We start from the raw sequence: 72,089 nt of genomic DNA on the forward strand, positions 1-72,089 counted from the left end.
CAAAGATGGCAGCCCATTCCTTCATCTAAGTGTTCCATTCTAGGAGTTTGAAACCTCTGTAGGCCAGAAAACATCAGTGGGGTTATATGGTCTGGCTCTGTATTCCCACCCAAATCTCATCTTCAATTATAATCTGAATTGTAATCCCTATGAACACATAGGGATTTCCTGGGAGGTGATTGAATCATGGGGGTGATTCCCCCATGATGCTCTCATAATAGTAAGTGAGGTCTCACGAGATCTAATGGATTTGTGAGCAGCTTTTTCCCCTTTTGCCCTGCACTTCTCTCATTCTTCTCCTTCCCACCACTATGTGTAGAAGGATGTGTTTACTTCCCTTTCTGCCATGATTGTAAGTTTCCCGAGGCCTTCCCAGCCATGCTGAACTGTGAGTCAATTAAACCTCTTTCCTTTATAAATTATCCAGTCTCAGGTATTAGCAGCATAAGAACAGACTAATACCGTAAATTGGTACCAGTAGAGTGGGGAGCTTCCACAAGGATACCCAAAAATGTGGAAGCGACTTCAGAACTGGGTAACAGGCAGAGGTTGGAATAGTTTAGAGGACTCAGAAGAAGACAGGAAAATGTGGAACAGTTTGGAACTTCCTAGAGACTTGTTGAATGGCTTTGACCAAAATACTGATAGTGATATGAACAATGAAGTCCAGGCTGAGGTAGTCTCAGATGAAGAAGAGGAACTTGTTGGGAACTGGAGCAAAGGTGACTCTTGCTGTGCTTTAGCAAAGAGATTGGTAGCTTTTTGCCTCAGCATTAGAGATCTGTGAAACTTTGAACTTGAGAGAGATGATGTGGTATATCTGGCAGAAGAAATTTTTAAGCAACAAAGTTTTCAAGAGGAAGCAGAGCATAAAAGATCGGAAAATTTTCAGCCTGATGATGCAATCAAAAAGAAAAACCCATTTTCTGAGGAGAAATTCAAGCCAGCTGCATAAATTTGCATAAGTAATGGAGAGTCAAATGTTAATCACTTAGACAATTGGGAAAATGTTTCCAGGGCATGTCAGAGACCTTCACAGCAGTCCCTCCAATCACAGCGTTACAGGCCCAGAGGGCTAGGAGAGGAAAATAGTTTCCTGGTCTGGGTCCAGAGCCCATCTGCTATGTGCAGCCTTGGAACTTTTTCCCAGCCATTCCAGCCATGGCTAAAAGGGCCAAATTACAGCTCAGGTTGTGGCTTCAGAGGGTGCAAGCTCCCAGCCTTGGCAGCTTCCACATGATGTTGGTCCTGCAGGTGTGCATAAGATAAGAATTGAGGTTTGAGAACCTCCACCAAGATTTCAGAAGATGTACGGAAATACCTGGATATCCAGGCAGAAGTCTGCTATGGGGGCAGGGCCTTCATGGAGACCCTCTGCTAGGGTAGTGCAGAAGGGAAATGTGAGGTGGGAGCCCCCACCCAGAGTCTTCACTGGGACACTGCCTAGTGGAGTTGTGATAAGAGGGCCACCGTCCTTTAAACACCAGAAGAGTAGATCCACCAACAGCTTGCACCACATGCCTGGAAAAGCTGCAGACATTCAATGTTAGCCATGAAAGAAGCTGAGGTTGGCAATGTTCCCTGCAAAGCCACAGGGGCAGAGCTGGCCAAGGCCATGGGAGATCATCTGTTGCATCAGTATGACCTGGATGTGAAACATGGAGTCAAAGAAGATCATTTTGGAACTTTAAGGTTTAATGACTGTCCTATTGGATTTTAGACTTGCATGGAGCCTGTAGCCCCTTTGTTTTGGCCAATTTCTCCCATGTGGAGTGGTGTATATACCCAATTCCTGTACCACCATTGTATCTGGGAAGTAAATAAGTTGCTTTTGATTTTACAGACTCATAGGCTGAAGGGACTTGCCTTGTCTCAGACCAGACTTTGGACTTGAACTTTGGGTTAATGCTGGAATGACTTAAGATTTTGGAGGACTGCTGGAAAGGCTTGATTGTGTTTTGAAATGCAAGGACATGATATTTTGGATGGGACAGGGATGGAATAATATTGTCTGGTTCTGTGTCCCCATCCAAATGTCACCTTGAATTGTAATCCAAGTTGTAATCCCCATCGTGTTGGGGAGGGACCTCATGGGAGGTGACTGGATCGTGGGGTGGTTGTGGTTCCTCCATGCTGTTCTCATTCATGATAGTGAGTGAGGTCTCATGAGATCTGATGGTTTCATGAGAGGCTTCTCCCCCCATTCACTCTGCACTTCTCTCATTCTTCTCTTTCCTGCCACCATGTGAAGAAGGATGTGTTTGCTTCCCCTTCTGCCATGATTTTAAGTTTCCTGAGCACACCCTCCCCAGCCCTGCAGAACTGTGAGTTAATTAAACCTCTTTCCTTTATAAATTACCCAGTCTCAGGTATGTCTTTATTAGCAACATGAGGATGAACTAATACAGAGGGGGTCTCTGGAAACCCTGGTCAGAATGTCCCACCCAGTGAGGAGGAACAGGATTTGGCACCCACTTAAAACAGCACTCTGGCCACATTTTATCAAGCAGCTGTGCTTTGCTGTGGGACCCCTCCAGCCCCTGGTCACCTGGACTCTCCAAAGCCTGAAGGTCAGAATGGCTAACCTGCCCAAACAGCAAAGATGGCAGCCCACCCCTCCACCTGGTAGTTACATCTCAGGGAGGTGTAATGCTGCTACTGGTGACTGGCTGGAGTTCCAAGCCAGTGGTTCTTATCCTGTGAGGTGCTGGAGAAGCAGGACCTGAAGACTGTCGCCACTCAGCCCCCTGGGTTCAACCCCTTTTCTAGGAGTATGTACAAGGGGTCTAACCTCCTTCTTTGCCAGAGTTTCAGCTGCTCTTGCCAGGTAGCCGGGAAAGTCTTGATATCTAGGGCTTCCAGGCTCTCCATTTATGCTTGAATGGCTGCTCTGCCAAAACTTTCCATTGCTCTGTGAGTCAGACCAAAGGCCCTATGGAGTAGGTTTATGAGGAGGACTCTTCACCTCAGGGTTGCAAAAATCTGTGAGAGAAATGTGGGTTCCCAGGGTGGCTAATTCATTAACAGCTTCCCTGGGTTGGGGAGGTTCCCCAGCTCTGTGTCACTCCCAGATGGGCTGTTGTCCTGCCTTGCTTTTCTCCATTTTCCATGGGTTGAGTTGTTTCCCTGATTAATCCCAATGCATATACTTGAATGTTTCAGTTGAAGTTACTGTATTTACCAATCATTTCTCTTCCTCTCTGTGAGAGCAGTATATACTAGCTGCTTCTAGCCGGCCATCTTGGCCACTCCCCTCACTGAGTTTTTAATATTGTAGGTGACAGTATTTTATTATATCAGTTATTCTATTCAGAAAACTTCCATTTGATGAAGTACAAGTATGGCGCATGTTATTTTGAGTTCTATTTTATTGTAATCATGTAACAAAGTTTCAGTAAAATCCACACAAATAGTAGCTTCTCGGTGTCACAGTCAGCACGTAAGTACAGATTGCCAAGGTAAACTCCTGTTTGAAAATAAGAAAGGATCCCATGAAAAGTGTTACAGCTATAAAAAGCAACATAATGACATTTTAAAGGATGGTTTTAATTCCATAAATGAAAGAAGTAATGTTATAAAGTGTTATTATTTCAAAGAATGAATAACTCCATGCTATTCAGATGAAAGGAAAACAAAATTTCAAGTTTAATGTATCTTCAGGTCAGGTCTACATCACTATTTCATCCCACAATGCTTTAGCAATGTCACTTTATCTCAAACATTCCTCAGGCTATACTGCCAAATAGAGCTGCTAAGCACTTCAAAATAGCCTAATGGGAAAAGTGAGTGTGTATGAAAGTATTGGTCAAAGTAAAATCCAAGGTCTCCAAGAGAAACAGTAACTCTAGTTTTAAAGATCTGAAGATGACTCATTTTGAGCTCTGCTACTTGATAATTTATTTCCTTGAAGTCTCTGAAGAAGAGATGTGTTATCACCAAACTCTGAAATTCATAAACCCAAAGTCAAACTATCAGTGAAAGGCTCATACATACACTGTTGATAGGAATTTGACCGCTTCACCAATATATTCTTCATAGTGGCAGGAGGCAGACAAATCCTAGGCAGATAGGGACAGTTCCCTGGTGAAACCCGACTTTCAAGTCAAAAACATCCTGAAACCTGAAAACTGGGCTGCTGGTTCCAGATGAGTGGGAACTTTTATTCCTATTTTCCCAGTCTTTCCCAATTTGTTCCTTCTGAATAATGCTTTTTAATCAATGAAATGTTGCCTTTTCCAAGGCTACCTACAGCCCTCACCTCCCCCATTCTGAGCTCGTAAAAGCCCCAGGCTCAGCTACACTTGGGGGGACTACCTGCCTTCAGTTTGGGGGGACTATCCAACTTCAGGTAGGGGGCTGCCCATTTTGGTTCCTGTCTCTGCTGAGAACTGTTGTGTTGCTCAATAAAAATCTCCACCTTGCTTACCCTCCAGTTGTCAGTGTAACCTCACTCATTTTGGACACGGGACAAGAACCTGGGACCTGCTGAATGCGGGTACAAAAAAGGCTGCAACACTGTAGCCTTCCACCCTCTGCTGGTGCTGGGCAGCCACTGCATGTGACAGAAAACAGTGGTAGGGTCAGGCCAGTCCAGGACTTGTGGGCTGGAGCAGAGCAGTGGGGCTGAATGAGCTGTAACACAAGCGAGCTGAAACACATTGTCCCCCGTGTCACCTTTTGCTGTGCTGCAGGTGGCAGGAAGGAGAGAAGAGCTACAAAACTTCTGGAGGCCTAGACCTTAGTGGTCTCCAAACCAGGTCGGTGACATGCTGTAACACCCAAAATACATCAAATATAAAGTTAACTTTAATATCAAAATTATCAAAAAGAAATGTCAATATTTCTTTTTTATATAATTTCAGCTTTCATTTTAGATTCAGGAAATACACGTGTAGGTTTGTAACATGGGTGTATTTTATGATGCAGAGGTTAAGGGTATGATGGCACCCATCACCCAGGTAGTGAGCATAGTACTCAACAGGTAGTTATTCAGCCCTTGCCTCCCACAGTAATCTTTTGGAGTTCCCAGTGTTTGTTGTTCCCATCTTTGGGTCCATATGTACCCAATACTTAGCTCCCACTTATAAGTGAGAACATGCAGTATATGGTTTTCTTTTCCTGTGTTAATTTGCTTAGGATAATGGCCTCCATCTGCATCCATGTTGCTGCAAAGGACATAATTTTATTCTTTATCATGGCTGTGTAGTATTCTGTGGTGAATATGTACCACATTTTCTTTATCTAGTCTACTGTTGATGGGCATTTAGTATGATTCCATGTCTTTGCTATTGTGAATAGTGCTGCAAGGAACATACACATGCATGTGTCTTTTTGATATAATGACATCTATTCCTTTGGGTACATACCCAGTAATGGGATTGCCGGGTCAAATGGTAGTTCTGTTTTTGGTCTTTGAGGAACTGCCACACTGTTTCCCAAAATGGTTGAACTAATTTACACTCCCACCAACGGTGTATAGGAGTTTCTTTTTCTCTGCAACCTCGCCAGCACCTGTTATTTTTGGACTTTTTATTAATAGCCATTATGACTGGTGTGAGATGATATCTCACTGTGGCTTTGATTTGCATTTCTCTAATGATCAGTGATGTTGAGCTTTCTTCCATATGCTTCTTAGCCAAATGTATGTTTTCTTTTGAAAAGTGTCTATTCGTGTCCTTTGCCCACTTTTTAATGGTTTTTTTCTTGGGAATTTAAATTGTTTATACATGCTGAATATTAGACCTTTATCAGATGTATAGTTTGCAAACACTTTCTCTCATTCTGTTGGGTTCCTGTCTACTCTGTTGATAGTTTCCTTTGCAGTGAAGAGTTTATTTTGCAGTGAAGATTCATTTGACTTCAAACTACTCTAAAGGCTACAGTAACCAAAATAACATGGTGCTGGTACAAAAACAGACACGGACCAATAGAACAGAATAAAGAACCCAGAAATAAAACCACACACTTACAGCCATCTGATCTTTGACAAAGTTGACAAAAATAAGCAATGGGGAAAGGACTTCTTATTCAATAAATTCTGCTGGGGTAACTGGCTAGCCATAAGCAGAAGAATAAAACTGGAGCCCTACCTTTCACCATATACAAAAAGTAGCTCAAGATGTACCAAAGATTTAAATGTGAGACTTCAAAGTATAAAAATACTAGAAGAAAAACTGAGAAATATCATTCTGGACATGAGCCTTGTACAAATAATTTGTGGCTAAGACCTCAGCAATTGTGTCAAAAACAAAAATTGACAGTTTCTTAAATTAATAGTGTAATATCTCAAAATACATGAAGTAATTTTGTAATGATTAGCATTACTTCCTTACTTCATGAAATATTCTCAATGAAATATAAAATGCTGCACATGTTTTCATCTAGGCCATATTATATATATATATATATATATTTATTTATATATACATATCGTCTTCCCACTAAGTCTCTTCCTTCAACTTTCTAATTATTTTCATTGGCACATCTGGTCTTTTTTTATGTTTTCATTTATTTTTCAAGCTCTAGAGATCCTTACTGTTACATTGAACATGAGTTTTGTGCAATGTTTCCCACTGTGCTTTAAATATTAGAGAAGTCTGTAACATCTTGTACACGAGTGAATCATGTACAAATGAATTTTTGTGCAAAATGAATCATCCCTTCATAAAGTTAATGCTAATGACTAATATTGTAAATAGAATGAGGAGTGAATTTGCCCCATCTCAATATTGTGAGGACAGTGATTGCAAACAATAGAAGGGTAGATATTAATAGACATTCATATTTACTCAAGATAGAGACCTATTCAATCTTCTAATTTTTCTAGTTTCATGTGGATACATTGCCATCTAAAACATTTAAAAAAACTAATACTGAATAATAATTTCAACCAACTCACAATGGGCTCCCAATGAGGTCATTCACTTCATGTTTTAAAACCCAACACTTTGAAGATAAAAAGGGAAAGGGGAGAGAGAGAGGAAAAAAGAAGACAAATTAAGTGAAATCCAAATGAATGTAATAAGACTGAACCATCTCAATTAAAATGCATGCTATTGGTAAAGTAACCAATTAAATTTATATATCTACTACACAGTGCTCCAAACAATTTAAGCTATTTTAACTTAACTAAATAATCCTGAAAAATAGAAGTGTCATATTGTGCGCTAAAATCTAGTTTTCCACAATTCTGTGCCTAGTAAAGAAGAATTTATTTCAAAGTGAGTTATAAACATCTTCAACATTGGAGGATAAACTAAACTCATTTTGGCATTTAACTAAATTACAAATAATACATTGTTGATTGTATATGTGCAGTTCATTCATTTAAGTGTCTGGCACTCAAAACTGATTAAATCAGGTTATGCATTCTGAATATTAAATGTATTAGATATCATTTCTAGATTTTACTTCTGTAAATTAGAAAACTCAGTTTCATTTAAAAGCAGATAACAATTAAAATGAAGTTTTATAATATATCACACCCACTCAAAATTGGTTTTTACAGGTAGTGTTCTGATAATTTATTTAGATCCAAATTCTACTGTATGTTATAAAATACATTAGACAAAAATCCAAGAGGAGAGTAAAAATGCAGTGGAGATGGTAAAATGTAATAATCCTGGCCCAGGAAAGAATTAAATTTGGTGAGATCGCATACCCTTTCTTTCCATTTCTAAATGTGTTCCAACTAAGCTGCTTTGAAATTGACAGCTGAAAATAATAAAAGTCCAATTATTTTGATGAGTGCTGCATGCTATATTTGGTGTCTGGAGCTAAATTCAGGAAAGGCAATATTGGTCCATTCTCCATACTGCCTAATATCCTAAAATTCAAATAATTCATATCTATGGAACTATGATACTGTGAGATTATGAAGAGGAATTCAGGCATTATAATGTAACATAAAGGACAAAGTCAATGGTGTCAGAAGATCTGAGTTAAAATCAAGGCCTTAAGACATACTAGTTTTATGAATAAAAGTCCATTCTTTTGGTTCTCTGGACTTCTGATTTATTCAACAGAAAATGTTAATAAAAGTACTCCTCTGCTCTTCGCAGAGTTGTTGAATAGTTCAATTAAATAATGTTTATGAAAATGATTTTCAAGATATTTTCAGTAATATTAGATTTTAGTAGTAATAGTAATAGAAACTATAATTTAAAAAGACAGCAATGACAAAGAAGAAAAAGAAATAGAAGGAGAAATTGAGTTTTCTGTAATTCAGTCAAGCAAATACTTCAACCCTGGCAATTTAAGAAAGCAACTTTCTCTAAAACAATTAGGTACTCAAATATCCTTGCGTATAAACATACAAGAGTTTCTTTTATAGCAGAAGTCACATTCTTTTTTATTTCCGTGGATAGTTGAATTGTTTCTGAGGCCCATGCACCTGTTTTACTTTATATTTAATTTGCCCTGTTACTTTTATTAATTACCTACACCAAAAAAAAACCTACTTTCTAAACTTCTCACCCTTAGGTGCCCCCGATGTGCTCTAATAACATAAAATACTTAAGCCTTCAAAGAGTTTTTTACAAGTATTATTAGAGTCAGGAAATTATACTCTCTGTATCCATGGATGTATCTGGCACAGAGTAAGAACTTATTAAGTAATTCAAAGGATGTTGTTCAAATAAACCAGTCAAATGAGAATAAAGTTGCCGGATTTATCATATAAAAATACAGATGCCTACTTAAATTTGAATTTCAGATCAGAACACAATTTCCAGGACATGCTTTTACTAGAAAATTATTCATTATTTATCTAAAATTCAAAATTTACTGTGTCCTATATTTCTTCTGGCAATGCTAAATGAGAGGGAAAAATATGTTAGATGCCTTCAAGGCAATTGAATTCAGACAACCACATCAAGAAATCATTTAAATTCAATGAGAAGTTAGAAATAACACATGAAAGAAGTAGCAAAATCTTGTAAGTTAAAAAATGAATTTACTGGTCAAAGAAGCATGTAACTTTGTAAAATACTAATCCACCAGGAAAGAAACAAATATACATCTCTCCAAATTAGGATATCCATTTTGCCAGTGCTGTAGATTAGGTTACTGTTTAGTAAATATTCACATATCCTTTTTTTTTTTAAGTTGGACTGGAACAAATAACTTTCTCTGGCCAAAGCCATGTATGTGCAAGTGACAGTGTTTGCCAATATCAAGCCTAGGCCTTAAAAAGTTGAACATGTTTTTGCATATTTTTCTGAGAGAGTCCAACCTCTAAAATAAAAGGAACATCCCCCAGGTACCTGTTTCCTCTTCACCCTGCACTCTAGATTGAAATAGGAAGGACAAAATCCAGCAACCCACTACTTGAGGCAGAGTCAATCCAGCAGACCTGCATACCCATGATTGAGGAACAAGTGAGTATTGTTGAATGCCACTGAAATTTTGTCAGGATTTGTTATGCAGAATCACTGCAACAATAGCCAGCTGATCCAGCAGTAGTTTTCACAAAATCATTCTTCTCCTGAAATTTCTACAAATTTTGTAATTTTACACATAGTATATTCCTGTAATATTTCTGTAGATTTTGTGTGTGTGTGTGCATGTGTGAAGGATTTTATTTTTGTATAAATTTAAGGGATACAAGTGCATTTTCTTACATAAATATATTGTGCAGTAATAAGGTCTTGACTTTTAGGGTAACGATTACCCAAATAATGTACATTGTTTCCATCAGGTAATTTCTCATCCCTCACTCCCTTCCCACACTTCCGAGTCTCCAATATCTATTATTCCATGCTCTATGTTATTAGCTCCCACTTATAAGTGAAAATATGTGGTATTTGACTTTCTGTTCCTGAGTTGTTTCACTTAAGATAATGGCCTCCAGTTCTTTCCACGTTGCTACATAAGACATTATTTCATTTTTTTGTGTATCTGAATAAACACACACACACACACACACACACACACACACAAGCACGCACTTAATGGAATACTATAAAACTATATACATAGATATATAGTACATATAGTATGGATATATATGTATAATTTGATATAGGTAGATAAAGGTATAGATACAGATACAGATATCACATTTTCTTTATCCAATCTTCTGTTAGTGGACACTTAGGTTGATTCCATGACTTTACATGAAAACCACTGTGAAAAACAGTATGGAGATGTTTCAAAGAACTAAAAATAAAACTACTTTCTTTTAATTTTGCATAATATAATCCCCCTAATGGATGACAAGCATGAAGAAGGAAAAATAAATAAATCACTGATAATCTAGGGTGACCAATCATCCTGATTTGTTCAGTAGTATCCCAGTTTTATCACTGAAAGTTTCACTGGGACAGTTGGTCACCCTAAAAACAGTTAAAAGACAAGTGTAAAGCAACTTTTTTTCCTTTTTTCTGAGTCACAGGGAAAAATCTCATTTATTTTATTGCCCATTTGTTACCCTGTATATCAAATAAGCTTGCCTTTCAGCGTATCCTAGGACATATTTGTAAAACTACAAATATTCTTTAGATTCTGTGGCCTAATGTGAATTAACTTTTTTAAAAAAAATCAAGCAGTTTTTGTAGTTGTGTTTATTTATTTGTGAGATACCTCCATACTGTTTTCCATATTGGCTATACTACTTTACATTCCCACCAACAGTGTGCAAGGATTCCCTTTTCACCACATTCTCTCCCACACTTACCTTTTTTATCACAGCCATTCTAACAAGTGTGAGATTATATTGCATGGTTTTAATTTGCATTTTTCTGATGACTAGGAATATTGAGCATTTTTTCATTTACTTGTTGCCCATTTGTATGTCTGTTTGTGAGAACTGTCTCTTCAGATCCTTTATTTGTTCTTTAATTGGGTCATTTGTTTTCTTACCATTGAGTTGTTTGTGTTCCTTATATATTGTGGATATTAACCCCTTATCAGATGTGTGGCTTACAAATATTTTCTCCCATTTTGTAAATTGTCTCTGCAGTCTGTTGATTGTATCTTTGGCTGTGCAGAAGCTTCTTATTTTGATGTAATCCCATTTGTCTGTTTTTGCTTTTGTTGCCTGTGTTTTGTAATTAATTGAAAGCATTCTTTGTAAATTGAAGAACTGGATAAGTCAGAAATGTAATAGCGTTACCTCGTACTCTATATCATTGGTGAAAACAAAGAAATCATTAATCTCATTTTTATTTTTCTCCACACAAAATCATGAGCCAGTATTGCCTAAGATAGAGAATGTATTTATATTTCCAGGACAAATAATACTCTTCTTTAGATGAGCTTATCATAGAAAATATTTTCTTTGATTTTCTTCCTAATATTTGAAGTTGTATAAATGCTAAAAAATTACCCAGGAACCATTATACATAGAGATGCATATTTGCTAGGAAATCAAATAATTTAAAAGCTACATTTATTCAGGCATTCTACAGAGCTCTGAGTAAGGAGCAACATATTAGGTACTGTGTCAAGTTACCTAAGATGTAGAAATCATCTCCCCACAAATGCAAAGATGACAAATTAAAGCCAGAGAACTCCTGCTTTTTAAACACCTTATGGTGAGGAGTAATAAAAGGATTTTTTCTTCCATCTATATATTGAGTAAATCGTTTCATATTGATTGTTTTGTGATATGAAAGACAGCTTCACAAAGTTAGTGGAAAAATAGAATTATAAGATGAAAATTTAAAAAAACAAAAAACTTTATTTCTCAGCATAAGCTCCATCAATTTCAAGATACCTTTGTAAGCAATACCAGCCATTAAGTTTATCCCTAAAGAACTAAGAGTCCTGGGAATTTAACCATTTCAATGCTGTCTCTCTCTCTTTCTCTCTCTCTCTATTTTTATTTTTTGCATTATTAACTGAAAGAAAATGAGCACACTTTACAGATTTTTTTTAATTAGGAAACAAAAAGAAGTTAGAAGGAACCACCAAGTTAGGACTAAAAGGTGGATGCCTAATGACTTCCCATTAAAACTCACAAAGTTGCCCTTATTTGATGAGAGGAATGAGCAGAAGTACTGTCACAGCAGAGAATGACTCTCTGGTAAAGCTTTCCTGAGTGATTTTCTGCTAAAGCTGTGGATAACTTGCTCAAAACAGTCTCGTAATAAGCAGATGTTACTATTCTTTGGCCCTCCAGAAAGTCAGCAAGCAAAATGCCTTGAGCAATTCATAAGAAATGTTGTCATGCCCTGTCATGCCCTTTGCTCTTGACTGGCCTGCATTTGTTTAGACTGAATCACTTCCACCTCTTGATAACCATTGTTTTGATTGTGCTTTGTCTTCAAGATCCTACTGGTAAAGCTGTGTTTCATCTTCTGTTACAACTCTTTGAAGAAATGTTTCAAACATCTTGATCCCACTTGTTTAAAATTTCCGTTGAAAGTGCCGCTCTTGTCTGCAGTTGATCTGGGCATAAAGGTTTTGGTACCCATGGAGAGGAGAGTTTGCTCAACTTTAATTTTTCATTCAGAATTCTGTAAGCTGAACCAATTGAGATGTCCATGGTGTTGCGTATTGTTTTTGCTATTGTCAGTCTTCTTCAATTAGGACACGAAAAAGATTAATCTTTCTTTGCAAATCGAAGTGGTTGGTTTGCTGCTGCAGGCTTCATTTTCAACATTGTCTCATTCCTTCTTAAAACAAGTTATCCATTTGTAAAGTGTTGATTTGGACGGGGGCATTGTCCCATAAACTTTTCATAAAGGATTAATGATTTTGCCATTCTTCCACACACATTTTTCCATAAATGTGAAGCTTGTTCATGTTTTAATTTTAGCGGAATTTATGTTGCTCTAGTAGAAGATCTTTTCAATAGATGCTATATTCTTAGTGCCTCAGATTAGATCCTGTTCAGACATGTTATAACTTAGAATGAGTTTATTTCGGTGCAAAAAAAAAAAAAAAAGAGGCCCATGCATAGTTTTTTTCATGAACTTTTTAAAGACCCCTAACAGAACACTTGGCTCACCACAGGGGTTTCTACTAATAACCAGAAAACACAAGCAAAAAGTATTGCTGTACAACATATATACTTATTAATGTTTTATTATGTATTGATTGTTAGTCTGCAAAGAGTAGAGACCAAGTTATTTCATCTCTGCATCCTTCAGTACCAAGTATATAGCAAAGTTGACAGAAGTTGCTGGGTGAGCATATGTGAGGTGAATACTCTAACAATTTCCTGGGACCAATCCTGAAATGAAAGTATGGGTATTTAAGATGCTTTAGTGACACATTCCAAGAATTAATGTCAAATGTTAACCTAATTCCAAACGTGAATTCAAATCTCAATAATTTGCTATTTTTGGCTCACTTTAGTAACTTTTTTTCTGGTGTTTTAAGACATCTACTACTTTCAGCATCTACCATAGCACATAGTTCAATTCTGCTAGTAGTTCCTTTTACTATGGTTCAGATTTTATACCTGGACTCCAGTTCCGGAGATCCAAATGTTGAAAACAGAAGCCCCTGAGATTTTCTTGCCTGTTTCTTGGTAAGGAATGGGGATCTTGTCTCTGAAACTTGATCCGTCATTTGCAGCCCCAGTACCTATAGCCAGCTCCTTGATGAGGAGAGCCTATTTAGCCTAATTTTTAATTTAGGTGATCCATATAATAATTGTTCCATTCTTGTCTCCTATTGAGATCTCCCACAGTCTCATTATGCACTTATATTATTAAATATATGGCTGACTGATCCTGCTGCTGCCATTTCAATTTGGATAACAAACTGCCTGTCACAGAAAATCTTTTTGTAACTCCTAAATATGGTGATTTCCACATTCAAACCCCTTGCAGTTTTCCTACCCAACTTAAATTACTTTTCCTTCTCAGTTTTTACTAACATGTTCACATTTAAGAAATTTAAACTAATTCATTGGCCAGCCTACTGAGAACTATTTGTAAGAAGATATTTATGGAAACTTTATTATAATAGGTTTATTATATGTAAGCTAATTTATGTTAATGCTATCTCAATTTTCATATAAGGTGTTATAGACATTGAATTCTTCAAATATTTATATCTGTTATTTGAAGGAGTACTCTTTGAGAAAGAGAATCACAAATAGAATTACCCATCCAGTCATTTCTGAAACAGAAAGAAAAATTGGGTTTTTGTATTACTGAAAGAAGACTGTAGACTGATAATGGATATCTTTATATTCCCCATCATTTTTGTGATTTGCTAGTACTTCAATCATGATTGTAATTTATTTTTCTCTAACTATTGAAACAAATCAATATTCTCTCTGAAAACAATTTTCAAACTCCCTAGTCTTACCTGACTCTATCAAATTACTTTTCCCTCTATCTACTTTATTTCCAAATCATTACATCGAGCATTTGAGTCAAAATATATCTTCCTATTTAGGTATTCTAATTAAATTAAAACTGCATTTATTTCATTTTCTAAGAGCAAGCAACCTTTTCAAACTTCTTATAGATAGTTGCACGTAGACATTATTAACATATATGTCATCCATCTTACCAAATTTCCTGAGAACCCTTTCATGACCATCAAGACATCTAAAGGAACTCCTACCTCATTATTTCCCAGCTTAAGGCTTTGTTTGTTTACAGTCAATACCAGTCTTATCTACAATAAGTTTTAGAAGAGCAAATAACTTTGCCTGTTTTGCTCTCATTTTATTCTTGGCATCTGGTTAATTTACTGGTATATAGTATGTGATTAGTAAATATCTATTGTACAGATCAGTGAGTGTGAGCAGTAGTGAACTAACACTATGCTTTGTAATTCATCATATCCTGAGGGTGCACCATAGATTTCACATGATAAATTTTTAAAGAACAAATTATAAGTAATTTGTTTGTGTGTGAAATTCATGAAGGAGTAGAATTTGATCACATAATTTTCATTACAGGATACATTCTTCTGAAAGCAGTAATCCAGTCTTTGACCTTCTGTTACTAAAACACAAGTGCTTTTCACATAGTAGGCACTTAAAAAACGTATTTTCATGATGGATGATAAGTAAATATGACAATACAAGTAATATATTATTTATGAAATATTATGTAAGAGTCAAGAACTCTTACATTTGACACAAATCATGTATGAAGGAAACTAGAGTAGTCTGATATAAATTCAATTCAACCTTGACTAAAAAAGAGTCAAAAAACTTTCTCTTTTACCTTAATAATAAGCATAGCACAATAATTTGGAACAAAAAATAAACACTAATATGCAGAAAATTTTCAACTTTTTATTTATATGAGAGTAAAAATCTATAAAGGCCTAACATTTAAGCAAATGGACCCAGTTCTAACAGCTCATGGAAAGAATATTACAGGTCATGATAGGCAGTAGAGCAATTGATTTTTCCAGAAAAAGAATGCATGCATACATATTACTTGTGCATGTTTGATAGAATATTTTCACAGTTCATATATAATCGCAGCAATAGACAAGTGGTTGGAGTTTTCCCAGACGCTGGTACAATTTTATTTAAAAAGTATGATTGAATTATTATTTTGGGGCTTAACTGAGATGCTTTACTATAACAGTGACAATTTACACATTGTTTGTGCCTTCAACAAACTGTTAGATGTAAATGATTTCCCATACTATAATTTTTAATGCAGAAAGATTTCTCATCTGATTGCATGAGATTGGCAACTTATCAGCAAATAAAACATAAAAAGCTTAAATTCAGTTATTTTATGCACAATTTCAAATAGGCTAAATTAGATGTAATTAGCAGTACAGTAGGTATTCCAAAGTTTTTTTTTTTTTTTAAATTATACTTTAAGTTTTAGGATACATGTGCACATTGTGCAGGTTAGTTACATATGTATACATGTGCCATGCTGGTGCACTGCACCCACTAACTCGTCATCTAGCATTAGGTATATCTCCCAATGCTATCCCTCCCCCCTCCCCCCTCCCCCCACCCCACAACACTCCCCAGAGTGTGACATTCCCCTTCCTGTGTCCATGTGATCTCATTGTTCAACTCCCAACTATGAGTGAGAATATGCGGCGTTTGGTTTTTTGTTCTTGCGATAGTTCACTGAGAATGATGATTTCCAATTTCATCCATGTCCCTACAAACGACATGAACTCATCATTTTTTATGGCTGCATAGTATTCCATGGTGTATATGTGCCACATTTTCTTAATCCAGTCTATCATTGTTGGACATTTGGGTTGGTTCCAAGTCTTTGCTATTGTGAATAGTGCCACAATAAACATACGTGTGCATGTGTCTTTATAGCAGCATGATTTATAGTCCTTTGGGTATATACCCAGCAATGGGATGGCTGGGTCAAATGGTATTTCTAGTTCTAGATCCCTGAGGTATCGCCACACTGACTTCCACAAGGGTTGAACTAGTTTACAGTCCCACCAACAGTGTAAAAGTGTTCCTATTTCTCCACATTCTCTCCAGCACCTGTTGTTTCCTGACTTTTTAATGATTGCCATTCTAACTGGTGTGAGATGGTATATCATTGTGGTTTTGATTTGCATTTCTCTGATAGCCAGTGATGATCAGCATTTTTTCATCTGTTTTTTGGCTGCATAAATGTCTTCTTTTGAGAAGTATCTGTTCATGTCCTTCGCCCACTTTTTGATGGGGCTGTTTGTTTTTTTCTTGTAAATTTGTTTGAGTTCATTGTAGATTCTGGATATTAGCCCTTTGTCAGATGAGTAGGTTGCGAAAATTTTCTCCCATTTTGTGGGTTGCCTGTTCACTCTGATGGTAGTTTCTTTTGCTGTGCAGAAGCTCTTTAGTTTAATTAGATCCCATTTGTCAATTTTGGCTTTTGTTGCCATTGCTTTTGGTGTTTTAGACATGAAGTCCTTGCCCATGCCTATGTCCTGAATGGTAATGCCTAGGTTTTCTTCTAGGGTTTTTATGGTTTTAGGTCTAACGTTTAAGTCTTTAATCCATCTTGAATTGATTTTTGTATAAGGTGTAAGGAAGGGATCCAGTTTCAGCTTTCTACATATGGCTAACCAGTTTTCCCAGCACCATTTATTAAATAGGGAATCCTTTCCCCATTGCTTGTTTTTCTCATGTTTGTCAAAGATCAGATAGTTGTAGGTATACGGCATTATTTCTGAGGGCTCTGTTCTGTTCAATTGGTCTATATCTCTGTTTTGGTACCAGTACCATGCTGTTTTGGTTACTGTGGCCTTGTAGTATAGTTTGAAGTCAGATAGTGTGATGCCTCCAGCTTTGTTCTTTTGGCTTAGGAGTGACTTGGTGATGCAGGCTCTTTTTTGGTTCCATATGAACTTTAAAGTAGTTTTTTCCAATTCTGTGAAGAAAGTCATTGGTAGCTTGATGGGGATGGCATTGAATCTGTAAATTACCTTGGGCAGTATGGCCATTTTCACGATATTGATTCTTCCTACCCATGAGCATGGAATGTTCTTCCATTTGTTTGTATCCTCTTTTATTTCGTTGAGCAGTGATTTGTAGTTCTCCTTGAAGAGTTCCTTCACATCCCTTGTAAGTTGGATTCCTAGGTATTTTATTCTCTTTGAAGCAATTGTGAATGGGAGTTCACTCATGATTTGGCTCTCTGTTTGTCTGTTGTTGGTGTATAAGAACGCTTGTGATTTTTGTACATTGATTTTGTATCCTGAGACTTTGCTGAGGTTGCTTATCAGCTTAAGGAGACTTTGGGCTGAGACAATGGGGTTTTCTAGATATACAATCATGTCGTCTGTAAACAGGGACAATTTGACTTCCTCTTTTCCTAATTGAATACTCTTTATTTCCTTCTCCTGCCTAATTGCCCTGGCCAGAACTTCCAACAATATGTTGAATAGGAGTGGTGAGAGAGAGCATCCCTGTCTTGTGCCAGTTTTCAAGGGGAATGCTTACAGTTTTTGCCCATTCAGTATGATATTGGCTGTGGGTTTGTCATAGATAGCTCTTATTATTTTGAAATATGTCCCATCAATACCTAATTTATTGAGAGTTTTTAGCATGAAGGGTTGTTGAATTTTGTCAAAGGCTTTTTCTGCATCTATTGAGATAATCATGTGGTTTTTGTCTTTGGCTCTGTTTATATGCTGGATTACATTTATTAATTTGTGTATATTGAACCAGCCTTGAATCCCAGGGATGAAGCCCACTTGATCATGGTGGATAAGCTTTTTGATGTGCTGCTGGATTCGTTTTGCCAGTATTTTATTGAGGATTTTTGCATCAATGTTCATCAAGGATATTGGTCTAAAATTCTCTTTTTTTGTTGTTTCTCTGCCTGGCTTTGGTATCAGAATGATGCTGGCCTCATAAAATGAGTTAGGGAGGATTCCCTCTTTTTCTATTGATTGGAATAGTTTCAGAAGGAATGGTACCAGTTCCTCCTTGTACCTCTGGTAGAATTCGGCTGTGAATCCATCTGGTCCTGTACTCTTTTTGGTTGGTGAGCTATTGATTATTGCCACAATTTCAGCTCCTGTTATTGGTCTATTCAGCGATTCAACTTCTTCCTGGTTTAGTCTTGGGAGAGTGTATGTGTCGAGGAATTTATCCATTTCTTCTAGATTTTCTAGTTTATTTGCGTAGAGGTGTTTGTAGTATTCTCTGATGGTAGTTTGTATTTCTGTGGGATCAGTGGTGATATCCCCTTTGTCATTTTTTATTGCCTCTGTTTGATTCTTCTCTCATTTTTTTCTTTATTAGTCTTGCTAGCAGTCTATCAATTTTGTTGATCCTTTCAATAAACCAGCTCCTGGATTCATTAATTTTTTGAAGGGTTTTTTGTGCCTCTATTTCCTTCAGTTCTGCTCTGATTTTAGTTATTTCTTGCCTTCTGCTAGCTTTTGAATGTGTTTGCTCTTGCTTTTCTAGTTCTTTTAATTGTGATGTTAGGGTGTCAATTTTGGATCTTTCCTGCTTTCTCTTGTGGGCATTTAGTGCTATAAATTTCCCTCTACACACTGCTTTGAATGCGTCCCAGAGATTCTGGTATGTTGTGTCTTTGTTCTCGTTGGTTTCAAAGAACATCTTTATTTCTGCCTTCATTTCGTTATGTACCCAGTAGTCATTCAGGAGCAGGTTGTTCAGTTTCCATGTAGTTGAGCGGTTTTGAGTGAGATTCTTAATCATGAGTTCTAGTTTGATTGCACTGTGGTCTGAGAGATAGTTTGTTATAATTTCTGTTCTTTTACATTTGCTGAGGAGAGCTTTACTTCCAACTATGTGGTCAATTTTGGAATAGGTGTGGTGCTGAAAAAAAATGTATATTCTGTTGATTTGGGGTGGAGAGTTCTGTAGATGTCTATTAGGTCTGCTTGGTGCAGAGCTGAGTTCAATTCCTGGGTATCCTTGTTGACTTTCTGTCTCGTTGATCTGTCTAATGTTGACAGTGGGGTGTTAAAGTCTCCCATTATTAATGTGTGGGAGTCTAAGTCTCTTTGCAGGTCACTCAGGACTTGCTTTATGAATCTGGGTGCTCCTGTATTGGGTGCATATATATTTAGGATAGTTAGCTCTTCTTGTTGAATTGATCCCTTTACCATTATGTAATGGCCTTCTTTGTCTCTTTTGATCTTTGTTGGTTTAAAGTCTGTTTTATCAGAGACTAGGATTGCAACCCCTGCCTTTTTTTGTTTTCCATTTGCTTGGTAGATCTTCCTCCATCCTTTTATTTTGAGCCTATGTCTGTTTCTGCACGTGAGATGGGTTTCCTGAATACAGCACACTGATGGGTCTTGACTCTTTATCCAATTTGCCAGTCTGTGTCTTTTAATTGGAGAATTTAGTCCATTTACATTTAAAGTTAATATTGTTATGTGTGAATGTGATCCTGTCATTATGATGTTAGCTGGTGATTTTGCTCATTAGTTGATGCAGTTTCTTCCTAGTCTTGATGGTCTTTACATTGTGGCATGATTTTGCAGTGGCTGGTACCGGTTGTTCCTTTCCATGTTTAGCACTTCCTTCAGGAGCTCTTTTAGGGCAGGCCTGGTGGTGACAAAATCTCTCAGCACTTGCCTCTCTGTAAAGGGTTTTATTTCTCCTTCACTTATGAAGCTTAGTTTGGCTGGATATGAAATTCTGGGTTGCAAATTCTTTTCTTTAAGAATGTTGAATATTGGCCCCCACTCTCTTCTGGCTTGTAGGGTTTCTGCCAAGAGATCCGCTGTTAGTCTGATGGGCTTCCCTTTGAGGGTAACCTGACCTTTCTCTCTGGCTGCCCTTAACATTTTTTCCTTCATTTCAACTTTGGTGAATCTGATAATTATGTGTCTTGGAGTTGCTCTTCTCGAGGAGTATCTTTGTGGCGTTCTCTGTATTTCCTGATTCTGAACGTTAGCCTGCCTTGCTAGATTGGGGAAGTTCTCCTGGATAATATCCTGCAGAGTATTTTCCAACTTGGTTCCATTCTCCCCATCACTTTCAGGTACACCAATCAGACGTAGATTTGGTCTTTTCACATAGTCCCATATTTCTTGGAGGCTTTGCTCATTTATTTCTATTCTTTTTTCTCTAAACTTCTCTTCTTGCTTCATTTCATTCATTTCATCTTCCATCGCTGATACCCTTTCTTCCAGTTGATCGCATTGGCTCCTGAGGCTTCTGCATTCTTCACGTAGTTCTCGAGCCTTGGTTTTCAGCTCCATCATCTCCTTTAAGCACTTCTCTGTATTGGTTATTCTAGTTATACATTCTTCTATATTTTTTTCAAAGTTTTCAACTTCTTTGCCTTTGGTTTGAATGTCCTCCCGTAGCTCAGAGTAATTTGATCGTCTGAAGCCTTCTTCTCAGCTCGTCAAAGTCATTCTCCATCCAGCTTTGTTCCGTTGCTGGTGAGGAACTGCGTTCCTTTGGAGGAGGAGAGGCACTGTGCTTTTTAGAGTTTCCAGTTTTTCTGTTCTGTTTTTTCCCCATCTTTGTGGTTTTATCTACTTTTGGTCTTTGATGATGGTGATACACAGATGGGTTTTTGGTGTGGATGTCCTTTCTGTTTGTTAGTTTTCCTTCTAACAGACAGGACCCTCAGCTGCAGGTCTGTTGGAATACCCTGCCCTGTGAGGTGTCAGTGTGCCCCTGCTGGGGGGTGCCTCCCAGTTAGGCTGCTCAGGGGTCAGGGGTCAGGGACCCACTTGAGGAGGCAGTCTGCCCGTTCTCAGATCTCCAGCTGTGTGCTGGGAGAACCACTGCTCTCTTCAAAGCTGTCAGACAGGGACATTTAAGTCTGCAGAGGTTACTGCTGTCTTTTTGTTTGTCTGTGCCCTGCCCCCAGAGGTGGAGCCTACAGAGGCAGGCAGGCCTCCTTGAGCTGTGGTGGGCTCCACCCAGTTCGAGCTTCCCGGCTGCTTTGTTTACCTAATCAAGCCTGGGCAATGGCGGGCGCCCCTCCCCCAGGCTCCCTGCCGCCTTGCAGTTTGATCTCAGACTGCCGTGCTAGCAATTAGTGAGACTCCGTGGGCGTAGGACCCTCCGAGCCAGGTGCGGATATAATCTCGTGGTGCACCGTTTTTTAAGCCCGTCGGAAAAGCGGAGTATTCGGGTGGGAGTGATCCGATTTTCCAGGTGCCGTCCCTCACCCCTTTCTTTGACTGGGAAAGGGAACTCCCTGACCCCTTGCGCTTCCCAAGTGAGGCAATGCCTCACCCTGCTTCGGCTCGCGCAAGGTGAGTGCACCCACTGACCTGCGCCCACTGTCTGGCGCTCCCTAGTGAGATGAACCCGGTACCTCAGATGGAAATGCAGAAATCACCGTCTTCTGCGTCGCTCACGCTGGGAGCGTAGACCGGCGCTGTTCCTATTCGGCCATCTTGGCTCCAAAATCCAGGTATTCCAAAGGTAATTTTTTAAATACTTTGGGAAGAATCTACCAGTGTTTCCAAAGCTGTGAGTCGTGTCTACTAGTTGTTTTTTTGTTTTCCTCCAAATGTTTCAGATGACATTCACGTGAAAATATATTCTAGGAATTCTATCACTCCCAATAATTAGAGCAAAATAGAGTAAAATTGTGCAATTTCTTTTTTGTCTATACAGAATTTATGAGGTAGTCAATTATAAAAAACTCCATTACAATAATATTGTTGATATAACAACATTATATATTTTTCAAAATCACCCATTCCCTTTAGGAGGCCAAGGGGGGTGGATCACCTGAGGTCAGGAGTCCGAGAACAGCCTGGCCAACATGGTGAAACCACATCTCTACTAATAATCCAAAAAAATTAGCGAGCAGTGGTGGCTCATGCTTGTAATCCCAACTACCCAGAGGATGAGGCAGGAGAATCGCTTCAACTCAGGAGGCAGAGATTGCAGTGAGCGGAGGTCACGCCATTGTACTCCAACTTGGACAACAAGAGTGACACTCTGTTTAAAAAAAAAAAAATCTTTGATAGGGAATTTTGAATTTGATATGTCTGGTGATTACTGAAAATCAGCAGTCATTAAAAATATTTCTAATAGATATTCTTAAGAGATTTCTAGACATTAACAAGAAGAAAGTTTTGCTATATTTTTTAAAACTAGATCCAGGATGAGAGGAGATCGTACTAGTCTCCTCTAGTGTGAAAGGTCTCAGAAGAGAATCCTGTAGTTTTTGTGCTTATTTAACTTGGCCATATTCCTCCTATGGGCTTCTCTGCTTTTCAGACCCTTTCTCATGCACTTCAGATTCTGTGACACAGCTGATAACCTCTCTAATTTGTTTCTCGCATTTACACTGATGTAGTACATTTAAGTAAAGAGAAAAAGAAAGACGAAAGGGAGGAGAAAAGGATGGGGGTGGAAAAGAGGGAGGGAGGAAGGAAGAGAGGAAGGAAAGAAGGAAGGAGGGAAGGAAGGAATGAAGGAGGGAGGGAGGGAGGCAGGAAAGGAAGGAGGCAAGGAAGGAATGAAGGAGGGAGGGAGGGAGGCAGGAAAGGAAGGAAGGAAGAGAGAGAAAAGTTGTTATTGGTTCTGTCACACATTATCCTCTCACAACATACTGAATAAAGTATTTCTGAGGTTACATATACTTCTTCAAACAATGGTGTGTTCTCATTGAAGCTAAGTTTCCTGTTCAAGAATAACCTGGGATAAAATAACCATATGATAGAATAGGACATATTTAATATTTAATAATCTGTTGTAAATTTGCTACCATGCACAATTGGTTAAATAATTTCCATAGGAACTGCAATGTTTTATTAATATAATACAGGACTAATTTTTCTTTAAAATTTATTTAACATGTTTAAAATAAAAAAGTTTTAGAGAACAGCTTTGTAATGTGAAATAAAGTTCTCATTTTTTAAAGAACATTTTTCTCATATTAAGTTCTAAAATTTAAGTTTAGTATTATAATAGATTAAGTCTTCAACCATCACAATAAATAAAGCCATTACAATAAGTAAATAAATTTATGTAAAGAAATGATTATCTGTAGAGTCTTACTTGCTGAAGAGTTTTAATCCACTAAGTACCTCTCATAACACATTCATTAGGATAAAAGTATATGAAATTATTTCCCAGGCAATCAAAATATGGTGAGTGATTCTATTCTCTAGAATCCACTTGTATAGATTTTATTTTTTGTAGTTGAAACTTTCAACCCAACCATCTGTTAGGATAAGTAGGATAAGGTTTTAATTACTTACAGCAATGCAATTATACCATTAATGTTCAGCTAAAATTGAGCCCATTCAATTTAATTAGCAATGCAGCTGTGAGAGAAAAACGATGGGTTCTTTCAGATAGCCAACACAAGAGGTTATAATGGCTTGCTCTCTCTCTTTTTTTTTTTTTTTGTAGTTCCCTGGCCTGCATAATTCCTATTCTACCTTACTATTCTTTGAATGTATGTGAGTGTATGCATACTTAATGTATGGTAGAGATATAATATGTACCGTTCCATATGTATACATATGTACACACACATCACACACACATACAGTTTTTTTGGGAAAGCAAATCTCTTATTTGTGGCTATTGCTTTATATCCGCTCCACATATGGCATGAAAATGTAACTAATTCAACTCACTGTTAAGTCATCTTATGAAAATTAATGCTTATTTTAATAAATGCATTCTCAATACAGCAACTATGCTAGTCATGGGGTAAGGGGAAGATAAAAAATAACCATATTTTGAATATATCTAATGAATATATCTAATAAATATATTATGAATATATCTAATCATCTGAAGATGCCTATAATCTATTTAGTGAAATGAGGCACTCATTTATAAAGCAGTTAAATACAAAGGCAAGAATAATATTTTTAAAACACAGAGTAATTGAAAAAAATAAATATTGTGTGCCATATTTTGAAGGGTTAAAAATAATGTAAACTTGAGAAGAGCAAATATTACCCTGGACACTGGGCTTTTTCTAAGCTTCAAAAAAGGCTTTGGATATTGATAAGCATATCAATAAGGGAAAAGACTCTTTAGGTGAAGGAGGTGATTTAGGGAGTGGCTAGTGGATGTCCTGAAGACATAGATGAGTTCAAAGGGACATCATTGTGCTAAGTAAAATAAGCCAGACACAGAAAAATATATTGTATAATCTCACTTATATGTAAAATATATAACAACACAAACAGCTCAGATACACAGAGAAAGAGAATGAAACAGTGGTTACCACTGGTGGAGTTGGGGAAGGAAATGGGGAGATGTAGGTCAAAGGACACAAAATTCCAGATATGTAGAATGAACAATTTTAGAGATCTAATATACAACATAAAGTATAAAATTAATACAATTGTATTATATTAGGTATTTTTGTTAAATGGATTTTAGTCTTATACAAAATGTAGCTATATGAAATGATAGCTATATTAATCTGCTTTCCTGTTGTAGCGGTTTTACTATCTTTATGTATCTATGAGATCATGTTGTAAACCTCAAATATAAATGAGACAATTTATTTTACAAAAGAACAATCACCTGAAAAGAATCAATAAATAATTTAATGAGACATACAATGTAGTACAGTCATCATGAGCTAAGGCTTACTGGGGGAGGAAAGTCAGTCTAACTTGTTGAGTAAGCCAAATTCCATCACAGTTTTAAGCAAATAGATGTATAAATTAAATAAAGAAAACCAGGAGCCAGGTCTTCCTGGATGAAAGGTCAGTGATGGGAAGTAATGAAGAGTACCCTGAATTAGAGAGGCTGAAACCATTCTGAGAACCATGAGAAAATGTTCTGCTTCCCTGAAGCTTTTGTAAAATAAACTCCTGAAACGTGCAGTTTATAATTCCTTTTCTTTGATCCTGCTAACACTTTTGTTTTCTAAATAGAAATATTTTTTAAATGTTAACACTCTGAGCATAAGGAAGGGATTAACAGTGTCATATCTCTGAGGTTCCTCCTATCAAATACCTCACAGTTGCTATAGCAATGTTTTTACAAGCAGAGCCATAAAGAGAGAAAACTGACATGTTTGGAGAATCGACCAGGATTGTTAGAACTGGAGGACATAAAATAAAATGAAGAGGCAGCATAGTGATGTGCTAAGAGCATGGAGTCTGGACAGGAACTGCCTGGGTTCAAATCCCAATAATAAGTAGCTATGTCAACTGGAAACTAGTAACTTAAACTCTCTATAGATTATTCTTCTTATCTGTAAAATAAGGAATATAATAGTACCTCATAGAGTTGTTGAAATAATTATGTGAATATTTTATGTAAAACTCTGAGAACACTGGCTTACACTATAGAATTATTATGCAAGTGCCAGCTGTTATTATTACCAAAAAATCAATTTCACAACTATCATTCAACTTGTAAGTGAATCCTCAGCAGTTTTTCTAATAACTAGCAAATTGTTTAACTTTGCATGTATCAGACTTCATGAGTATCACTACCAGTATCTAATTCCCATGATAGCACTATGGCAATTATAACTTAAGTTTTACTAGTAAGTCTCATATAAGTTGAATTGTGTATTTAATTACTATCTATATGTTATAATTTCTTGAAACGTTCTGAACAAAATCTCTAATTATTTTAGGCATAGATCATAAAGTCAAATGGCCTTACGCACCAGATTCTTACCATAAATATGCAAAGCAGCAGGAATTAAAGCAATAGAGAAGGGCAGGGGCTATGGCCAAGTAAAGAGGATGTCTGTACCAACAGGCAATGAGATTTGGCTACATTAATTGTGTTTGTAGTTGAATTTGGCTATTGGAATACCAATTTATAGCCCCATTAGTGCGAACCTTATATGAAGAAATAAGAGCTTCTCTAGTATTTAGTTATCCATTATTGCTAAACTTTCCTCAAGACAAGAGGAATTGGTTTTTATATTATCCTTTTACTCTTCCATCAGGAAATAGGAACATATATAGAAAACTTGAAAGAAAATATCTAGCAATCTGTTTAACTCTCAATATGATATTTAATTAGAGGAAAGGAGCATAGAGGTAAACTTCTAAGAAAAGTTTGAGAATATGTAAATGCTTTTTGCATGTCACTGTTCATAAAAAGAGAGGTTTGAAGAGTGAAAGGAGTAGCTGTGCAGATGATTCTTAACTTAGAATAAATTCAGCCCTCTGATGTTGACTATATTTCAAGCAGTAGGCTTGAAATTCCGAACCGACATGTATTGGGAAATGGAAATGGAGGGTAAAGTATGTGAAAGCTCCATTTTGGCTTGATACTGTGCCAGCCTCTCTTTTGATGCCTTTTGATTTTTTATTTGTACATCTGGTGCCACTGACATTTATAAAGTGACCTCTTTCGCTTTCTTACACACACACACACACACACACACACAGACAGTGCAGAGAGCTGAACAATCATACATGCAATGAACACAGTACTTTACGGTTAATGTACCATTCTTTATGAGAATATGCTAGCATAATGATAGAGGGCTGAAGCATGTAATCTATAATTAATACAAAGTGAACTGTCATGGGGGATGGGGAGGGAAATGGGCCTTTCTGCAGAAATATAATTGCAGTCATGGAAACGGCTATAGCTCCTTGATTGTAATTATTCAACCTCACTAGGGGTCTGCAACTAGCTATTAAAGTGCTAGTGGTCCCTTGTGGAGTGGTCTATCCAATTAAACTTTCACAAGTCTATTCAAAGACGTGTGGGACACCACTGTGTTCTATTAAATAGTGTCAAGCACCTGCATTTCTAATAGAACATAATGCTTTTGGTTACCTTTGGCATATATAATTTGACCAGAGAATTTTCTTTGTCTGGTTGGAACAATTTGAATCTCTAGACATAAAACATTTGTAATTAGAACAGATAAAAGTCTTCAGTTTCTGATAGTTTGCAGGACACTGCCATTCTAGTGTTTTCTCTTATGTACAAAAATAAAGCATATGCAGAAGTCAGTGAGAAACAAAGAAATGTTAAATGTTAGAAATGATTGGCAAAATAAATGCAGGGGAAGTGAAAATCAATAAGTAGAGTATTTCACTGCATATTTAAGGGTTTGTACAAATTTTGACATCTAGGAAAGGTACACGATGAAATTGCCAAAACATTCTGTGATTTCATGAGTTAAGGACTTCCATTTAAAAATTTTCAATTTGCCTTGCAAATGTTAAAATGAAAATGGCTAAGTTGTCAATGTGTGAGATGAAATGGTTCCAAGGTAACTAGTGTGCAGCATGATATACTAGAAAAGGGTTTTGATTGATACATGTATATGTATACACACTTGTATACATTGCATGTGACAATGATAATCAAATACTTCTTGTACACCACTTAAAGTCTTCTCAACCTTACATCTTTTTCAAAACCCCTGGTTTGTAGTCAGCAGTTCTGCCCAGGTTTCACCTAGCTTCTGATAGGTAAATTAAGTCTGTGCTTCACCTCTACCTGAGCCTCCTACTCTTCACATTCCTCTCTGAAATCTCTGACTCACAGGGATGAGATGTGAGTAGGAAAGTATTTGGCTGTAACGGAATAGATCACAGAAATATGAAGGAGTTAAATGCTTGGGGCCACACTGGACCATTGGCATTCAAAAACCAGTAAGAGTAATCAAAATGCAATTCCATTGAATCTCAACCCCTGAACAAAAGCAAAGAGGAATTTTAAATTACACCTAACTTCTGAGTTGACTGTTTTTTTAAGTTATATCTTTATTTCAATGAAAGTTATAAAATTCATCTCATGCTTTCATTATTTATAGTTTGTTCTTAGCTTTCCTTCAGCCACTTTTTTACCCACATCGTCCTCTTCTTCCTTTGATCTGGTTTTAGAGAAGACAATATGTATATATTTCACATGTATAGGTCATTTTATCCCATGAACTCACTGCCAATATGAGGCAGAAGCCAGTATTAGTAAATTTTTACTTTCTGTGATAGTTGAATTTCTTTTTAGTAGCGCATTCAAGAGATTATTTGAATTTTAAAAATGTGCCTATCAAGGGAGAATTAGCTTTCTAATACATGACTTCCTATCCAAAAATGAAATTTTCAAAAACAGATATGTCTTGCTATGACCTTAAGCAGAGCAACTATTCAAATTCCATTCCTAATTGCTCTGCTGCACATTTCTTCCTAGTATTTTGCACTCAGACTAGTAATTTTTAGTTTTTTTCTTGGCTTATGTCAGGAAGGAACTAAAGTAAACCTTTCTTAAAATTGCATTGGCTAGTAAGGAAAACTTGGCTTTTAATAGTGTAGACATTTCATAATATAGTGTAGACAGGAAGATGTGACAGAACTATGTCTTTTCAAGAAAACACTGAGTTTTCTGTAAACTCATGTCATTATTTAAACAAAAAGGATATTAAAGAGCACCACTTAAATCTTTAATGTTATTTCCAACAATAGTTTTAATATTTATTTTTTCCTGAAAATACAGGATTTTAATAATATTTTCAATATCCCAGAGTTGAAAGTTTTAGATTGAACCAATGTTAAGTAAAATTTTCATTAATATTCTTTTTAAACCTACTACTTAGTTGGAAATAAAGATTAACAAGGTAATTCATGTGAAATTGTGCATTGTTTACATATTTAATAATTCATATAATTAGCTGTGATTGATTTCTTGCTGAGATAGTATGAAAAAGTGAAAATTTTAAATGCTGAATTTTGTACATATTATTTTACTTTCTGCTAAAATAATCTCATTTCCATTTCAAGCTTTCCTGGGAACATTTGGAGACATTGACTTGTACTAAATACTGTTCTAGTCTATTTATACTGAATCTTAGATATCATTTCATGTAGGCTGTAAATATTAATTGATTTGTCTTTTTCACAGTGAGTGTTTTCTATACATTTAGCTATCAAGCATTTGCTACTACCTACTGCTAGCCCACCTCATTTTTGAAGTGTTATTTGAGTTAGTTCCCAGAGGCTTTCAACTAGTTGGATAGTACCTGTGTAATTTTTTCATTAGCTATGCAAAATTAAAAATGTAGATAAAACCAGGATCAGATTAGTCCTCTTTTGTCTTTTTTCATCCAATGCATGTTTTCATTTTATACAAATATTTAAATTTCAAAGTATTTCTCCAGACTTAGGCTTCTTGATCCACATTTAGAAGCCTGAAAGGGGAATGAACGTCCAACACTTTTGTATCAATAGGCAGTTGGCAAATTCTAGAAAACATACTAAAGATGATAATCACAGCCTGAAGAAATGATTACAATGATAAGAAGAAGCCATCTTAGATTAAAAAATACATTTATATGGCTCAAGACTGATACAAGAAATAGATAATTATTTAAACAGAAGTGCTGAGAAGCTTTTAAAACTATAGAACTCCTGGGTCTACCCAGGAGATCCATAATTAAAATCCTGATTTATTAAGTCTGGGATGGGATAAAGATTATAGCCTAAAATTTTTCCTCGGTTAATCTTGCTGATCTAATAGGTTCCTGAACCACTGTTATTCATTAAATGCTTAACTGTGTGACAAGTACCACAGCACAACCATTGGAAGGGAATGCTGCTTCCTCACTTTGATGTTTCATTCTATGGGGAGTGATTTCCCAAAACAATCCTACTCCCTTTACATTCCCCCAAGAAATGGAAAGATTCTCCTAATTGCTAGGCAAGTAGCGATTAGTTCATGGTTCTCTCGTGGATAGAATTCATCTAAAAGAGGCCCAGGGCTTGAGAAGATTTTGTCGTTTTCCTCCATCCTCCACCACAGACATCGGTAGAGTATAGCAATCAAGCTGAGAGTGTCTGTTTTACAGACATACACTTTGCATTGTTGTTGCAAGGTCTACGCTCAGAAGGTTGTTGTAAGGTCTCTACTGAAGGAGTAAAATATCGGCAAGCCAATTTTGATACTGTTTTTACATTCTCCAAACATGCTTTCTTAAATTAGAAAAAATTTTCTAGCTTTAGTGAAGTATAATTGTTAAAAATCAAATATAGTCAAGGTATACATGATATGCTATACATATATATTATGAAGTGATTACCACAATCAAATTAATTAATACATCCAACACCACATTTAGTTATCAATTTGCAGGTGTGTGAATGTGTGCTGAGAATACTTAAGATCTCTCTTAGCAAATTTCAAGTGAACAATATATTATTATTGACTATAGTCACCATGCTGTACATTTGTTGGATACAATATTCTATGAAAGAAGTTTTTATCCTTCAGCACTTTGCATATCATCCCCCTCTCTTCTGGCCTATAAGGTTTCCTCTGTGAAGTTTGCTGCCAGATGTATAGAGGCTTATGTATGTGTTATTTGTTTCTTTTCTCTTGCTTCTTCAAGAAGCCCTTTTTAAATCCCTGACCAATGAGAGTTTGATTAGTAAATGCTTTGAGGTAGTTGTATTTGGATTGAATCTTCCTGGTGTTCTATGACCTTTTTTACCTGAATTTTGATATCTTTCTCTAGGTTTGGAAAGTTCTGTTATTATTTCTTTGAATACATGTTTTACTCTGACCTCTCTCCTCTTTAAGACCAATAACTCTTAGATTTGCCTTCTTCAGGCTATTTCATAGATCCTGTAGGCCCACTTCATTCCTTTTTATTCTTTTTATTTCCTTTTTTTTTCTCCTCTGACTGTGATTTTCTTCTGCTTAATCAGTTCTGCTATTGAGGGTTTCAGTTTGTCAATTGAACTTTTCAGCTCCAGAACTTCTGCTCGATTTTTTAATTATTTCATTCTCTGTTAAATTTCTCTGATAGAATTCTGAATTGCTTCTCTATATTATCCTGAAGTTCACTGAACTTCTTCAAGACAGGTATTTAGAATTCTCTGTCTGAATTATCACATATCTTCATCACTCTGGGATTGCTCACTGGTGCCTTATTTAGTTCATTTAGTGAAGAACTATTTTTCTGGATATTGTTGGTGCTTGCAGATGTTTATCAATGTCTGGGCATTGAAGAGTTAGGCATTTAATCTAATCTTAGCAGTCTAGATTTGCTTGTACCTATCCTTCTTGAGAAGACTTTCCACACATTCAAAGGAAATTGAATGATGTGATCTAAGCCTGTAGTTGCTGCAGCCCTTTGTGACTTGCAGACTCAGAGGTACCATATTGGTGGGCTTGGGTAAGAAAAGGAAGAATTCCCTGTGTTAGAGGATGGTCTCTACCTCTCTTGCCTCTCTATTCCTTAATTCAAAGGAGTGTCTGTGCTGGACTGCCTGGAGTTGGCAGAGAGGTGAGAAAGGCACTTCCCAGACTGACACAGCTGGTGTCTCACTAGGTCAAATGCACCCCAAATCTACTGCATCCCCTTGCTGGGGCTAAAAATTCCCCTCTGGTCAGGGCTCCTCTGTGGGCACTGGCAGAATCCTGCCATGTGTCATATTCTGCTGTGATAGTGCAGCATTGAGTTCCAATGTCAAGTCCCAGGATCACTTCACTCTGTCTTCCTCAAGCGCACAGATTATCTTTCCATGTGGCACAGCTGGGGGATGGGGAAGAGGTGGTTTAGGAAATGCAAGACTGTCGTTTCTACCCTCTTCAATGTCTCTTTCCTTGATGTTATATTAAAACCAGGTAATGTAATTGTTCACTTGATTTTTTGCTGGTTATAAAGGTGCTTTCTTGCATGATTTTTTTTTTCTTAATTTGGTGTTTTTAAATGGAGGGACAATAGCTAGAGGGTTCTATTCAGCCATCTTGCTTCACCTCCTCCTTTTTCTCTAAGATTAGAAACAAGTCAAGAATGCCTACTCTCCCCACCTAGATTCAGTATGATATTGGAAGTCCTAGACAGAGCAATTAGGTGAGAAAAAGAAATAAAAGTCTTCCAAATCAGAAATAAACAAGTAATTTTGTATTTCTGTTTGCAATGGCATTATCTTATAAGTAGAAAATTCCAAAGACTCCACCAAAAATTATTTGAACTAATAAATTCAGTAAATTTGCAGGATATGAAATCAACATCTGAAAATCAGTTGTGTTTCTATACACTACGACTATCTAAAAAAAATAAGAGAACAATTCCAAAACTTCTTTGTGTGTGATGAAGGTATATTTTGTTCCTCAAGCCTGTGTCTTATTTTCCCATTGATTCAGAAATCATATGAAGAAGAGGGATACTATATATAGGTTTCACTCAAAACTCTAAAAACAAAAATAAATTATGATGACTGTTGGAACACAAAAGAGTAAAATAGTTGAATAAATTATTTGTTAATGTAAAATTCTAGTAGTGTTCACATCAGGGATTTTTTATTTTAATGAATTACAGTGGAATTAAGGTATATATTTGGATATCTAAATTAATAAAAAATCATGAAAAACAATAAATTTTTTTTGTGTATGGAAGAAAGAGCAAGAGCTAGTCAAAATAATCAGTTATATATTCTTGTTCCATTTAATCATATATTATTCTTCATATTTTTCAAAGCATATTATAATATAGATTATACAAATTTATTTTAAAAGTCCAGAGGGTCATTGTACAAAAAATACTAAAAATACCTGTGACATCACAATACATATGAAATATTTTATTCTTCCATATGAACTATTGTCCTTCATTTTGATGCATTTTTAATTAAAAAACTTTCAAATTATATTATGAGCAATCTAAGTTATATTTAAAGAGGAATGAACTGGTCACACAATCTAGACACTATTTCTACCTGTGTTGTAGATAACTGGGTACCCCGTTTTCTGCCAATGCTATTAAAAATGCTTTTTGTTTTGGATTTCTTCCATCATCTTGGATTCCTCATATTATTCAACCATTAAATCACAAGTCCTATTGACCCAACCTGTGCAAATATCTCCCTAAACTAATGCAATAACTTTTTAACAGGTGTTTAAATTTCTCATTCCTTTCATTTTCTATTTAATATTTACACCATTACCAGAGTAATCTTTTGAAAGTACAAATCTCATTAAGTCCCTTTTCCATCCTTCATTTTTAACAACTTTCAATAGCTCCATACTTTTGTAGGGTAAAAAATATATATAAAAACTATATATTATATATGCTTATAATATATACAATTTAAAAATACCATTCCACTTAATTTGTAGTTCTCTGTCACCAGTCTGCCACCATTCTGTCTCGCTAGAGCTACTGCTTTAATTACATAAGAAAACCAACAGTTCACTGAATATGGCATGCATGTGTATGCCTCTGCTTTTGTAGATAATACCTGTCCTTCTTCTGTCTGGTAAAATCTTAACACAATTTTAAAAACCCAGCTCCAACATCACCTCCATTGAAGCCTTTTTTTTGAATATCCCCCAAATAGATCATCTCCCTCTGGAATTTCATAGCATTCTCATCTTATCTGAGTTTCTGTCTTTAAACTATGAGGTCATGGTGGAGAGATAGTATCTGTTTTGTTTCCATAGTGATTAGCACACCAACTATAATAATAGTGTAATGAAATCTGAATTAAATAAATTTTTCTGAATTTTATTTTCCTAGTATATACAGAAGATAATATTAGCTTCCAGATTATTGCATAGGTTAAATGAAACATCCATGCATAAACTTTTATTGTAGAACCTACCACATAAGTGGTATCCAGTTAGTAGTATTAAAGTTGAAATATGTGATGCTTCAAGGCATCATTACACACAAAGTTGCTAGACATGCATTTTATTCTTACAACAAATTCAAACTAGGAAGGATAAATTTGATGGCCCCTCTTTTCATTGTGCATAGCAAAATGTTTTTATCAAGTGTATAACAGAAGGCATGATAATAGGTTCTTGTTAAATGAATAAATGTTTCCATTGGTTAAGAAATAAATGCACAGGCCGGGTGCGGTGGCTCACGCCTGTAATCCCAGCACTTTGGGAGGCCGAGGCCGGTGGATCATGAGGTCAAGAGATCAAGACCATCCTGGCCAACATGGTGTAATCCCATCTTTACTAAAAATACAAAAATTAGCTGGGCGCAGTGGCATGTGCCTGTATTCCCAGCTACTCGGGAGGCTGAGGCAGGAGAATCGCTTGAACCCGGGAGGCAGAGGTTGCAGGGGGCCAAGATTGTGCCACTGCACTCCAGCCTGGTGACAGAGAGAGATTACGTCAAAAGAAAAAAAGCTGGAGGCATCACGCTATCTGACTTCAAACTATACTACAAGGCTACAGTAACCAAAACAGCATGGTACTGGTACCAAAACAGAGATACAGATCAATGGAACAGAACAGAGCCCTCAGAAATAATGCCGTATATCTACAACTATCTGATCTTTGACAAACCTGAGAAAAACAAGCAATAGGGAAAGGATTCCCTATTTAATAAACGGTGCTGGGAAAACTGGCTAGCCATATGTAGAAAGCTGAAACTGGATCCCTTCCTTACACCTTATACAAAAATCAATTCAAGGTGGATTAAAGACTTAAACGTTAGACCTAAAACCATAAAAACCCTAGAAGAAAACCTAGGCATTACCATTCAGGACATAGGCATGGGCAAGGACTTCATGTCTAAAACACCAAAAGCAATGGCAACAAAAGCCAAAATTGACAAATGGGATCTAATTAAACTAAAGAGCTTCTGCACAGCAAAAGAAACTACCATCAGAGTGAACAGGCAACCTACAAAATGGGAGAAAATTTTCACAACCTACTCATCTGACAAAGGGCTAATATCCAGAATCTACAATGAACTCAAACAAATTTACAAGAAAAAAACAAACAACCCCATCAAAAAGTGGGCAAAGGACATGAACAGCCACTTCTCAAAAGAAGACATTTATGCAGCCAAAAAACAGATGAAAAAATGCTGATCATCACTGGCTATCAGAGAAATGCAAATCAAAACCACAATGATATACCATCTCACACCAGTTAAAATGGCAATCATTAAAAAGTCAGGAAACAACAGCTGCTGGAGAAGATGTGGAGAAATAGGAACACTTTTACAACTGTTGGTGGGACTGTAAACTAGTTCAACCCTTGTGGAAGTCAGTGTGGCGATTCCTCAGGGATCTAGAACTAGAAATACCATTTGACCCAGCCATCCCATTACTGGGTATATACCCAAAGGACTATAAATCATGCTGCTATAAAGACACATGCACACATATGTTTATTGTGGCACTAGTCACAATAGCAAAGACTTGGAACCAACCCAAATGTCCAACAATGATAGACTGGATTAAGAAAATGTGGCACATATACACCACCATGCAGCCATAAAAAATGATGAGTTCATGTCCTTTGTAGGGACATGGATGAAATTGGAAATCATCATTCTCAGTGAACTATCGCAAGAACAAAAAACCAAACACCGCATATTCTCACTCATAGGTGGGAATTGAACAATGAGAACACATGGACACAGGAACAGGAACATCACACTCTGGGGACTGTTTTGGGGTGGGGGGAGGTGGGAGGGATAGCTTTAGGAGATATACCTAATGCTAAATGACAAGTTAATGGGTGCAGCACACCAGCATGGCACATGTATACATATGTTACTAACCTGCACATTGTGCACATGTACCCTAAAACTTAAAGTATAATAATAATAAAATAAAATAAAAATAAATAAAACATGAAATAAAAAAAGAAGGGAATAAACTGAGTTATGCAGTCCAGGGGATATAAATAAAAAACCTTGAGGAAAAAAGAAGATGCACAAAGAAAGAAGAATAAGAAAGACAAAGGAGACAGAAGTGATCTCAAACACTATCTTATGACTGTTTGGGTCAAAGATTAAGTTGATATTGAACATAGATCTTGGGAATCCAAGAACATTTTCTGTCTTCATGCGGTGAATTCCTAAAGAGGTTAAAATAACAGAACTTTCCATTTGGGGATGATTCCATGAAGAATACTTGTACCTGCATGTAATAGAAAACCTGACCAACAGTAGAGATGTATACCAAGGTTGTTCGAATTGCAGAATGATGGCATCAAGAGACCATAATGCTGTCACGTGTGCTTGTTACCTGAAAGTCACATTGTGGCTACTATGTATCCAGGCATCATATCTTAATTACACGACAAAAAAGTCAAGGGATAAATTTTCAATTTGAAAATTGAATCTGTCCTTTCACATAAAGAAAGCAATTTTTTGCAACAGCTGCAGTAAAAGTACTTACACTTCACCAAAAACTATATGACATATTCACAGAATCCTAACTTCGAAGGAGGTTGATCAACTGAGAAACTGGCTTCTCAATATGTTTTATAGAGGAAAGCAATATAAAGGGTTTTAAAAATAGATGTTAAATGTGCCAATTTACAATCTCTACTATCTCAACATTTATATATATCATTTTCTTTGTTACACTAACCCACTCTTCAAGAGATAGAGTGTCACACTAGAGATCTAGTCACTAAATCCAAATTGCATGCCAAAAAAAATAAAATCTACCCACAGCATCCGCAATATACAATAGTTGAGAAGAAGCAAGTAACTGCAATAAAAATAGCATATTTGGCAAAAGGGAGAACAAAAAACATATAGCAGCGTCTATATTATATATTAAAATCAGCATATAGTACATCAAAACTTGCTGATAGGATTAGTGAGATTCCATGCCCTACAATGAAGTAGTTTTCCTAATCAGATGTATTGAAGTCTCTCTCATTTTCTCTGTAGGAAAATCTTCTATATTTCCTCCTTGGTGGGCAAAGAGGAGAGAGATGTCCTTCCTGCATCCTGAATGGCCACAGAAACTCTTTCTGTGTATAATTTAAGGAATACAGTCCTTATATTAGGGATTTAAAAACAGAGACTATAGCTGGCCGGGCCTAGGGTTTTATAACTTTCCACTGCCAAAAATATAGCCAATTTGCAGTCCATTTGCTTTTTATCAATTCATTTTACATTTAAGGGTACTCAAACTGATCATCTGGGCATATCCTTAAGCCTGGTAAATGTTAGCTTGTAAGGACACACTCTGTAGTCTCCCCACAATCCCACCCAGCAGTCTTTCTCATAAATCTCATTGGCCAGAATCAGATCATACAACCTCTCCTAGCTGTGAAAGAGGATAGATAACTGAGATTTTCATTTCCTGAATTACCTAGAGAGGAAAGCCAGGAAGAAAGTGGCTGTGATTGGTGTTTGTGTAGGCAACTTCTGGTGACTGCCTTATTGGAGTACAAATAGAGTTATTCTTCTTTTATTGTCTGTTTTCAAAAAAGACACCGCAATTCTCTGTATCTTTAAAGACAGCTTTTTCAGATTTGATAAATAACCCATGCCCACCATATCTGTTCCTGATTTTATAGTCTTCAATTATAATCAATATATTCTTTGAGCATGACTAATGTTAAGTTTTAAAGGGAAATAATTCTATGAATACACAATATTTTACACAGGAATTTATACACCAAAATAAGTTATACAAAGATTTTATGCATTGTAAAAAAGTCCAAAATTCTTAAGGAAATCAACAAATCTTAAAACACATAAATAGCCATTATTAGCATCAATTTAACAGGAGTCCAAGTATTTTTTCTCTATATATATTTAAAGACAGAACAATAGAAATATAAGATTACCTGCAGATACTAGTTATATAGATAGATAAGTAGACAGATAAACTTTATTTATATATATAAACACATGCACAGTACATTAGCTATATGCCTTATACTACATATGTGTACATATATACTATATATGTGTATATATAGTATGTATATCTGTAGATGTATATCTATATGTGTGTATTCATCACCTGTGTATTCATATATTATATGTACATGTATATGTATTTATTTATATATGTGTGTGTATATATATATTTATATATGTGTGTGTATATATATGTGTATATATATGTATATATATGTGTATATTTATGTATATATGTGTATATATATACACACACACATACATATACATTTAGTTGGCAGAAATCTGGTTTTGGTAACACAATTGATTAATAAGTTGAAAAAAATTTAACTTATATAGTGCCAAGTATAACATAAAACATGTTCTTTTTCGGGATACTACCAGAGACTAGAAATGAAGACGAACTAAAAATGAAGGTGTTACACGTATGAAATCACACAGTGATTGTCCTTAGAGGCTTAACACTTCTCAATCAGATATTACTGGCATTTGGGGCATGAAAGACATATTCAAACAATCAAAGGCAGAAAGAATTTGCCACTAAAAACTCCTCACTAGAAAAATTTCTGAAGTACAAATTTCAGTAGGAAAGAATTTCAACTCAGAAGGAAGATATGAGACTAAAAATAATGTTAAGCAAAGTGATCACTAATTATGTGGGTTACTTTACCTAACAATCAGATGTGTAAAAGAATAATAAACACACACACACACACATAATACATATATATATATAAAATACATATATACACATATATATATATATAAAATACATATATACACACACACACTTAGGGTCTCGTTCTGCCACCCAGGCTACAGTGCAGTGACACAATCATAGATTACTGCAGCCTTGCACTCCTGGGTTCAAGCAATTCTCTTGCCTCAGCCTCCCAAGTAGCTGAGACTACAGACACAAGCCACCATGTCCAGTTATTTTTTTTTAAGCTTTTGATAGAGATGGGGTTTCCCTATGTTGTGCAGGCTGGTCTCAAACTCCTGGCTTCAAACACTCTTCCTACCTCAGCCTCCCAAAGTTCTGGGATTACAGGCTTGAGCCACTGTCCCTGGTAGGATAGTAATAAATATTTTAAACAGCTTAAAAACAAGTTGGAACAAAATACTAAAATACAATAACAGATAAGATTAGCATGAGGGCATGAGAGGAGACTGGGATTTAAAAATCTTTATATTAAAAAGTCACTGTATCAAAAAACACCTGCACACATATGTTTATTGCAGTGAAATTCACAATTGCAAAGATATGGAACCAATCTAAGTGCCATCAACCAGTAAGTGGATAAAGAAAATGTGGTATACATACATCATGGAATGCTATTCAGCGATTAAAAAAAAGACTGAAATAGTATCTTTTGCAGAAACTTGGATGGAGCTGAAGGCCATTATTCTAAGTGAAGTAACTCAGGAATGAAAAAACAAATATCATGTGTTCTCACTTATAAGTGGGAGCTAACCTATGGGTAAGCAAAGACATACAGAGGGTTATAATGGACTTTGGAGACACAGAAGTGGGAGGATGGAAGTAGCGTGAGGGAAAAGAAGCTACATATTGGGTACAATGTATACTACTTGGGCACAAGTGCATTAAAATCTCAGACTTCATCACTTATACAATTTATCCATGTAACTCAAAACCACTTGTACTGCAAAAGCTGTTTAAACATAAAGATTAATTGAAAAAAATCTTTATATTATTTGGGAGACACAAATATTTATTAGATTTCAGTCAAGTGTGAGTAAACATTATAGATAATCATTTTTTAGAGTACCAATAAAATACATATATTCCAAACCAGCAGACGGAAAATGTAGGAAATGAAGAAAACTCAATCAATTCAATGGGGGGACAAAACAGAGGAAAAAGGACACGAAGAAGGCACAAAATGTATGATTTCTATTCCTCTGGATATATACCCAGTAATAGGATTGCTGGGTCAAATCGTATTTCTGTCTTTGGGTCTTTGAGAAATCGCCACATGGAATACTGTGCAGCCATAAAAATGAACAATATCAAGTCTTTTAAAGGGACATAGATGGAGCAGGAGGCCATTATTCTTAGCAAACTAACACAGGAACAGGAAACCAAATACTGCATGTTCTCGCTTATATGTGGGAACTAAGTGATGAGAACACATGGACAAAAAGAGGGGAACAACACACACTGGGGCCTTTTGGAGGGCAGAGAGGTGGAGAAGGGAGAGAATCAGAAAAAATAACTAATCAAATAACTAAGTTTAATATCTCAGTGATGAAATAATCTGTACAACAAATCCCCATGACACAAGTTTACCTATATAACAAATCTGCACTTGTACCCCTGAACTCAAAATAAAAGTTTTAAAAAATGAAGTTTTATTAGAACAAACACAAAAAAGAAAGCACAAAATAGAATAAAAGAAATAAATTCAAATATATCATAATAAATGCAAATGGACTGAGCTTACTTCTTAAAGGACCTGTCTTTTCAGAATAAATCATTATTTACAAAAGTTAGCCCTAAAACCTACAGGCATAGAAAAAGAGTACATTCACAGATCACGATGCAGACTTCAGTATCAGGGTGGTTTCAGGCTTAAATCGTGATCATATTAGAAGAGATCATTCATGGCCAGGCGCGGTAGTTCACGCCTATAATCCCAGCATTTCTGGAGGCCAAGGCGGGCAGATTGCCTGGGCTCAGGATTTCAAGACCAGCCTGGGCAACACGACGAAACCCCGTCTCTACTAAAATACAAAAAATTAGCCGGGCTTGGTGGCGGGTGCCTGTAGTCCCAGCTACTCGGGAAGCTGAGGCAGGAGAATTGCTTGGAAGTTGTTGAACCCAGGAGACGGAGCTTGCAGTGAGCTGAGATGGCGCCACTGCTCTCCAGCCTGGGCGAAAGAGCGAGACTCCATCTCAAAAAAAAAAAAAAAAAAAAAAAAAGGGAGAGATAATTCATTAGGAAGATTTAACAGTCCTGTTTAGTTTTATTACATTGTATCGCCCACTTTGCACAATTAGCAAAGATAAAATCTAAGTGAATGAAGATGTAAAATTGTTAAACTTGTAAAAAAAATTAAAGATTCATTTAGAGATTGAGATCTAAATGATAAGAAGTAGTTTGATGTTTAATTGTAATAAATTCAAAACTTTACCAAAATAAATTACAATTAATTTAGTAACACAAATGGTATATTTAGAAAAACATATATACTTGGCAAAAGATTAACATAGTAAACATATTAAGCATCAATACAATCTAGTACAAGAGGGGGCAAATTGATATAAAACCCAAATTGCCAATAAACATATGGCAATGTTTACTTTCACTATTGAGTAGGCAAATGTAAATTGCATTCATGAGATACTTTCTCACCTAACAGGCAGGCAACACCAAGTCTTACAATACCTGTAAGTTGTTGTTGTTGTAGTAGTTGTTGTTGTTGTTTGTATAAGGCATTACATGGAAATATCTAACGTGGAAAATCATTTACCACAGGTTTTAACCACTCTCACAGCATCCTGAAAATATCTTGTGTTCATCCTCCTCAGCCTGGCATTTCAATCAAAGTGGAGAATTTTACCATGCATTTTCCCTAACAGATTGTGCATACAAATGCTAAATGAAACTGGCCAAATCTTTATCTTTGGTGAATTTCTCTGCTGATACTTATGCTGCTCTATTTATTCTTTCAATCTGATTCCTCTTTATGAGATATTTCTTTCTACTTTATGACAGCTATTTTTATTTAAATACCCTTTGCTGTGGGCATTTTTCAACGATTTCTTGAAAGTCTGTATCAATCACTTGCTACAGTTGCTTCTTTGAATAAAATTTTACATTAAACTAAAAATAATAGCCAGTTGGATCCAATATAATCATCTGCCTGTGCTTCATCAGTATATCTTCCATGAAGACAGAATCTTTACTTACCAATCTGGCTTAACACACAATCTTACAATAAATATTAAAAAATAAGTCTGTATATAGAGATTGTATTATAATTTATGATTTCCCAATTCCAAAAAGGAAAATGTGTAAAAATGAAACTAAATGGTTAAGTTGTATAAGTACAAGATTGGCAAATAGTTGGGTTGCCAGGCTAAATAAAGAAAAATAAACCTAATCATATTTTAATTGGAATAAACAATAATTTTAGTGTAAGAATGTCCTAAATATTGCATGGTATATAATTATACTAAATAAATTGTTGTTTATCTGAAATTGAAATCTAATTAGGCATCCTTATTTTGTCCTGGCAGCCCTACAAACTGGTATTCTGTATCCCAGTGTGCATCTTGCTATGTTAAATCATGTTTTAAATTTTCTTTTAAAACTTTAATAAATGAATCAAACAGTCCAGGTAATCTTTGTTCATTTAGTTTACTATAAGGTCTAGATAAATGTGTCCATATCCTCATTTATAATCTAACAGTACAACCCTGCATGCTTCAAGCATGTTTTGGAAAGTGGGATTTTTCTTTACTGTAAGCTTTGCTAAAAATTATGACAAACTTTCAGTTCAATTTTATAGGATTTGTTTTCCAGAGTATACATTTTCTCCTTTTATTGTCTAGTTTTATAAATTTCAATAGTTTAAAAGCATATTTAATATTATTAGATTTGGTGTCTAATTTAAAATATAACTCAGTTACTTCTATCCATAGGTGCCCCCTCCCTTTGCCTCCAGACTTCTAGGAAGGAATAATAAATGCATGTATTTTTCTCATTGTAGTTCCACTGAGTTTTTACCTAACAAAAAGTAATAACAGACTTTGCAATAAATTGATGTCAGTACTTATTTTTAGTGTTTTAATTGTTGATTTTTAATAACATTTTTAAAACAATATTTTGATGTGAATTTGGGAGAAAATCGTAGGCTCTGCTCACCATTACTTTAAGCCAATTTTACCTTAGTAAGGTAGCTTTAGACTTTCTGTGATTAAGGTTAGGAAAAATCTTTTACCCTTTTTTTCTTTAATACCAGTTGTAGTTGTTGTTGAATCAATAGACTATATTTTTAGAGTAGTTTGAGGTTTACAGAAAAATTGAGTGGAAATACATAGGGTGCCCACATGCTGTCTCACCCTCACACATGCAGGTTCCTCTATTAATACCTTCTTGCACTAGTGTGGTATGTGGTTACAACTCACAAGCTCATATCAGTAATCTACTATTAACAAAAATCTATAGTTTACATTAGGATTCACACTTTGTGTTGAACATTCCATAGAGTTTTGACAAATTTATAAAGACATATATCTGACATTACAGTATAATACAGAACAGTTTTACTATCTAAAAATTCCCGGTGCTTCTTCTGTTCACTGCTTTCTCTCCATGAACCCTGGCAGCTACTGATCTTCTTACCGTCTCCATAGATTTTCCTTTTTCCGAAATGTCATATATTTGGAATGATAAAATATGTCGTCTTTTCAGATTGGCTTCTTTCACTTAGCAACAAGCATTTTTGGTTCCTTCATGTCTTTTCATAGCTAGATAGCTCATTCCTTTTTATCATTTAATAATATTCCATTGTAAAAATGTACCACAATTTCTCTATCCATTAACCTATTGAGAAATGTCTTGGTTACTTACCAGTTTAGGTAACTATGCAAAGTTGCTATAAATATTTGTGTGCCGGTTTTGTGTGAATATTCATAAGTTTTTTACAAATAATTTTGGATTTGTTTTTTCTTCTTATACTAGAATACCAAATTTAGATAAGTAATTATTATTTTTACCTGATGGTTGACATACAATTATCTCTTGTGTTAATTCTTGTTCATCTCTCAGGAAAGGTGTTAATTCAGAGGATTATGGAATCCCTTTAGGGTACTCCACAGTTACGTGGTTGATTTTGATTTCATCTCACTCTTGAAATATAATGCAATACCTTTTTATGCTGCTTTCTGTTATCACGGCAGCATAAAAAGTGTTGCTATCTTTCTTTGGGAGAGGAAAGGTGTGGAGAAGATGGTTTGTGTATAGACTTACTTGAATTATATCTCCTCTCAATAACTTTTTAATATTACCCTTACTTCAGAGAGTAAATCGTTACTAAACTAAAAGCCACAAATATATGATCAAGTGTGCTTTGAAATACCATATTTAATAGATAAGGATTTATTCATTGAAGCTGTATTATTTTGTGTTTCTATGTGTTACATAAAATAGCATATCAAGAAAATTAAGTCTGAATCAGACAAGTCTTCCAATACTAAAATATTCTAATGTTAGAATTATTCCTAATAAAGAGCTTAAAATATGAGATAATCTCCATTTTTCATATTAAAATAATTATATACTGCATTTGTGGCTTTTGCAAACATAGCTGTAATTACCCCTGGCATTGTATTGCTTACTGTCTTTTTTCCCACTTATTAAAGCTATTTATTTACAACAAATGCTTGGTATGCAAACATTAGTCTGCTGTTAACAAAAGTGAAGCCCAAATTTGTAATTAGCTACAGCTGTACATGCTGCTTCCTTTATTCAAAAGTCTTCTATCATTGTGAAGCTGCTTAGCTCATTTTATTCTTTGTGGGAACCAATCTCAGATACTAGATAAAGGCTTCATTCTCCATATGCTTAGTTTAAATCAACTATTGTCTGTTTCAGTTAGGATGAAGAGTGTGGTTTACAGCAATAGTTGGATGGAAGGGAGAAGGAGAAGAAGACCCTGGATAAAGTTGTGCACACATTGCACTAAATGAGTATGAATATTATACATCAGTTAATACTTTTAGCACCAATTCAGACTTCTGTGTCCAAGCTATTTATCACTAAATGCCAACTAATTAAAATCAAGTGTATCTCTTACATCATAGAATCAAAATATAACCTGATGTTTTTCAATATCAGTTAATCCTATTATGTGTAGCATTGATAGAATAGAACATAAAATAGCCTGTGCCCTGTGACCATGGGTTAGTTACTTAACCTCTCTCTAGTTTTTCAGTTTCTTTATGTGTAAAATGGAGATAATAATAGCAAATGCTTTCTCAGGATCTGGTGAGGATTATATGAGTCACTATTAATCGAACACTTAGAACTCTGCCTGATAGGTAGCAAGTGATACGTTAGTATTAGCTATTACTATACGATCTGGTATATTTTAGGATGCAAAAGTTATTATATCAATTGTCGATGTTATTGATCAAAAGGTAAAGAAATAAAGACATCTCAATGAAGTCCATTGAGTTGATAGTTTATAAAGGGAAAAAGTTGAACAACTGAGCACATTTTTTTTGAAATCTTTGTTTACATATGGTTGAATCCTCTAATAGAGGAAAATGTCCTACCACTATTTCTTATGATTTTGGTGTTTGTGTTACTATATTAAAATAGAAGTATATTTTTACTACCTATTGACTTGCTTCAAAGTTACAGAAAATGAATACAAAATAACTAATGTTTTACCTTCCCAATTATCACTCCAGATATGCTCTTGAAAGAAAACTACAAAATCTACTGAAGTTAGGTTATTGCTAATGGCAGTTATAATTTTCCTGACATAACTTTATTTGATATTTGATAGATAAAATGTCAAAGAAAGGAGTCAAAGTTTAGGAGAATGGAAAAATCATATCATATTTTTAAAAACTAACTCCTAAAGATTAACCTGAAAAGATCAATAGTTAGAATTTCAACTTATACATGGACTTTGTTTAGATTAAAAGATGCACTCCAGGAAATTAAGAACTCATTAAGAAAACCACTTAGAATGAATAAGATCTAGTATTTGATACTGCAACAGGGTGACTACCATCAGTAACAGTAATTTATTGCATATTTTAAAACAGCTGTAAGAGTGGAACTGAGATGTTCCTAACACAAAGTAATGATAAATGCTTGAAATGATGCATATCCCTATTAGGCTGATGTGATCATTACACATCGTATGTCTTTATCAAAGCATCATATATACCCCATAAATATATACACCTATTATGTACCCATAATAATGTTAGCAAAAGAACACTATTTTTAATCTAAATATTTCTAAAGCTCATGGATATACAAACCTCAATAAATTCCCAGGATTTTCAGGAAGAATATTAGAGGCTAACATCTAAATTAAGATAAATACCCTAAAACTTAAAGTATAATAAAAAAGATAAATAATCTGAGATTGTTATATACTTGTTTTCTTTGCTATGGGCTTCTAATTCAAAATCAAGTTATCAAGCCTGAAAAAAATTATTAGTAAAATTGTACCAATCTTATTAATAACTATTAACACTAAACCCAATAATAATTTATGGAAAGGAAATATTGATGGAAAATAGGAAAGTGGTATAACAAGTGAGTAACTGGCATATGTGATGCTTGGCATTTGTTAATTTCAAGGTAAGATGGCTGCAAGCTGTGAGTGCAGGTTCCCAAGGTGGATGGTCAGGAGGAGAGAAACAATAGACAAGATTAGAGAGAGGCGTGTCTATTTTTCACAGGTCAAAGCCCAACATAGTAGTGAAAATGTCTGTGGTTCTGAACTTTAGTTTACTAATTATGTTTTCAGAAAGCTCCAACTCCAAGCAGCAGTCATGGATAATAGTCAAATACAAAAGTAGATTGCATCAGGCACCTATAATTTAGATTTTTGGCAGGTAGCAAATGTTTGATACCTATTCAGTGGCGATTTCATTTGAAAAGTTCATTGACTTCTGCAATCTTCTTTAGAAATCTAAATTCAGTTCAACAGTTGGCAGTTGGAATTTGGTTTGCCACCATGTGACACAAAAGCCATTATCACTACTGGCAACATGAACAGAGAATACTCCTGTAATTATCTTATCTCAGAATCTCAAGTTTTGTGAGACTAGTTTGAGGGTTTGATATTCACATCTGAACTATAATTCACAGCTTTTAATTGGAAATGATCAGAACTCAAGGCACTAAAGGAAAACATGAGTCTAGGACTCTGGTAACCTTACAAGCTTCTAAACATTTTGTTCTTCAAAGCTCCTGTTACCTCTCCACTGATGGGCGAGTGGACTGATAATTGTGACAAAGTTGCCAGAGCTTCCACAGCCTGCTGATTTTTTGTTTCTCTGACTATAACTCTTTCCTGTTGTATACTTTGATCATCACATTGGATTTCCTGATTGAATCATGCCTGAACTTGCTTCCAGCTCTCTGGACTCTTTTCCATGGGCCAACCAACTGCTTTGGTTCTACACCAAATGGATAATTGGATAGCATCTATTGCGGCTTTTCATGTCTTTCTGCATTTTATACTCTTAAGAGTCCAGATGTTTTTTTGTGTCCTTGCCTTTGCAAGTCAGGGCAGTCAGAACTGTGTGTAGTGTAGAAACACTGTAACTGCCCAAAGTAGTAATATCATGGCTTTATTATTGCCATCAGTAATTTTTAGTCACATTCTTGCACCCTGAGTTTAAAAAGATCTCTACAACATCTGTCAATAAACTGGTTTTCATTTACTTAGCTATATATGTGATTATTCATTTTTATTCCTACTGTTTGTATTAATTTTTTATGTGCTCACCAATTGTTTTTAAGAAGCCTTAAAAGGCAGCTTATATGTGGTTTGTTCTTACCATAAAATAATTCTTTCTATTTTGCCACAATATGAGTGCTATCATTTTATAAGAGAGCTACAAATAATAACAAAATAAAAAATAGTTAAAAGCTCTAGTATGATGGCTATACTTATGCTTAAAACTTCATACTTTTTATCAATATCAGATGGTGACCTAGAACTTGATTAAAATATTTATTTTCTGCTCAAGAAAATAAAATCAGTCTCTGTGTCACAAGATTATTTTTCTAAAGAGTAAATTAAAGAACTGATTGATACTAGAGTAAGTTGCAGGATAGCTTCTCCAAAATAGTCTACCCATATGTTTACTTACCAAGAAGGATTTTGGTGGTATATACCTGATCATGGTGCACTGGCATCAAAAAGTTGAAGAACCAGAATCAAGGCCCACCACAACTATAGAAAGATAGACAGTGCATGGTGATTCACACCCATAGTCCCAGCTATTCAGAAGTCTGACACGGGAGGATCTCTTGAGCCCAGGAAGTCAAGGCTGCAGTGAGTCATGATTTCACCACTGCACTCCAGTCTGGGCAACAGAGCAAGACTCTATTTCCAAAAAAAAAAAAAAAGAACAGAAAAAGGTAAGGAAACTTAGAAGTCAAAAACATTAAATCACAAATCACACAGACAGAAGCCCAGGTAAAAGCCTGTGGCATACCTCAGATGTTCTAAATGTATCAGGCCTTTAAGGACATCATATGCAAGATAGGATAACGTAACATTTACTTATTTCTTCCCACTTTTAATCTACTGAAGATAAAGGTGACTTAAAGCTGCTGAAAATAACATTTGTGGCTCCAAATACAATTCCTATCACAGTGCCTAAAAATCTAATCAATCATTTTTGTTAGAAAACATTTAGCAAGTGTTCATCAGTCTTTAATACTAGTCACTCTTCTACAAATTTACCCTTCCTATATTCGCTTTTTCCCTTTGAATCCTAGTTCTTGTCATCCAACCTAGCCTTTGGTTTCTGAAGCTCTTATTCTGCATCTACCTGATTAAAACAAATTCAGGGGAAAAGTACCAGTAATTTTGTATTAGCTCAAAATAAGTCCTCCTGTTTCTCATAGGATCTCAATGATGCGTGGTCATACTATTTTCTAACTCCCCACAACAGCCTTACCAGTGTCCTCTACTCTTTACACCATATCTCAGCATTCTCCTTCACAGAAAAATATAAACTACCAGGCCGGAAATCCTTCAGCTTCTTAATTTCCCTTTGCTGAAAACAAATTAGAAACTGCTCTTATATTTATGTCCTTATAGTATCTATGACAAATTTATCCTCTTGTTCTAGGAATTTAATTTTCTCCCATCTTCATTTATCTTATGTCTCTACTGAATTCCTAACGTGTCACTCTCTCCTACAATGGTTCTCAAACTTGGCTTTACATTGAAATCACATGGAGAGCTTAAAAGAATATTTATGGCTGGGTTTCAAATATAAAGATTCTTATGTAATTGATGTGAGGTGTGGCCTGGGCATTAGGACTTTTTAAAGCTCCTCAGGGGATTTTTATGTGCAACTAGGGTTTAAAGTCACCACTTTTCTAGCTGATTTTCTCAAAATACAAAGCATTAAAAATTATTTCTATATTTATAATTGTAAAAGACACTTCAAATCTGTTATTCAAAATAAACAATACTAACAGTTCATAATAAAATTAATAAATAGAAATTTACAAGTTCGTGTTGATGAAAGAAAAAAGAAAGAAAAACGAAGAGAAAGAAAAGAAAGAAAGAAAGAAAAAGAAAGAAAGAGAAAGAAAGAAAGAAAGAAATTAGGTTTTCCTTATAATGGAATGAGAGCTTAAAAAATGAGAAAGTTGTCATTAGAAAAACACTATTCCACAACAATTGCAGTAATTATTAATTCAAGAAATAAACTCCAATGGATGTTAAAACTAGTGGGTGAAAGTGGGATGAGACACAGAATTTTCTCTATAATATAAAAGTTCCTCCCCACAAAATGATTATTAGTTTAACATGAGACAAAAGTGAGTCGAAAGAGTAACAAGTGATTTTGCAGTTCTAAAATCAAATGATCAAAGTTTAAATCACCAGTAACAGAGGAAATTAGTATCATGTATCATTCAATAGGAGCCAATGAGGAAAAAACAGAATTACTTCAGGGATATTCCAGCCAGAACAGTATTGCCTCAGCCTAGTCATGAAGAAACATGGGACAAACCAACATGAGGGACATTCTTTAAAAAAATCCCTGGGCTAGAATCTTCAGAAATATCAAAGTAATAAAATTCAAGACTGTGGGACTTTTATATTGAAGAAGGGATTACAAGACAACTGGGTATAATATTAGATCCAGAAATGGATCTTTTAGCTATCAAGATTATTTGGGATAATTCCTGGAACTTACATAAGATAATTAAATAAAAATTACAGGAGAATTCTTTGAAATTTCTTGCAACTTTTTAAGTTTAAAAATGTGTCAAAATTAAAAGACAGCAAAACAAAAACACTGACCCTAAAACTCTTCAGAATATGACCCTAACACTGTAACAGTTGTTTGCTTGTGTTTACTTTCAAAAAAATCAACTGTTCTTAATATTGTTTTATCTCCTTTCATTCTGTACAGCCTATCTTCAAAGAATACAATTCATTTGCTTTCTTCATTCATCTTTCCTTCATTCTTCAACTGTATGTATTTGAATTCTGACTTTAATATTGCACTAAAACTATTTCTATAACTGTCATCCCTGACCCCCTTTTTTGCCACATTCAATAAAACTATTTTTTGTTGTTTTTGATATCATTTGTCTTCCTTCTGAATGTTGTAGTCTAACTTTCTCCTGATTCTGTCTCTACCTAATACCTATCCTTCTAACTATATCCTTCTCACTACTCTAGACATCCATTTATTCACTAAATATTTAATGAGTTTATTTCATCACAAGGTACTTTCTAGGAGCAGGAAATCCAGTGGTGAACAAAATAGAGCAAGTCCTTATTCTCCTAAAGGTTGCATTCAAGTGTGAGAAAACAGACAACAAAGAAGTAACAGATAAACAAGATACTTTCAGGAAGCATGAAACAATATGATAATAAGACAACATAGTTTGACAGAATGACTAGGAGAAAAGACTGTGAGGTAGGGATTGCATTAGATAGGTAGATCAGAAAAAAACTTTTTGACAAGGTTCTGTTTGAGTATAAAATTGTAATGTGAAGTCTAGTAGAAGGCATTCCTGGAAAAACAAGCAATAAATGCAAATGCCCAGAATGTTGAGTGAGCTTTGATGTGTTTGTACAGGAGAAAGAATGGTGAGACTGAAGCAGAGTGATCAAGAAGTAGCATTGTGATAGCGAGGTTACATAGCGAGTTTGGATTTTATGTCCAATACAACAGAAAGCTACTGAAGTGTCCTAATCAAAGCTCATGGGGTTTTCTGATTTATATTTAAAGGTAAAACAAGTGCTTTCTTTTCTCCATATTCCTTTTGAAGGTACGTCTAACACTACAATTATTTTGTTAATTTGTTGGTATTTCCTGATAATTCCATCTTAATCTCTCCACTTTTCTTAAAGTACACATACTCCTTTGATAAATCATTCCCATAATCTTATCTAACACCTATATACACTGATAAGTCTTCAGAATCTCTTTTGAGTTCTAAACCCATTGTCTAGTAGTCAGTATACATATGCATAGACTCTGCTCACCATCTTTTCCTTTAGACCAGCTCTCCCTCCTACATTCCCTGATTTACTGAAAGACACCGCCATCCCCTTAGAAACCTTGTAGATAGCCTTGGTTACTCTAGGTACCCAATAAATAACCAACTCAAATGAAATTTTCTCATTGGAATCACTTTCACGCATCTTTTTTCTCACACCTCAGTGTAATACCATTGGTTTTGGCTCTCTCTTCATCATCACTTAACTGATCTACTGCAAATGCCTACTGCAAATCTCAGCTGTGCCACACTCATTTTGCTTATGCTGCCAGAATGAATGTTCATGAAAATGCATTTGTTCAGGGGGAACTTATGCTGAAGACAGACACATTGAATTGGGGCAACTCCTTTCAATATGCCTCCATTAACAAGATGTTTAATATAGTAATAGTAACAATAATTGCAATGATGATGATAATGATGTTGATTATGATGATGATTGATGATGACTTACTGAGTGCTTGCTACAGGATAGACCCTTATCTAAAAGCTCATATATATTAATTCACTTGATCCTCATGTTGACCATAAGGCATAGATTCTATCATTGTGTCTGTGTTACAGATGAGGTAACTAACGCACAGAAAGACTGAGTAACTCATCCAAAGGTGTATGACCAGAGAGGGGCAGAAGTAGGATTTAAAATAACCTGACTCCAGATTCAGTGCTGACTACATTGAAACCTAGTATAACATGTAAGATTCTGCATGGTTTTCCCTTTCAAAACTTCTCCAGCTCTCATTCCTCGCATATCTTTCTCATATTATACTGTTAGGTAATATTTAATATTTTACAGTTCTCAGGACAACATCATATTCTCATTATCCATGCCTTTTTTATGTATGCCCTTTGTACTCTTTAACTTTAACAGCTGTCAAAGTCTATTTTGTCTACGTCCTGGAAAGCTACATGTCTATTTATATCTATATATATAAGCTACATATTTAAGATATATATATACACACACACACCACATATATATATGGTGGGTGGGTGCATGGGTGTGGGTGTGGGTGTTAGAGAGACAGACAGACAGACAGGTTCTGGTTCTGTTGCACAACTGGAAGGCAGTGGCCCGATATCCCAGCCCACGGCAATTTCCCACCCCCGGGCTCAAGCCACCCTCCCACCTCAGCGTCTTAAGTAGCTGAGACCACAGGCACGTGCCACCATGTCACACAGCCAATCTTTATGTTCTTTTGGTAGAGCTGGGGCTTTGCCATGCTCAAGTGATCGCCCACCTCAGCCTCCCAGAGTGCCAAAATCACAGGCTTCTGACTTAAAAAAAAAAATAGAGATGGAATCTCACTATGTTGCCCAGACTGGTCTCAAACTCCTGGCCCCAAGCCACACTCCCACCTTGGCCTCCCAAAGTGCTGGGACCATATGCATGGGCCACCACACCCAGCCAGAAGCTATCTATCTAAATGAACTTGGTCTCTTTATAAAATCCTGTAGTGAATTCGTAGAATTTTGTGTTACCTTATTCTTTTTTTTTTTTTTTTTTTTTGATGGAGTTTCACTCTTGTTGCCCAGGCTGGAGTGCAATGGCGCGATCTCGGCTCACGGCAACCTTTGCCTCCCAGGTTCAAGCAATTCTCCTGCCTCAGTCTCCCAAGTAGCTGGGATTATAGGCATGCTCCATCAGGCTCGGCTAATTTTGTATTTTTAGTGGAGACACGGTTTCTCCATGTTGGTCAGGCTGGTCTCGATCTCCTGACCACAGGTGATCCACCCACCTCAGCCTCCCAAAGTGCTGGGATTACAGGCATGTGCCACTGCGCCTGGCCACCTTATTTATTTTTAATCTTCCTCTAATTAACACACCTAAACTCCTTTTAAAACGCTTAAATTATCTCTCTGTGCTTTGAATTAAACGTAAATTTGCCACCCTATTTTCTCAAATACTTTGTAAGGGCTTCGCTATAACTCGTTCCATTCACAGTGGCATAATTTAGAATAATACACCAATTTTTAATGAATGAATGAATGCATGCCATCACCAAACACTGCTATCTCATTTCAACTCAGTTTTCTAGCAGGCAAGTTGGTCTTTCAATATGGGTACATAAAATATTTTCAAAAATAAAAGAGAAGAATGAGGAAGTCACTGAGCATAGGGAAACTACCCAGTTTTTGATACATAGGTCAAGGTGATAATTACATATCTAGAGGGTAGCATTAGGACACTGTGTATTTGGGGATAGGGAGGAAGTTCAGAATGATATGAAAGAGAAAAGGGATACATGAAAACTTAGGTGTTAGGAGACAATGATGCAAATTTTATAGTTTTGTCTGGTGGGAGTAAATGCACTTAACTTTCCAAGAACTTAAAAACCATCTTTTGGTTTTGTAATAATAACTACCTTTCCTACAAAATGAAACCAACTAGGCACAGCCATCTCACCACACTAAACTGTTCTTTTTGTACAACTACTCTGTCAATATTCAATGATAACCAGAAAAAAAAGTCAATTATTTTTGACAAGTTGAAATTTGGTGATTAAACTAATGATTTATTTTACATTTAAATATATTGACCAGGGAGATAGAGAGCTATATAAAGAGGACTAGAGAGCTATATAAAAGAGGACTAGTGGCTCTCTTTGGAATAAAGCATTTAAAAAAGAGTATAGGTGCTGGGAAAGAAGACTCAAGAATCTGAAAATCCACCTAAAATGAAAGCTTAAATATTTAGAGAAGGTTGGTAGTTGGAAAGCTATTCAGTAGTCCAAGTATTTTAGCCTAAAAATGTGGAAAATAAAAAGCTGTTTACAAGTTTTTGCTGGTTTGTTATATAAAATGTGTTGTGCCTGTGATATCTAAATTTAAAGTAACATGATTTAAACTGCACTACGTGATGAAGAGTCCTCTGAGGTCACTAAAGCTTTGATTTTCCAGTTAGCTTATTTTATAGCTAGTGCTTTGGAAGCCATCAAGTCCATAACAAGATAGATCAATCAGATTGTTTTTATTGGTCTACTGCGTACCATAGACTATACACAGCAGTACTCATTGAATCAGACTGCTTGGGAACAGCAGCTTTAACCTTGAGACTTGAACAGAGAAAATAACAGCTTCAAAATTAAATCTCCATGAATTATATATATTCTTATATAAAATTGAATTTTTAAACAGTGTCAATTGAAATCCATTGGTAACGAACCAAGTGCAGTTATTTCAAAGAGGAATCATGGTCTGAACACCACATTGTTACTGATTTAAAATGGCTTACTTCAAAGCCCTATATTCAAACATGAGGCTTTGCAAGTGATTCCAAGAAACCATACTTTTTAAATAGCTTAAGCAATACTCTAAAGATAAAGTGAAAAGGAATAAGTGACTTTCAAAAGTTGCTTGCAGGGCCCTTGATGGTTTTATTGTTTTATATTTGCTTATCTGTCTTTCACAAAAATCTGAGGTAAATAAAAGAGGTAACACAAGCCAATCATATAGTACAGTAAATGACATACTCATGGCACTCAATAAATGCTTATTACCATCCCCAGATTTTATAAATGTCTCAAATATTAGTGTAAAAATACACAAATTACCTGACGTCCTGATTTCCTATGTCCAAGTCAGTTTTATCAGTGTTCAGATTCCTCCACAAAAAATTAAGAACGTGATGTGATTTTACTGGTAATAAGGGAAAACTGGTAGAATTGGTGCTGGAATCACTAACTAGGAATAGTTTACCCTTAAGGATGTGGACAGTTCACATTACATTATCCAAATAAGTATATAACCACAGGTAGAATTTGTACCCAAAAGGTCTCTGCCGTGGAGTGGGGATGTGGAAAGAGAATCTCTACAAAGTGATGATGAAGAGGTATTGCTTCAATTTTTAGGAGTTCTTCATAGTTGAAGTAGATACACACCAAAACCTGGCCACATTTTAAGAAAATAATTCTGTAACTGTAAGTCAGACAGTAGGGACTTGGCTGGTGGTCAGTGTCTCAGAGAAGTGACTGAAGTTTATAGCACGATGCTCATCTTAGCAGGAAACTGGACACGAATCCAGAACTAGAAAACAAGTACTTGGCTCCAGGGAGCCCACCTGGAACTTCCAAAATGAACTCAATGCATACAAATGGTGTACGAGACTCCATATTCTGTATAAATTTGATTTACATTGATCCAGACACTGGGTAGCCTGAGATTTCAAAATGCAGATCTTCAACACCTACAACTGAACAAGGCTGAGGTGACTAGAGGGCTACCATACAGTTGTTGCCGAGTACACTATAAAGCATTGGTATTTTCCTGTCCCATCTGATACCATGCAGCAGGCACCACATTCAGAACTAATCATTTCTTATAATCACTTTCAGATTCCACCAAGTCTTATCCCTCAGCATCTATCAGTAAGAGTTTGTCTAAGAAATATTCTCAAAATATTTAAGAACCATTAACATTTGGCTTCTAAATTTTTGATGACTAGATTTACAAAGGAGCATAAAGTGGTATTCATCTTGGAGATGAAATAAAATTCCTCTGGCCTATCTTGCTTTTATTCTTCTCTGCCATAGATTATAAATGCCAAAAATGCAGAGCCAAGTCTGTTATATTTACCAGTATATGCTCATGCAATATTTATGAAATGGTAAATGCATAAAGGGACAGATAAATATCGCTACTGCTGAATTTGGGAAAAAAAACTTGCTCTTATCTTCTTAAATTTTCTGGGACAACTTTTGGCAACTTTTTTTCTAGCAGTATTTTTAGAATGGCCCTTAATAACTTAATATCAACTTGTCGTTCCAGTGGTTTCCTTTATACTAATGTTTCATTTGTACTTTTTGGTATTTGATGAAAATATTTCATATTCTTCTCATGATCTTCTTACATTAAAGCTAGCCCTAAATAAATACTTGTTGAGGAAATTTCATGCATGCTGTTTATGATGCAAAGCAAGGTATCAAATTAACTTTCTCAGCCTCCCCTTCTACTGAGATTTAACTGGACTAGGAATAGGGCCTTGAATTAATCTATGCCCGTCTCAAAGCCTAACTCAGTATCTTCTACATGGCAAATGTTCAAAAGATATTTCTGGATTAAGACAAGTGGTAAAAAGCACTAGTGTCACTAGATATTAGTGAAAAATAATCACAGTAATTAATAATTGGATCAAATGTAAATCTGTGGCTTTATTCAATACAACTGACCTATTGACTGAGATATGGAGGCATCCAGGTATTGAAAAAATCCCAACAGCTGTAGGCAAAACATATGGTTGAAGTCAAAGAGTCGTGGTTTCCAAGAGCTACTACTTAGGCATTTTTCTTCAAAATTCTCTGAGCCCATGACAGTACATCAGTGAGGCTGTTAGACATATTAATAGAGCTGCAGCATTTAAGAAAGTGAATGTGTCAGTGTCAATTTAAACCTATCTCTGAGCAAAACTTGGGGATAAAAGAGTGGTATACTTAACAAAGTTTCACATTTAAGGAAAAGCACCCCAAAATGCAAAAATGTGCTATTGGATATAACTAAGTTTTGTAAGAGCCACTTTTCCAAAGAAACTTATATAGATTTCATGATGGAAGAAAATGGTCCATAGAGTCACTGTAAATCAGACATCATTCCTCTGTGCCCTCTTTGCCCTCATACATGAGGTTATACATTTTGTGACAGACAATGGAACTCAAAAGAGCTACTGCTCATTGGAGCAAGACACCCTAATGGGAAGAGTGTCCTCTATTATCTTGACAATGTATGGAAAGGTGCTGCAATGGAATGACTCATTCAACTGATGTTCTCAGTGACTCCTGAGTTTAATACCATTCGAGAAACATTTATTGATTGTCTCCCATACAGCATACACTGAAGCAGCTGTGTATAACAGCATTGTAAGCATACACGGTTTTGCAAATATTTACTTTGACTTTAATCCATGCCTCAACACTTACTTACTACATGATCTCCTTTAATAATAATAATGCGGGCCAGGTGCAGTGGCTCATGCCTGTAATCCCAGCACTTTGGGAGGCCAAGGCAGGCGGTTCACCTTAGGTCAGGAGTTTGAGACCAGCCTGGCCAACATGGTGAAACCCCATCTCTACTAAAGATCCAAAAAATTAGCTGGGCGTGGTCACAGGCACCTCTAATCCCAGCTACTCAGGAGGCTGAGGCAGGAGAATAGCTTGAAACCAGGAAGTGGAGCTTGCAGTGAGCCAAATCGCGCCATTGCACTACAACCTGGGCAACAGGACGAAACTCTGTCTCAAAATAATAATAATAATAATAAATAATAATAATGCAACATTTGAAGGGTTACCAATTGTCCAACACCTTGCTAAGTCATTTAATCCTCATAACAAACTAATTAGATAAATACTGTGATTATTATCCCCTTATACAAATGAGGAAACTGCAGCCTAAACTGGTAAACTGTTTTTCCCAGTTTCCTCATCTGAAAAACTCCTTCCTTTCAGCATTATTATGAGAATTTAAAATAACGTAGTTTTAACATCAGGAATAAGGTATAGAAAGCATTGAGGATAGTAGTCATTCGTTAAATAATCTCTATTATAACTCAGTATTACTATATTTCTCATTGATTTCATCTTCCTTGATATTTTGTATGTTTAATGGTTTAAACTATATAATTTAAAATTTACTCACATACTCTCTTGTCTTATTTGCTAACCATTTTTACACACTCTAGCCTACTTTCCCTAAACAGTTAATGGATACATTTAAAGGTGAAAACTATAATTTATACAGCTCATATTCCACTTACAATGGCCACTTTCAATTGAACATACCTTCATTTTATTTCTCTCTTTCCTCCTGACTGATTGCTGAGTACCCACTCCTTCCACTGTACCAATAATCCATCATGCCTAAATCTTAGGCGTAATAACTTCTTGCTAACTACTATTTACTGCTGTTTTCCACATGTACCATAGTAAAATGAAAAAATTTAAGTGTTCCAAGTGTTAAAATATTTCTGAAGACCTGTATTCCTAAGCTAAGCAGAGGCTGGCTGAGTTGGGTGTCATACAGTCTAGTGGTTTTGAGAAATACATTATTGCTTAATCAAAAATAAGACAATTATGACTTAATTTATCTTTAGGAATTGCCTGAATAAAGTTCTGATTCTCAGAAAGATGAGGCTGAAATAAAAAACTTACAATTTAACGTTCTAGAACATTTAGAAGACACTTGGAAACTGAGAACAAAGGATAACTGCTCTAAGTAAATTGTACACTTTTATAACATCTTTAATATCTTCCTAAATTACTCACACAATGAATGCAATTCTCTGGAATGGGCTATTTCCTCAATGCTTTTAAAAATTCATATTGATTTTAATCACTGAATATACTATACACTACAAATATAGAGTTGTTTCTGAAGGGAAAACTTATTTCCCATTCCTTTTGTTTCCAGGAGGAGGAAATTTTAATTGGGACTTCCCCAGAGTACATGGCCAGCTTCTTTTGCCTCAAGCTTTAATCAGTCCAGCAGGAGGTTTGAGGTATGCTTGGAGGGTGACAGTATTGGCCCCCATATTCCACTGGTGGGCATAATGACGGTTAGCATTGGAAATTCCATCTATTTTTCCTTCCACCCCAGAAGAGTGTGAGTCATGGTTAAGTATGACTATTCCGTAGACTTAATTTTTCCACTCCAATGACTGCCTTTAGGTCTAAATTTGTGGAACAGGAAGAACCTGAAAACTCATTTGACCCTCAGACCTGAATCAAGTTCAATAAAAGCAAATTCGGTAATGTAAATCCATTTGGTCTCCATCTGCCTAACTCCTACTCCTGTTAAGTGGTTCTAAACCCCAGATGGGTAAAAAGTGGGGCTAGATATTCAATCCCTAATCTCCACCCTTCACCCCTGAAGTCCACATCTAAATAAAATACTTCTTTATTTTCACATTTGCAGCTTTAAAAACTTTATTTCAAATGCTTATATTTTTACTTTAATAGCTGCCATATAATAAATGTAACTGAGTCTTTCATTGGCTTATTTAGAAATCTTGCGTGTGTCTTAGTGTAATACTAAATTACTTCAGTGAATGTACCTGCTAAAGTTCCTGATTCATAGCTGGTGTTTAATAAATCCAATTGACCTTATTGCACTCTAGATAAAAAACACATAGTTTTTAGGCCACGAAAAAGTTCTTTTTAAAATAGCTACTTAATCAAGTTCTGTTTGACTATCACATCTTTGTTTTGTTCTCATAATGTTTATATAGCATGGAAAACTTCTTTAATCTATTAACATGCTTTATAACCCTTAGTTCTTTTGTATGAATCATGGTTAGCTGTAAGGTATAGTTGTAAACAACATGTGTCAATTATTTTAACAGAAAGACCCTCTGATAGCCTTTCATTTGCTTTCTTCAAACCTCATGTACACATTTCTGTCCTTTTTAAGTTCTCATCCCAGATTTCTAGTTTGAATTTCTGTAGTTCTAAAATTAGAAAGCTTAGAATTACAATCTAAGGCCCCCTGCATCTAGGCTTCTGAATTCTAATTACTTCTCACCAACTAGACTACTGAACACAAGATCTGGAAGGTAGAAATAAGTTGAGAACTAGCTTCCTGCCACTTTGTCTACTGCTTCTATCAAATCAGTTCATGATGCTCATACACTGTTGGTGGGAATGCAAATTGGTTCAGCCATTGTGGAAAGCAGTTTGGAGATTTCTCAAAGAACTTAGAACTACCATTCAACCCTGCTATCCCATTAGTGGATATATATCCAAAAGAAAAGTTGTTCCATCAAAAAGACACATGCACTGGTATTTTCATCACAGCACTATTCACAATAGCAAAGACATGGAATCAGCCTAGGTGCCCATCAAATGTGGATTGGATTTTTTAAAATGTGGTACTTATACACCATGGAATAGTACACAGCCATAAAAAAGAATGAAATCATGTATTTTGTAGCAACACGGATGCAGCTGGCGGCCATAATCTTAAGCAAACTAATTCAGGAGCAGATAACCAAATACCACATGTTCTCACTTATAAGTAGAAGCTAAACATTGGGTGCTCAGGGACATAATGATGGCAGCAATAAACACTGGGTTCCACTAGGAGTAAGAGGGATGGAAGTGGGTAAGGGTAGAAAAATTGCCTGTTGGCTAGTATGCTTACTACCTGGGTGATGCAATCAGTCATATCCTAAACCTCAGCAGCATTGCACAATATACCCCTGTAACAAATCTGCACAGGTGTCCCCTGAATCTAAAAGTTGAAAGTATTAAATAAATAAATAATACATTTGCAAAATTCATGGAGATGTTTATTTCTATTGCAATGTTCCAGTCTTCAGTTTCATAAGTAATGAGAAGCACGTTTATGGCAGTGATGATGACAGAATTCAGCCTTCTACTGAATAATCAGTGGTTATGTGAGTGTCAAGGGGGAGTTGCAGCAGTGGTGATGTTAACTATTAGCTGGATTGTAGTTGCAGAAGCATGTTCTTGAACTTATCAGTCCTGACCTCAGATTTCGTCTTCTTCTGGTAGATGTAGCATACATCTCTGAGTGTTATTAGAGGACCAGACTAGAGCCTCATCGTACTCCTTCAGTTACTTCATAATCATCCAGCTCTTTATATTAAATGTTTTTCTGTTTAAAATGGCAGCAATGTTTTTTATTTTTTGAAATGGTCCCTGACAGCAACAGATCTTCTCGTGTTTAATTATTGAGTCTGTGCTGATTACACAGAATTAAGGATATAGTTTCTAAAGTACTTCCATTTTTATATATTTTAGCATTATTCTGAAAGGCCTGGAAAAAAACTATTTTTTATTCGATTTGAAAGTGAAGTGACATAGATGGGTCGCTATAGCAAGAAATTACCCTGTATTTTTCCATCTCTATCATCACAGGCATCTCACAGAATTAGAAGTCGGACATTATTGATGGATATATTAGTCATGAATAATTTAATATACATTAAATATAAAATGGTCAGATACGGGCAGATTTTACATAACTCTTTAATGTTCTAAATGTGAATAATATTGAATGAATGCCATTAAATATACAGTCTATCAATATTTTTCAATGGTTACAGGAACCTAAAGAGTCATTCAATTTTCATTAATAGAAGAAATTTATTAAAATGGGAATCGTGGAAAAGTTGGTTAGCTTTGGAAAGGATAAGAAGCTAACCTTTACAAAAGAGAATGCTATTTTTTTTCTGGCAGCTAGGTTTTCTGGGCCATTTCCAGATATACTGACAACAACAGATGTCAGCTGCAAAAAAAAAAAAGAAAAAGAAAATCAAACCAAAGTAATATTTTATTTTATTTTTTTGAGACAGAGTCTCACTCTGTTGCCCAGGCTGGAGTGCAGTGGCACGATCTCAGCTCACTGCAACATCTACCTCCCGAGTTCAAGCGATTCTCCTGCCTCAACTTCCTGAGTAGTTGGGATTACAGGTGTTGGCCAACACACCCGGCTAATTTTTGTATTTTTAGTAGAGACAGGGTTTCACCATGTTGGTCAGCCTGGTCTCGAACTCCTGACCTCGTGATCCACTCACCTCGGCCTCCCAAAGTGTTGGGATTACAGGCATGAGCCACCGTGCCCAGCCTGGAATTTTTAAAGTCAGAGCAAAAAGCAAAACAAGGCAATAGATAATAAAAACTATGTGCTCAACTAGACAATAGTCATTAAACGTGTGAAGGGGTGATACCATTAGTTGACGCATAAAATGAGTCTTTCTACTTAAAAACTTTAAGTTAAGATTTTATAATTTTGATTAAACCTAAACTATATCTAGACAGTGGCAAAAATGCAGAATAGGTTGAAAGCCAAGGTTGAATTTTATTGGGAAATCAAGAGACCATAAAGTAAAAGGCAGAAACAGTGTAAACCAGATACATTAGTGATTTGCAGCATTAAGGGAAGTTTATTCATCAAGCTTTTTACAATTGCTACTGACTTTATTTTTTATAGAATAGCTATAATGTGTTCAACCTGTTATATATTGATTGGTTCCTTTTTATATTTCATTACAATAATATGTTAGGAAATAGATCTCCAACATTTTATATTGCTGGGTAAATTGCAAGCTGCCACAAACAGAAAACCTTGTCAAATTTCAAGATTCTGCGAATATATTGTATTTAGGTTGATTTTAAAAACAAGGTTGCAGGGGTTAGGCAGGATAAAATGGGGTTCTAATGGCCAAAAATTTAGACCTGAGGTAGCCAATCACCTTGCCATTCTTCCAAGGCATTTTTTCCACTTAATGACTTTTAGTGCCCAAAATAGTGTTGTTTCAATTACAGGCTTCAGTAAAGAATTAGAGTTGATAGAGAGCCTTATGGGAGAAGAAAAAGACAAGATAATGGATGATTTGCATGGAAAACTTGGACCTTTGAGTTGACTGTTTTATATCTATGTTATTTTGTTCCTGAAATACTTAAATGTTACCACATAACTTGAATTGAACCTTGTCACTTCGAAACACTGACATTAAAATAATGGAAGAAAAAAACTAAAGTCTGTTTAAAGAAGGGAATAATCTAGATTACATGTTGAGTTTTTATAATATAATTCTAGATTTCTTATGTGGGCTTCCTATCGGCTGGATAAACAGCATTTGAATAACAGCCCAGCAGATTCACAGTGTGCCACGGTAGGGCTTGTCAGAGATTTGCTTCCACCCCACCAAAAAATGCTCTTCTACCTTTTCTGCAAAGGACATAGTCCATTCATGTACTTATCTTTTCAATCAAATGCAAAGTGTTTTCTTTAATCAGAGATCCTGAAAACTGTAAAAGAACCAGTCGTGTAATAAGTTGTACAATTCACAACTATTAAAAAAGGAAAAAAAAAAAGTATGTTGACTTATTCTGTCAACAAAATCAGCAGGGATATTCTACTAAGGAATAAAAACGTTAAGGACAAACAACTGTCCAGGCCGAGGCATGTCTTATTCCATGTAATTTGAGTGAGATGTGTAATCAGGGGTGAAGTCCAATTTTTGTTTACCTATTTTAAATTGTAACTCTATACAAATTTTATTTTCAAGTTGCTATATCAAATTTTTACATGTATCTTGATTAGTTGAGGGAAAAAAGTAGTAACAAGTTTTTTGGCTTTGATAGGCAACACAATATTACAAAAACATCTTAACTATTTGCTTAACATTCTGTTCATTGCCCTAATCAAAGATTACTTTTCTCCAGTAGGAAGTATGACAAGAAATAAGTACTAATTATTTTTATATAGTTATTGGGCATTACTAAAATATGACTGTATCCTTAAACCATCTTTGCCTTAGACAAGGTTCAATAAGCTGTGAGATGTCATAATTTATTTTAACTGTAATTTGAAGTTATTTCGATATTGTATCTCCATCATACCACCTCAACACAAATTAGGTTTGGTTTCACTCCTTAGAGTTAGTAAGTAGAACAAATCAGCAGAATCCCCATGACGTACGACACGTATTCTACAAATGTAAATAAAGATTTGAAACATCTTTTCACATTTTGACTTCTCTGACTTAAATATAAACTATATTTTCATTTTGAATATATCATTTGTCCTCATTTTTCTACTCATTACTGACTTCTTTTGTATTGAATTGATTTTTATGGTATACAGTTTTGATTCCTTTCTCCTTTTCTGTTCATTTTTATTATCTTAGGGATTACCCTGAAGATTACAATCGGTTTCTTAAACTTGTAGCTACGTTCTTCGAATTAAAACCTTTTTAGGTTCAATATTTTACAAAAACTCTCCTCTTATATAGTTCTGCACCTCCTCCCTTATGTTGTGTCATCACAAATTTTATCTTTCTATATTGTGTGTCTACTAACACAGATTCACAATCATTGGTTTTTGTACTTGTCTCTTAAATCATAGGGTTTGAAATGTCAAAAGTAAAAAAAAATACAATACTGGCTTTTGTATTTACCTTGATAGTTAACTTTATCACTATTTTTCATTCCATCACATAGTTTGAGTTAATTTCTAAATTCCTTTCATGCCCACCTAAAGAACTCCTTTAGCATTTATTGTAGAGGAGTTCTATCAGTGATGACCTTTGTTTATCCGGGAATGACAATTTCTTCCCCAATTTTGAGGGGCAGTTGGATAAAAAAATATGGTACATGTACACAGTGGAATACTACAAAGCCATAAAAAGAATGAAATCATGTCTTTTGCAGCAACATGGATGCAGCTAGAGGTCACAATTCTAAGTGAATTAACACAGAAACAGAAAATCAAAGGCTGCACGTTCTCACTTATAAATGAGAGCTAAACATTGCGCACCTAAGGATGTAAACATGGGAAAAATAGACACTGTGAGAACTACTAGAGCGGAGAGAAAGGGAAGGGTTATATGTTGAAAAACTACCCAGTGGACACCTTGCTCACTAACAGTGCAATATACCCATGTAACAAATCTGTACATGTAGCTTCTGTATCTAAATTAAAAGTTGAGAAGAAAGGAAAAACATTCCCCAAATAAATCACTCCCTCCTACCTCCAAATAAGATTGTATTCCCAGAAAAAAAGTAGACAATGTGTAAATTTAAAAAGGATAAAATTATTGATCTGACTTTTTTTTATAAATAATGCCTGAGAAGTTAAATATGTAAATCATAATGAGGTAAAGCCAAACTCAATATTAGTATCTTTCTTCCTCAAAATGGAAAGGATTCATCTCAGTAATTTGCTTTAATGAAACTCTTTTAGTTTGCATTTTCGAAAAAAAACAAATTCTTGGATGATAGATTTCCCTCCCCTTTAGCACTTAAAACATGTCATCCCAATGCCTTCTGGATTCCATGGTATCTGATGAGAAATCAGGTGTTAATCTTACTGGGGAGATATTGCATTAATGAGTAACCTGTTTTGCTGCATTCAAGATTTTCTTTTTGTCTGTGCCTTTTAACAGTTTGATTATAACATGATGTCTAGATTTCTGTCTTTTACCAAATATGGAAATTTGGGGTCATTATGTCTTCCAGTATTATTTCTTTCCTGTTCTTTCTCCACTCATCTGGTACTCTATTTATGAATATGTTGCTATGCTTGATGGTGTCCCACAGTCTCTTAGACTTTGTTTATATTTCTTCATTCCTTTTGATTTCCGATCTTCAGACTGGATATTTCAATGGACCTGTAATTAAGTTTTCAGGGTTTTTTTCGTCTGCCTGCCCAAAGTTGCTATTGAAACCACAGCATTTCATTTCAGTTATTGTACTTTTTAACTCTAGAATCTCTGTTTCATTCGTTTTTATAATTTCTCTTTGTTGATACTCTCTATTTCTTCAGATATTTTTCTCTGAGTTTTCCTTACCTTGTTGTTTATGGGTTTCTTTCTTAGCCTTAAAAGTATTTACAAAGTTGATATAAAGTCTTTGTCTAGTAAGTCTACTATCTACACTTCCTCAGGAACAATTTATGTTCATCTCCCCTGTGAATTTGGTGGCATACTTTCTTTTTTATTTGTGTGCTTCATAATTTTTTGTTGAAAATTGAACATTTTGATTATTATATTAACTCTGGATATCAGATTATTTCCAGTTCTCAGGATTTGTTTTTGTTGCTTACTATCAATTATAGTTAGTCTGCTTACTTAGTGACTTTTAAAAATTATTTTTGTTAAGTCTATATTTCTTGTCATTTATGGTCACTGAAGTCTCTCTTTTCTCAGATTATTGTCAACTAGTGTTTTGAAAGAGATTTTCTTGAATGCAGGAAGCCAAAACAATAAAAATTTAAAAAGCAAATAAAATCTTTTCCAGTCTCTACAAATTGTTTCTGTGTTGGGGGAAACCCTTCAATGCTTAGCAAGATCATTTACAAATCTGCCTTAGCCTTCACTTTCTGCTTATGCTGAACCTACAGATCAGCCAAAGAGGAAGTCTTAAGGTTATATTATTTGTACTTCCATAATTGTTCCTTTGATTCACCCCTGCTTTTCTCATGTGTTTTTTTAATCTCTTTATCTAATTGGTCTGCTTTATATTTCAATTATTTGTTTTAAAAAAATTAGCCACCATGTTTAAATGCCCAAGAGATCTGTCTTGTTCTATACATTTTTTCCTTTTCCATATTACCTTATTCTTTATGAATGCAGTAGTTTCTCTTAGATTTCTGCTGATTTTATTTACAGTTTCTTTAAGGCATCATTCTGCTCTTTGCTTTTTTTTCTTTTCCTTTTGTTACTGTTGGCTTGCAGTCTACTTTCTCTCAAATATGTGGTTATTCATATTTACTGTTGTGAGAATTTTATAGACTCAAGGGTTATTTTGTATTCATAAAAGACTCTTAAGGACAATATTTTGTCTTTTAAGAATTAATATTCAATTTATTAACGCTATAATTTTCACTTAACTTTCTAAGGAGAGTTTATGAAACAATTGTAAGTTTAAAGAAGTCTTTGACTGACACACATTCAATTCAAATGTAGTTAATTGTAAACTTTAAATTGCATTTATACATGTAATATTTTCAATTACCTTCTAAATTACTTCAATTGTCTGATTCAAACAAAACCTTCCTGCATATTTAAATGATTCATAAATTTAATAAACTTGTGAATATGATTAATCTAAAGTTCTCTCAGATCCTAACACTGAGTATAAGCTCAATTAGATTGCATTTTTAAATCAAAAAACTAAGTTACGTAATAGTAATTGGAAATCTGTCACTTTAATATATGCCAAACTCCCTTAAAAATAACAAGTGCATATATGACATAAAATGTCGGTACAGATCCAGACATCCCAGGAGGCTTTTTCTCCTCCCTCTTTCTTCATCTTGGCAAAAATAAAGCCAAGCAGTTTTAAGGCAGCAAAATAAAAGAACACAAGACTCCCCAGAAGCTCCACCTTCCAAACAAAAATATTTCCTTCAGCTAGAAGTTCCCATTGTTACAGCCAACTAAGTGTTCTCTGCTCCCTTCCGGTTCCCTTTTGATTCCATACTGAGGCGAAGGAATGGGGCCCTCCGTTGCCTCTCTTACCATGTTGTCATTCTCTGACGGCCTCGGCAAGCTTTTCAGTGGGATAATGAGAGGGATTAATAAAAGAATCATGTGAACTTCGTTGCAGAGTTCTCTGCCTGTTAGCTACCCCAATAAACCTTACTGGGTTTAGTAATAATGACATTACACAGTTTCTTTGTTAACACGAAGGTGTCTTTACCATGGTTTTTTTATACTAAGAAAGACAGTTCCTCTCAGTTAATTGAAATTACTTACTATTTTATAATTGCTTTGTTTGGGACTTCAAAATTTCTAAAGAGATTTGTCTTGGAGGTTATTAAATGTGTGTTGCTGGATTTATCAGAAAGTTTTACAATCATATCCAAGAAATTCTTCTGTCCACCCACAGAAGTCTGAAGCTCTCAACCAGATTAATTACTTTGTTACATTTTTGCACTTCTACAGCTTTTAAATATGTAAAATATTTTTCAAACAATGCAAAAGACATCTGAATGCTATGATTCTAACATTCAGAATGAATTTTACAAGTTCTAAAATATGTAAATTAATTTTCTATTCAACTTGATGGAATTTTAGGTTCTTTTATACTCTTTAGCTCATACAAATTTTATAGATATATAAATTGATATCCAATTGAGTTTGAAATATTCCACAATAGCTTTGTCTGTCTATCACAAATTTTGAGATAATCCCACTCATGTAGTTGGAAACTTAAAAGATAATTGAAAACTTTGGATAAATGGTAGGACTTGACAATTCTTTGGATTCATTGTAAAATAATCAAGTACTTTTTAATTAAAACTTCTTAGATAATGGGATATGTATAACTTTTCTTTGAAGCCATTACACTTTTTTAGAAGAGAATGATCCAATATCTTAACTAGAGGTGGGAGAAAGAGGTATAATCATGCATCATATAACAACGTTTTGAGCAACAGTGGACCACTTATTTCATGGTGTTACCATAAGATTACAATGAAGCTCCCCTATACAGGTGTACCATTTTAAACCTTTTATACAATATTTTTCCTATACCTTTTTATTTTTAGATATACTGATACCATTGTGTTACAGTTGCCTATAGTAGTCAGTATAGTAAATATATTCTACAGGTTTGTAGCCCAGGAGCAATAGACCATACCAGATAGCTTAGTTGTGTAGTAGGCTATACTATCTAGGTTTAGGTAAGTACAGTCTTGTGTTTGTAACGACAAAATCACCTAACAACACATTTATCAGAAAGTATCCCCATTGTTAAGCAATGCATAGCTGTGATAGGGGAGTGGGGCAGGGAAATGCTGGGTAAAGAAGGGTGCGGTCCCCAGTGAGGGCTCTGCCCTTGGGCCTGTGCCCAGGGACCTAAGTGAGGACAGGCATTTCTGTTTTTGTGCCCCAAAAGTTGCCTTTTAGACCATCATGCCCCCATCCTGTGCCCATAGAAACCTGGTACTGTAGCAGGCACACACACAAGTGACTGGATGTCAAGAGGAGCAGAAGGATACACCAACAGACACTAGCAGACACCGGCAGGCCATCAACAGCAGGACAACGTAGAATTCAGTCAGGGGCAGTTGGAGGAGAGTCCGGGCAGCTGGAGGAGAGTCCGGCCAATGGGCAGCCTGACTCCAGGGGCAGGCCACCTTCCCACTCCATCCCCTTTCTGGCTCCCCATTTGCCTCACTGAGAGCTACTTCCACCTCTCAATAAAACCTTGCAGCCATCCTATCCTCCACACCCACATGTGATCCTATTTTTCCAGTACTCTCTAGGGCAGGAACCCAGGATACAGAAAGCCCTCTGTCCTTGCAACAAAACAGAGGGTATAATTGAGCTGATTAACGCAAGCCACCTGCAGACGGCTGAGCTGAAAGAGCACACTGTAACACATGCCCACTGGGGCTTCCGGAGCAGCAAGATGCTGCTTTGGGGTTGGAGTCCAAAAATACCCCCGATGACCTGCCTGTCTGCATGCTCCTCCTAGGGATTTGAGCAGGGGGTCACTGAAGAAGCAAGCCACACTTCTGTCACATGTTCTGCAGAGGGGATGAGGGAACTCTTCCCTTTTAAGCTGTACATGCTTGGCAAGGAATGTAATGGGATCAGGGAGGAAAAGTAGAGCTGAGGTTTCAAATAGTTCAATATACAGATTTTTACTTAATGCTCCTGTTCACAGTCCACAAACTCATATTTTTATTACTATGTGTCTGGGTGTATCTGAACCTCGTAAACTTCTAATGAATAAGAAATAAATAATAGTCCTCCATTCTCCTGTGAGATTAAAGGTTTAAATAAAGGAATTAGGGGTAGTGGCCTATTCTGTGTAGTGAGATACCTATTTTTCTGTTTTCAGCCTTATATATTATCCTGGCCTTCCACACATGTTCAGTAGAGTTCCTGGCATATTCAGTAGAGTTTCTAGAAAATTTTTCAGAGAGTTTGTTCTGGTTTTCCCTTATAAGTGTTTTGGCAGCAAGTTATCTTTTACCTTTCTCTGCTCTGCTATGACAGTTACCACCCAACTACATTATTTTTTCTAAAATTTGTTGAATTCATGTATTTATTCTTGTCTCCTACTCTAGCTCTTTTTCTTTGTTGGTAACATTTTTATTTCTTTGCTCTCATTTGAGTGAGGTTTCTGAAAGAGGAGGAGTTCAAATATGTGCAATCTTCCATTTTTAGGAGGTAGTTTATTTAAATGACTTAAATTGAGAAGATAGTACAACATATACACCCATATATTGGTGAATATATAATCTATATATATACACCATATAATCTAAATATAATTTGGTATATACGTATAATCCATACATATATGTATACATTATATATATAATTTTAAGAATGATTATATTGTGTTCATTATATTTAATACTTTTAGAGTATAACAACTATAATTTATAATGATTATATTGGAGTATATATCACATATTGTTTAACAAAATATTCTGGTATATCTGAGCAAATAAAAGGAGTTTGTTCTCTTAAAATAAGCATGTGATGAAGAGAAGGTCAGAATAACCCAATGAGCAGAGCAAGAATTACAATCAATTTTAAGCTTCATTCAGGAATGGTCCTATTTGATAATATCCCTAGAAAATAGATTATCAGGAAAATAGTCTAATTTGTGAAAAAAAGGAAATTTTCCTGCAGACGCATGACCAGTGACAACCATTAAATTATTTTAGAAAAAAAGATACGACCTATCTTTAGAAGTTATAATATGCCTGGACCATATTGTTGTGTGATAACAGTTATAACATGCCTGCTATTAGAAGTTGATTACTCATCACAGTGAGAAGCTATTTAAAATGGGACTGACCTGAAAATGAAAGAGTACTTGTTTTCTCCCATGTTGAACATGTTCTCTTTTTGACTAGACAACCAATAATTATATTTATCATTATATTATACAAATATAACAATTAGATTTACACTAAACCAGGTCCTTAAATTCAGAGAATTCACATCATTGTCCATATACAAAATAATTAGAAAAAACATTAATATTTCATACAGAGTGTTTGGAAGACATGGAAGTTGACCATGTTTTTGCACAGTGATCATGTTTTTGCACTGTGTCTACGTTTTTGCACAGTTTTCAAAATGGTAGACAATCCATGCACAGAGACTGTGATACACAGTACAATATTATTTTTCTAATACTTAACATAAGATATGACATATAATCTGTGCCTAACAAACTTTTGTAGAAATAATGAAAAGCCATTCTTGTCATTAGAAAAATTGTGGCCAATTGCAAAACATTAAGGAGGTCATGCCTTCAAGGGAGAAAGATTTGAAGAGTTATGGGAAGCAATATCAGATTATTCAGTATTATGGGTAGTCTTGAAAGGGTATGAGAAAGACTTTTTTAACGGTTAAAATATCAGAAGACAAAATTAGTTGGTGGAAACATATTTGTGAACATTTTTAGAACTGACTCATTTCAAAACATTGCGACTATGGCAATATGGAAGGAAGTATATGAAATTCAAAATAATAGGTTTATTATAGCAAATCCTTCTATATTAATAGTAATTAACCATCTGCAGCTTTCATATCACAAGCAGGAACTCATGATAATTTCCTGCTCACTAAGGCATGAAAAAGCTATTATTTACTCATTAACACATTAGTTTAATATTGTTCCTTTAATTACCAAATTCCAAGATATAAATTATCAGAAGCTTTCTTTCAAACTATAGATTATGTATCTGCTCATAGATTGATTATTTTTAAATTTTATATTCTAGAGAGAAGTAAATTTTTGGAGACCACCAGCTATTCATGTTTTTCTGAGAGGAGAAAATAGATTTACCATCAATGCTTGGGTTACATCATGCACTCCAGAAAACGCGAGAAAAATATATTTATTTCATATCTGAGATGTCTGGCACAAATCTTTCTGAAAGGCAGAAAGCATGTAAAATCTAAAAACTCCTGGAAAAGTGCTAAATGCTGTAATCCAACCTGTCATAACTGCATTGCTGTTTAAAGATATTGCCTGAAAAGAACATTTAGAAAGCTCTTGGGTTGGTAAATCAAAATGCTTTACTTTTCTCTGTGGGCAATCAAAGTGATTCAATTTCAGTCCTAAGAATAGTGCTGTATATATGGAGGTGAAGGTATGAGAGTTTAATTTTTCTGATGTTTATTTATCCTCACATTTTCCCTTAGATAATTTCCTTTTCTATATGGTAAAAAAGACAAGGAGGATATGTTTAAGGGTCTCACCAAGCTCGTTTTGTCATAAAACCAGTTATTTTCCACAGAGCCCAGTGGAAAATAAAAATTTGAGCCTACTTATTCAAAACTTACTAAGAATTTTAGGATGGCTTAAATCTAAGCACAGTGCTCTGGTAAGCTTGGGGCTCTGTATGACTGCATGATCACATGCCCTGTTTGTATATAAACAGAATTTTACTGATTATGTAGTTTAATATTCTAAACTACAAATGA

Source organism: Pan paniscus, chromosome 15 (assembly GCF_029289425.2).
Source record: "Pan paniscus chromosome 15, NHGRI_mPanPan1-v2.0_pri, whole genome shotgun sequence".
Lineage (NCBI taxonomy): Eukaryota > Metazoa > Chordata > Mammalia > Primates > Hominidae > Pan > Pan paniscus.